The sequence below is a fragment of the Microcaecilia unicolor genome, chromosome 2 (assembly GCF_901765095.1).
Source record: "Microcaecilia unicolor chromosome 2, aMicUni1.1, whole genome shotgun sequence".
Taxonomy (NCBI): domain Eukaryota; kingdom Metazoa; phylum Chordata; class Amphibia; order Gymnophiona; family Siphonopidae; genus Microcaecilia; species Microcaecilia unicolor.
Window position 1 is genome coordinate 605484653 of NC_044032.1, and position 72089 is coordinate 605556741.

General features: G+C 43.7%; 1 protein-coding gene across 3 annotated transcripts; it reads right to left on the reverse strand.

Moving 5' to 3' along the window:
• Positions 1 to 15373: 15373 nt before the first annotated feature.
• Positions 15374 to 44025, reverse strand: LOC115462678 (WAP four-disulfide core domain protein 5-like). Of its 3 annotated transcripts, none has more exons than XM_030192681.1 (5): positions 43891 to 44025; positions 42525 to 42584; positions 18381 to 18521; positions 17373 to 17504; positions 15374 to 15673 (listed from the first exon to the last, which is right to left on the reverse strand). In XM_030192681.1, exons 1-5 carry the CDS (start codon positions 43970 to 43972, stop codon positions 15660 to 15662), a joined length of 429 nt encoding a protein of 142 aa, XP_030048541.1. In that variant the 5' UTR covers positions 43973 to 44025; the 3' UTR covers positions 15374 to 15659. The 3 variants fall into 3 exon arrangements, with proteins under 3 accessions (XP_030048541.1, XP_030048542.1, XP_030048543.1); XM_030192682.1 differs by having other exon boundaries at positions 42537 to 42584; positions 43891 to 44024; XM_030192683.1 differs by lacking the exon at positions 42525 to 42584 and having other exon boundaries at positions 43891 to 44021.
• Between the last annotated feature and the right edge of the window lie 28064 nt (positions 44026 to 72089).

The window sequence follows — 72089 nt, forward strand, 5'->3', positions numbered from 1 at the left end:
ACAGCATGTTTAAAGGCAGCAGGGACAGTCGCAGTGGAAAGTGAGAGGTTGAGAATGTGACAGATAAAAGGAATAAGAGCAGGAGAGATGGCATTAAGAAGGTGGGTGGGAATGGGATCAGAGGAACAGGTGGTACATTTTGAGGAAGAAAGGAGAAGTGTAGTTTCCTCAATAGTAACTTTAGGAAAGGAGAAAAGGGAATGAGGGGAAGGAAAGAGAGGGGAACGGACTAGTGGAGGGAGAGGTGGTGAGGTAGAGAAAGCAAGGTTTATCTTTTGAACCTTGTTGTGAAAGAATTCAGCAAGGGTCTGAGGAGATAATGAAGGGGGAGTTGGGGGAGGGCACCTTGAGGAGAGAGTTCAATGTGGTGAAGAGAAGTCGAGGATTAGAGCCAAGAGAGTTGGTCAGTTGGATATAATAATCCTGTTTGGCACGTAAAAGAGCAGATTGGAAGGAGGTCAGCATGATCTTAAAGTGTAAGAAATCAGCAAGGGCCAGAGATTTCCGCCAGAGGCGTTTGGCGGAGCGGGTACAGGAACGTAGGTAGCGGATATTAGAAGTCAGCCAAGGTTGGGGTTTTGTACGCCTTACAGGGTGGGTCATCAAAGGTGCAAGAGTGTCTAAGGCAGAGGATAGAGTATTGTTGTAAGAAGAAACAGCCTCGTTGACAGACGTGGATGGTGCCACAGTAGAGAGGAGGTTTGAAACATGGGAGGATAGAGATGAAGGGTCAATATCATGAAGATTCCTAGATAAATTAGATAAGATAGGACGGGACTGGGAGGGAGGAGATTTAAGTGTGAAAGTTATAAGATGGTGATCAGAGGAGGGAAGATCAGAGGCAAGGAAACTAGAGGGTGAACAGTTGGAGGAGAAGATGAGATCAAGACAGTGACCATTTTGATGAGTGGGGGAGGTGGAGCATAGTTGGAGATTAAAGGAGGACGTTAAAGCGAGTAACTTGGAAATATAAGAGTTGGAAGGATCATTAGCAGGAATATTAAAGTCACCAAGGATGAGAGAGGGGGAGGAAGGATCATGGAAGAAGGCAAGTCAGGCGTCAAAGTCACTGAGAAAGGATGAAAGGGACTTATCAGGGGGACGATAAATGACCGCTATTCGAAGAGGCAGAGGAGAGAAAAGGCGGATAGAGTGGACTTCAAAGGAGGAAAAACAGTGAGATTGAGGTGGAAGAAGGGGTTGAAATCTGGAGGAGGGAGAGAGAAGTAGTCCAACACCGCCCCCACGGCCAGCAGGGCGAGGAGTATGTGAAAATAGATAACCGCCATGGCACAGGGCTGCGACTGAAGCAGAGTCATCAGGGCAGAGCCAGGTTTCTGTTATGGCGAGCAGATGGAGGTGACGTGAGATAAAGAGGTCCTGGATATAGGCGAGTTTGTTACAGATAGAGCGGGCATTCCATAGGGCGTAAGAGAAGGGCAGAGAAGAGGAGGGGAGTAGAGAAATAGAGATGATGTTAGAGAGGTCGCGGTGAGATCTGTAGAGTTGGGATAATAGTTGGTGAGGGGGGCCAGGATTGGGATTGATGTCACCGGCTGAGAGTAAGAGAAGGAGTAAAAGAGAGCGGAGGAGAGTAGGAGAGGTGTGGCCACGAAGGCGTCGAAGGCGAGAGGTATTTAGGTGGAATGGGGAAGGCAAAATGGACGGAAGAAAGAGGCGGAGATTAAAAGCCAAGAGGGAGGAAGAGGGTAGGAGAGAAGGTGAGGTGATGAAGTCGATGGATGGGCAGTGAGTTCCTGTAGCGGAGAGAGGTAGGGGTGAGGGAAAAGATTAGGAAGGGACAGGGCTAGGAAGAGAATGTGAATAGGGGCCATAAATGACTGAGGTACTTTAGCAACTGGGAAGAAGATTAGATGTAAAGAGAAAATGCCCCGCGCGGCACCTAGAGCGGAGGCTCTGAGTTGATCGGAGTGGACCTGGGTGTCACCCCGGAGAAGGCTGTAAGGATATGCAGATGAGCTGCAAGTCCTCCACAGCACCTGAAAGGCAGCCGGTGGTAGAGCTGGGCACCTCTCAGCTGAGGAAAGGCTTACCAGGGGTTAGGCCGAAGCCAGCATTCCTCCCCCTGAGGGTCGCCTGATCCTAGCCAAAAAGCACCTGGAAACTCTGTGCACTTGGAGCGAGGGCCCTGGGAAGATCGGGGTGGAACTGGAGTCACCCCGGATACAGCTGTGAGGAAATGCAGAAGGGCTGCAAGTCCTCCACAGTACCTGGTGGGAGCGCTGGGCACCTAGAGCGGAGGCCCTGAGTGGATTGGAGTGGACCTGGGTGTCACCCCGGAAAAAGGCTGTAAGGATAGGCAGATGAGCTGCAAGTCCTCCACAGCACCTGAAAGGCAGCCGGTGGTAGAGCTGGACACCTCTCAGCTGAGGAAAGGCTTACCAGGGGTTAGGCCGAAGCCAGCATTCCTCCCCCGAGGGTCGCCTGATCTTCTCCAATTAATTCCTGGCTGGCTTGCTTTTCTGTGCACTGATTTGGGGCATAATATACAATTGATGCAGATTTTTCTCTCTAGTTTGATTACAACTAAGTTTATTGTGCTGTTATTCTGTTGAAGTATATTATGTTCAAGAAATAAAAAATACATATAAAGAAAAAGAAGGTGGTCTGCAGAGTAGAGGAGAAAATGATATGAGAGAGAGAAAAGGTGGTGGAAAAGAAGGAAACAGAGTGGTGAGAGGTAAGGAATGCTAGATTAAAATTATCAAAATGGGAGAGAAGAGGGTGGGAAGGGAAGAAGTGGAGAAGGATGACAATGCAGACAGAGGGTGAAGGAGGAAGTAGAGATAGGAAGACAAAAGGAAGGAAGGAGGAAAGATAAGGGTCCTTTTACTAAGGTGTGCTGAAAAATGGCCTGCGGTAGTGTAGGTGCAGGTTTTGGGTGCGCGCAGATCCATTTTTCAGTGTGCCTGCAAAAATGCCGTTTTAAAATTTGGCAGAAAATGGACATGTGGCAAAATAAAAATTGCCACGTATCCATTTTGGGTCTGAGACCTTACCGCCAGCCATTGACCTAGTGGTAAGGTCTTTCACGTTAACTGTGCGGTAATTGCCTATTTTGGGGCACACGTATGTAGCAGTTGCACGTAAAAATGAAATTACCACGTGGGCCATGTGGTAGCCAGGTGGTAACTCTAAATTGGCGCACATTGGGCATGCCTATGCACTTATGCGGCTTAGTAGAAGGGCCCCATAGTGGGAGAAAGCAAGAGGAGAGGGAAGTTTAAGAAGGGAGAAAAGAGATGCGAGAGTAAAAGGGATAAAAGGAAGAGGAGAGAGGATAAGAGAAAGGGGAAATGAGGGTGCTGAGAGAAGCAAAGGTGGAAGAGAAGAGAAATGAGGAAACAAGGTAAAGGATGTCTGATAGAAGCAGAAGGAGTATAGTATGTGAGACATGGGGGAGGCTGAATACTAGGAAGAGAAAAGAGATGTGTGTGAGAAGTAAAGGGGAATGAGAAGAGAATGAAAGAGTATAAGTAGGGTAAAGAAAATTAAAACAAAAAAGAAATAGCATATAGGAATGAAATAAGCAAAAGAAGAAAGATGGCAGCTAGGCAGAAAACATTTGTGACAATGCTGAAAGAACAGAGTGGATAATAGGAAAAAAAATTAGAAATCAGAGGCAGACAAAAAATAAGAAAAAGCCAGAGAAATCGAAGAAAGATAAAAAAAAATAGAAATACAGGGGAAAAGTGGTGAGTACAGAGGATAGAAATGAGGTACTAGGGCATGGATATAAGACAGAGGGAATAGGAAGCTAAGAAAGAAGAGAGATAGGGAGAATTGGAGCGTTTGGGAAGGGTTGAAAGTGGGAGAAGGAACGTTGATAGTTGAGGATCAGAATGTGATAAATCTAGAGAAGGACTGAGGGGGTCATTTACTAAAGCTTAGTTTGAGTTATCTGCAGCAGAGCCCATAGGAATAAAATGGTCCCTGTTGCAGATAACTCGAGCTAAGCTTTAGTAAAAGACCCCCCCTGAGGCAGCGATTCTCAAACCTGGTCCTGGAGGCACTCCAGCCACTCAGGGTTTCAGGATATCTACAATGAGTATTCATAAGAAATATTTGTATGCAGTGGAGGTAATGCAGGCAAATCTCTCTCATTGATATTCATTGTAGATATCCTGAAAACCTGAGTGGCTGGTTTGGGAATCACTGGACTGAGGGATAAAAGCCAGCTATAAATGAAGCGGCAGAGATGAGAGAAATGAAAAAAAAAAAAAGATGAAAGGGAAGGCCAGTGGGCATACTAATGTAGAAAATAATAGAAAAGAAATAAGGAGAAAGGAGATACTGGAAGATAAAAGATTTTTACAAGGAAAGTAGGAAAAGAGACTGGAACCAATATGATTACAAAACAGATAAAAAAAATGTTATGAATGTAAGTTTGAAAATGTGCATCTTTTCTATTTTTCTATTTTGCACAGTACAAGAGGAAATGCATTTCTGTTTTTCTTTTTCCAACATTACACTGCTTATAGAGCCTGGCCTTCTTGGGGTTTCCATTTCAGATTTTGTCTGCACACTTCCATTTGCTGTCCCTTATTCTTCATTAAGTGAGCTTTGTTCTGTATGCATGAAGGATTCTGCTAATGTGTTGTTCCTGTTCAGGGATCAATATCAATTCAGCTTGCAAGAATACTAGAACTCTAAGCTCAGTATAATATTTACAGAACTGTCTTTTCATAGATAGGGTTGATGCAATTTGAATCCTGGGAATTAATGCTGTTTGACAAGTTTGCTATATAGATTTTGTGTCTCTTTTTATAGGGTTTTGTTTTATTCATGTGTCTGAATACTTTTTTTTTTTTTTGTATGGCGAGTCTGGGTTTGATTCTGGGCAAGTCAATTAACTCTCCATTGCCCCAGGTACAAAATAAGTACCTGTATATAATATGTAAACACTTTGATTGTAAGTACAGAAAGGTGGTATTTCAGTCCCATCCTCTTTCTCTTTCCCTTGTAAGGGAAAAAGATCTTAGATCTATTGTTGAGGAATGCAGACTAGAGTATATATTGAAGAACTAGAGGTTCAGGGTTTAAATTGAAATTCTGTCCAATCCTTTATAGAATCCAGACTTTATTACTATAATTTTGAATTTAGCTCACACCTTTTCATAGTAGCTCAAGGCGAGTTACATTCAAGTACACTGGGTATTTCCCTGTCCCTGGAGTGCTCACAATCTAGTTTGTACTTGAGGCAAATGGAGGGTTAAGTGACTTGCCCAAGATCTTAAGAAGTGTCAATGGGTTTGAATCCTGGCTTCCTGGATTATTGGCCCACTGCTCTAACCACTAAGGCCCCATATTCACCCAGTGGTGATCAGCATTTTGCTGACCACTGCTGGTGTTAAACCTGAAGATTCAATGCTGGCCATCGACAGATTTTCTGGGTTTCCAGAGCTGGCTGATGCATAGCTGGTTGTGTGCTCTATTCAGCGCTTAATCAGCTATGGGTTAAGTACATAAATAATGCCACACTTGGAAAAGACCAAGGGTCCATCGAGCCCAGCATCCTGTCCATGACAGCGGCCAATCCAGGCCAAGGGCACCTGGCAAGCTTCCCAAACGTACAAACATTCTATACATGTTATTCCTGGAATTGTGGATTTTTCCCAAGTCCATTTAGTAGTGGTTTATGGACTTGTCCTTTAGGAAACCGTCTAACCCCTTTTTAAACTCTGTCAAGCTAACCACCTTCACCACATTCTCTGGCAAAACCCCTACGAGAAAAACTACACTGGCTCCCACTCAAAGAACGCATCACGTTTAAACTCTGTACTTTAGTCCATAAAATCATCCATGGTGACGCCCCAGCCTACATGTCAGACCTAATAGAACTTCCACCCAGGAACGCAAAAAAATCTTCTCGCACTTTCCTCAACCTTCATCCACCAAATTGCAAAGGCCTGAAATACAAATCAATGCACGCATCTACCTTTTCCTATATGAGCACGCAGCTCTGGAACGCATTGAGGGGCATAATCGAACAGAAACGCCTATCTCCATGGGCGTTTATCTCCGAGAACGGGTCCGTGAAGGGGCGGACCGAACCGTATTTTGGGAAAAAATAGACGTCCATGTTTTATTCGACAATTTGTGAGCTGGGCGTTTTTGGTTTTCAGCGATAATGGAAAATGAAAGCGCCCAGCTTAAAAACGATTAAATCTAAGGCATTTGTTCGTGGGAGGGGCCAGGATTCGTAGTGCACTGGTCCCCTCACATGCCAGGACACCAACCGGGCACCCTAGGGGGCACTTTTACAAAAACAAAAAAATGGTAAAAGAGCTCCCAGGTGCTTAGCACCCTTCTCTTGTGTGTTGAGCCCCCCAAATCCCCCTCAAAACCCACTGCCCACAAGTCTACACCATTACTATAGCCCTAAGGGGTGAAGGGGGGCACCTACATGTGGGTACAGTGGGTTTGGGGGGGTTGGACGACTAATAAGCATTAAGCAGCACAATTGTAACAGGTAGGGGGGATGGGCCTGGGTCCACCTGCCTGAAGTCCACTGCACCCCCTAACAACTCCTCCAGTGACCTGCATACTGCTGCCAGGGAGGTGGGTATGACATTTGAGGGTGAAAATAAAAAGTTGTGAAACATCATTTTTTGTGGTGGGAGGGGGTTAGTGACCACTGGGGGAGTCAGGGGAGGTCATCCCCGATTCCCTCCAGTGGTCATCTGGTCATTTAGGGCACTTTTTGGGGCCTTATTTGTGAAAAAACAGGGTCCAGGAAAAGTGTCCTAAATTGTAGTTAAAAACGCATACTTTTTTCCCATTATCGGTGAAATGCGCCCATCTTTGTTCGGCAGATAACCACGCCCCAGTTCCGCCTTCACCACACCTCTGACACGCCCCCATCAACTTTGTCCGCATCCGCGACGGAGTGCAGTTGAAAACGTCCAAAAATCGGCTTTCGATTATACCGCTTTATTCGTTTTTGTGAGATAAACATCCATCTCCCGATTTAGGTCGGAACTTGGGCGTTTTTCTCGTTCGATTATAAGCAGGATTGCCACGCAACCTGAGAACTGTCTACGAACTGACAAATTTCTGCAAACTATTGAAAACCTATCTCTTTGACAAGATATACAATAAAGATCAACACATGTAACTGTATAATCTTTGACTTATCCAGAAATGTTTCTTACTATCTTTTGCTTTAATACTATCATTTAACCCAAAATTCTGTTAATAATAAATGTATATTCCCCTCTATTTCCAATATCCACGATGAATTGTAAGCCACATTGAGCCCGCAAAAAAGTTGGGATAATGTGGGATACAAATGCAATAAATAATAATAATAATAATAATTATGCATTGGGTGAAAAAAAGTTTTTCTCCGATTTGTTTTAAATTTACTACACTGTAGTTTCATCGCATGCCCCCTAGTCCTAGTATTTTTGGAAAGCGTGAACAGACGCTTCGCATCCACCTGTTCCACTCCACTCATTATTTTATATACCTCTATCATGTCTCCCCTCAGCCGTCTCTTCTCCAAGATAGGACTGAGTACTATTTGTACGGTTAGGTTAAGCGCTGAATATTGACACTTAACCGGCCAAGTGCTGACTCCGCCCTCAGAATGCCCTCAAACTAGCAAGTTTTCAATTCGGCATTAATGGGTTATTTTCAGCGGCACTCACCTGTTAAGTGCTGCTGAAAATTAGCAGTTAGCCCCGAACAGGCAATTTATTTATTTGTTAGATTTGTATCCCACATTTTTTCCACCTATTTGCAGGCTCAATTTGGCTTACATAGTGTCGGAGTGACAGTTGTCACTTCCGGATCTGAAAAGTACAGAGTGGTATAACATGAACATTGTAAGGTAGATTACAGTGTGATTTGTATTAGTGTTCATGGATGAAAGAGTGATTTACATTATGCCGTAATGGCGGTCGCCCTTTCCGGATCTGAGCAATACAAAGTGGTGTAGCATTGATATTCGTAGATGATACCATGAATTACAAGGAGGTATTGCATTAAAGTTCATAGATGCTAGAGTAGAGTAAAAGGTGGTTAGACAGTTAACTATAGAAAGTTCATTTACGGTATGGACAAAAAGGTGGTGGTGTATAGTGCGTAACCCATGTCCGAATAAGTGAGGCAGACCAGTGTTGGGTTCGGCTTTGTTTAGTTTTGTTGATGTTTCGTTGGCTGGTATTTAGGAACTTTGTCAAAAGCTTTCTGAAAATCTAGATATACTAGATCAACTGGTTCACCATTATCCACGGCTCACCATTATCCACATGTTTATTCATGCTTTCAAAGAAATGAATCTGACACTGTCCCATTAAACCATGTTTGTCTACTTGTTCTGTCATTTTATTCTTTATAATATTTTCCACTATTTTGCTTGGCACTGAAGTCAGGCTTACCTGTCTGCAATTTCTTATATTACCCCTGGAACCCTTTTTAAAATCGGCATTACAATGGCCACCTTCCAATCTTCATGTACTATGGACGATTTTAACAACAGGTTACAGATCACTGACAGCAGATCAGCAGTTTCGTGTTTGAGTTCATTCAGAATGCTGAAGTGTATGCCATCTGGTTTAGGTGATTTATGACTCTTTAACTTGTCTATTTGGCTCAGTATATCTTCCATACTCACCAAGATTTCTTTCAGTTCCTCTGCACTACCATCCTTGAAAACCATTTCTATTACAGGTAGATCTCTTACATCTTCGTCCGTAAAGACCAAAGCAAAGAATTCATTTTACCTCTCTCCTATGGCTTTATCCTCCCTAAGTGCCCTTTTTCGCTCCTTCATGATCTTAACGGTCCCCCAGATTCCCTCACAGGCTTTCTGCTTCTGATGTACCTGAGAAAGGTGTTACTATGAGTTTTTGTCTCCACAGCAAGTTTTTCTTCATATTCTCTTGTAGCCTTGTTTATCAATGCCTTGCATTTAGCTTGACAGTGCTTATATTGCTTCTTCATCTGTAACACAACCAATCTCTGTATTTTTTCATGCATAGGTCCTTTTGGACACCTCTCAAATCACACATGATTGACCCTTGTATCTCAAATTTGTGTTGGTCTTGCCAATCTGAACAAGGCACTATCAAACATATTACATTTGATTGTATAGGCGTTCAAAAATTCTGGAAGAACTTATGGTCTATCCTAGTAGATATATTCCATCTTTCTGGTCCATTACTATATACATACGTGATACTTAAAGGTCAGTGTTTTAAAAACATTTTAAAAGCTAATGAATGCACACTTGTTAATACCATGCTGATTTTAGCTTTGAGAGTTGTCTTTTCACTTTGGAAAATTCTACATCAAGCTACTTATCAAGAATGGTGGAATCTGTTATTTCAAACTTATAAATATGAAACATATTTTGCCAAAAAATCATCTCTTTTTGCTTTGTTCAAAGAAAAATGGTCTCCCTTGATATCTTATTTTCGAGTTGTAAATTGAGAAGTGTTCTTGTCTTCATAGTATATTACATGCATGAATCCAGCATCTGTTTTTTTTTTCATTTGGATCTTTTTTCCATTCTTTGAAGCATGTTCTTTTGGCTCTATTAACCTCTTTCACTTCACCTTTTAACCATAGGAATGGTTCCAGGCTCTGGAAGTCATCCAGAATGCAGAGGCACATTTGATTATGGGAGTACTGAAATCTGCTCATATCACACCGGTGCTGAAAGAGTTGCACTGAGTAATATTTAAAATCTTATTATTGATTCATCTTTAATAATTTGAAAATGTATCATCCAACATGATCCTTACCATCTGAGACTGCAAAGCATTTGTTTCCCATCAGCAACAGCATATCATTATGCTGAGACCTACGAATGTGCATTCTCTGTGGCAGAACCTACAATGTGGGATAGGTTCCCAGGACATTTTTGCGTTTGTGCAAAAAGGATACCTGAAAGCCTACTGTGTTTTGTGAAACTTTTTCTGGAGGGATGAACTTTCTAATGATTTTCAAAGATGATGGTTTAAATGATGTATGATATATTTTTATGGGGTTTTAAATTATGCATATATTTTATTGTTACCTGGTTTGGTGAAAGCAGGATATAAGTATGAAAAATAAATACATAAATAAATAAATAGAAACCCCTAATGTCAGCATTTGTGTTCAAACTTATTTGTGATACTTTTGATGTAAATTCAGTGAATCCTGCTTCTTAAATCCTTGATGGGCTGAATACATGCTTGGTAATGCATGCCTAGAACATTCTTTCTACCTCTGAATTTATTTATTTTTGATTTCAAGCCAAGTCTCTGCCTCCCAATCCTGCAAGAGAAAGACTGAATCAAGTTCAATTTAATGAACCAGGCTTTTATAATTTGCTTAAACATCAATTTGAATTCTTTGGGGCTATACATTTTCACGATGAGATGTCAGCTATAATTTGCTGGGATGACCTTAAGGTTTATATTGGCAGGCATGTTATTGTGTTTATTTCGTTGGATGAAAAACAGGGCTGATGTTTGTGCTTACAATATAAAACATAGAGCTCTCATGAGCATATTTTAACTATAATTGTGTGCTAAATTGTTAAAATCAAAGTCCGAGGTATAATACAATGGATTTTACAATCAAATAGTTTTTTGGAGATAGGGAAACAATTCTGCCTGTTAGCAAGCAACAAGATAAACTGGCTCTATACCAGGCATAGAGGCATGGTATCTTTGCTAGTGGAATGGAATGGGGGATCTGCATCTTACTCTAAATATTTACATGCTGAATTTTCTACTTGCTTGACCCCACCCTTCCCAACCATACAGGTTTCTTCTTCAGAAGAGCTGAAGACATGTCATGCTTTAAAAAAAATTGCCCAATGGTATATTTTAATCGATGAGGGTTAATTCTAACATTTGTTTTTATATTTTTCAATGTTGAAATAAAAGGTCAAACAAACACATTTTAGCTGATTCCTTTTTATTGAATTAACATTAGTGTTTGTTTCCAAAGTTGTAAAGATAAAAATGATATGAGGGAAGAGAGGGTTGTTGATGTCTTTGGTCAAAGACTGAACATAACATAACAATAGCTATACTGGGTCCATCTAGCCCAGTATCCTGTTTCCAAAAGTGGCCAATCCAGGTCACAAGTACCTGGCAGAAACCCAAATAGTAGCAACATTCCATGCTACCAATCCCAGGGAAAGCAGTGGCTTCCCCCATGTCGCTATCAATAGTAGACTATGGACTTTTCCTCCAGGAACTTATCCAAACCTTTTTTAAACCCAGATACGTAAACCATTGTTACTACGTCTTCCGGCAAAGAGTTCCAGAGCTTAACTATTCATCAACTGAAATATGTTTCCTCCTATTTGTTATAAAAGTATTTCCACACAACTTATTGAATATCCTTAGTCTTTGTACTTTTTGAAAGAGTAACAAATTGATTCTCTTTTACCTGCTCTACACCACTCAGGATTTTGTAGACCTCAATCATACCTCCCCTCAGCCAAATCTTTTGAAAGCTGAAAAGCCCTAACCTCTTTATATGAGAGGAGTTCCTTTTCCTTTCTCATTTTGGTTGCTCTTCTTCGAAACTTTTCTAATTCTACTGTATCTTTTTCTAAATATGGTGACCAGAACTGAACGGATACTCTAGGGACCCTTTTTATTAAGGTGCGCTAAGGATGAGCTAGTGTTTTTAGTGTGCTAAACATTAGTGCATGCTAAACTCTAAAGACATCCATATATTCCTATGGGTGTCTCTAGCATTTAACACGTGCTAATTTTAGCTCATGCTAGCTTGTGCTAAAAATGCTAGCATACCTTAGTAAACAGGGCCCTAGATGAGGTTGTACCATGGAGCAATAAAGAGGCATTATAGTATTCAGTCTTATTTACCATCCCTTTCCTAATAATTCCTAGCATCCTGTTTGCTTTTTTGCCTGCTGCTGCACACTGGGCAGAAGATTTCAGCGTATTATCTACAATGACACCTAGATCTTTTTCTTGGATGCTGACCCACAAGGTGGACCCTAGCATCCGGTAACTATGATTTGATTATTCTTCCCAATGTGCATCACTTTGCATTTGTCCTCATCAAATTTCATCTGCCATTTGGATGCCCAGGCTTCCAATTTCCTAAGGTCTTCCTGCAATTTTTCACAGTCCGCATTTGTTTTAACAATCTTCAATAGTTTTGTGTCATCCACAAATTTAATCACCTCACTTGTCATTCTAATTTCCAGATCATTTATAAATATATTAATAATAGCACCAGTCTCAGTACAGATCCCTGTGACACTCCACTATTTACCCTCCTCTATTGAGAAAAATGGCCTTTTAACCCTACCCTTTTTTTTCTGTCCAATGACCAAGTCCTAATCCATAACAGCACATTGCCTCCTATCCCATTATTTTTTAATTTTCTCAGGAGTCTCTCATGAGGAACTTTGTTGAAAGCTATTTGAAAATCTAGATACTCTATCAACCAGATCACCTTTATCCATATGTTTATTCACGCCTTAAAAGAAATGAAGCAAATTGGTGAGGCAAGACTTCCCTTGGCTAAACCCATGCTGATTCTGTCCCATTAAAGGGAAATGGGACTTGATACTGCCTTTCTGAGGTTTTTGCAACTACATTCAAAGTGGTTTACATATATTCAGGTACTTATTTTTGTACCAGGGGCAATGGAGGGTTAAGTAACTTACCCAGAGTCACAAGGAGCTGCAGTGGGATTTGACCTCAGTTCCCCAGGATCAAAGTCCGCTGCACTAACCACTAGGCTACTCCATGTATATCTATGTGTTCTATAAGAGACAGTAGGTCTGATAATCAATGAGAGTGTTCATATGAAGTCCCTTTGGGCTAGATTCAGTAAATGGTGGTCAACAATCATCGCCAAACAAATTGGCACTGAATGGCATTATTTACACCAACTAAAACCAGGTGTAAATCCTGGTGTGTAAGCTGGACATGGATCTGCCAAATTCTATAACACTGTGCACATTTTGAGGAAATACCCCTGACCCGCCCATATTACTTTTCAGATCTGCACAGAAGCACTTAGGTGCTATTCTATAACAGGGTGAGTAAATGTAGTTCCATCCAATTCTACCATTTTTGTGCTGTTTCTGCACCTTGCTTCTACTATAATGCTTAACATTAGGTGCCATATATAGAATTCCCTTTTTTTTTTCATTTTAAATGCTTTATTGTCCTGCACCTTGTGGTGCAATCAAGAGGTTGCTTACCTCCTGTGTCCACAAGCTGAGTTCAAATCCCACAGTGGGATTTTTATCTGAAAGCTGACCTCTGGCCAACTGAGAAACAAACAGGAGACAAACCACTGCAGAAAGAAAACAAAGAACCCAAGGCGATCCAAGGAAGACGCGACAAAAGTTCATCCAAATGCAACTTTAATGGAAACAAGACCCAACCTGGCCAAGTTTCGGAAAACCTTCATCAGGGACCACACAGGTTGCCAATACCTGTGATGAGAAGTGCCAAAGATTAGTTGTTTAATTAATCTTTTTGCATTGGACCAGAGCACTTCTCATCGCAGGTATTGCAGTATATACATTGTACCTGTGAATACACTTTGGAAACCTGTGTGAGCCCTGATAAAGGTTTTCCAAAACTTGGCCAGATTGGGTGGTTGGGAGGCGGGGATAGTGCTGGGCAGACTTATATGGTCTGTGCCAGAGCCATTGGTGGGAGGCGGGGATGGTGGTTGGGAGGCGGGGATAGTGCTGGGCAGACTTATACGGTCTGTGCCCTGAAAAGGACAGGTACAAATCAAGGTAGGGTATACACAAAAAATAGCACATATGAGTTTATCTTGTTGGGCAGACTGGATGGACCATGAAGGTCTTTTTTTGTTTGTTACATTTGTACCCCACACTTTCCCACTCATGGCAGGCTCAATGTGGCAATGGAGGGTTAAGTGACTTGCCCAGAGTCACAAGGAGCTGCATGTGCCTGAAGTGGGAATCAAACTCAGTTCCACAGGACCAAAGTCCACCACCCTAACCACTAGGCCACTCCTCTACAGTTTCTGCAGTTATCTACTATGTTACTATGTAATATTTGGAAGAACTTTTGTCATGTCATCCTTCCTTGGATTGCTGCTGCTGTTGGGTTGTTTTTTTTTTTTTAAAGTTTTCTCTGGTCATCTTAGCCATCTACCCAATTTCAGTCAGTAAATGAATACTCAGCCTTAGCTGGGGATAATGACTGGGAAGAGCAATGGCAATCCACCTCACTATTAGCCTGTCAAGAAACTGTCAAGAAAGTGGTGGCCCCCAAAAGTCATTCAGACCTTGGGTAGAGGGGATTACCTTTCCCTTTATATTCCTGAATAGTTTGGCATTTTGTTCTCTCTGGTATTACCTGGTATCTGTAGAGGTTTATCCCTATCTTTAATTCATGCACTGGCATCCCCATTTACATCTTCTGCGCTTCGTTAAAAGACAAGTTATGGATGTGACTCCTCTATGCTGAATGTGGTTCCTCCAAAGGTGCTGTGATTTGTGTTGGCCTAGTTCGCAATGTGCAGCCTCTCTGAGTTTCATGTTATTTTCTTCTTTTTCATGTTTTTGATGTGAAGATTGTATCTCGCTAGTTTTGACTTCTGATTAGGTGTGTTCAGGCAAGTCGGTTTCATTTTTATTTTATTTTCATTACCATTTTTTCATTTTTTTTCTTCCTTTATGTTTTTTTTGTTTTGTTTTAGTTTAGGATGTGCCATTTCATTTTACCATCCACTAAATAAAATAGCAGGCACCTGCTATCTTGGGGGCCCTTTTACTAAGACGATTAGGCGCCTATGTATGCCCAGTGCGCGCCAAATTGGAGTTACCGCCCGTTACCACATGGCCCTTGCGGTAATTTCAATTTTGGTGCGCATCCACTACGCACTTCTGAAAAATATGTTTTATTTTCTGACACGCGGCAGCTATGCGTGTCAAGTGGAATTTAACGCCATAGACCATTACCGCCTGGTTACCTCGTGAGACCTTACTGCTAGGTCAGTGGCTTGAGGTAAGGTCTCAGACCCAAAATGGACGTGCGGCAATTTTCATTATGCTGCACGTCCGTTTTCGGCAAAAAAAAAAGCCATTTTTTGTGTGTGCGCTAAAAAATAATTCTGCCCGTGCCCAAAACACGCGTCTACACTCCCGCAGGCCATTTTTCAGCGCACCTTAGTAAAAGGACCCCTTGTGCACTAAATTATCAAGCACTGACCTTTTTGAAGGCATTGCAACGAAATGAAACAACAACAACAACAAAAAAGTCAACACTCCTGCTTCAAATTCAAAGCTACAGTTGGAAGACTAACCTGGCAACCACATTCCACTGCACTCCAGATGAAAGATCTTTATACAATGCACAGAAAGAATGCGGCCATGTTCTGTGCATCTCATTTTAATGTTTTTCTACAATCTGAGTCTTTATAACATATAAAGAATATTACAGATAAGTTGCTTTCCAGGTACATAATGATGTTATTAAACCAAGCTATAGAAATAGGTGAAACATATTTTTTAAAAAATCAGGACAATGTACATGCAAATTAAAAGTCTCTTGATTCAAGAAAGTCTTCTTTGCAGCATCAGTTGGAAACACTTCTACCTGGCTCCAGGCTTTTTTGGAATCTGTGATCAGGCATCAGTGTTCTTTTACCATTTGGGGGCACTACAGTTTTTTCACTAGAATAGAGAAGAACAATCAGACTCAATAGATACATTGCCAAGACTAGAAAGACAAATTGTAGGCAGGGGCCAAAAATGAATGAACCCCAATGTATTTATCGTCATAGTTAATCAACCAATGATTTCTAATGCTGAACTGAAATGGAATAAGACTGGAGACTGATCCTGTGCAACTCAGGTTTTAGAACTCATTTGAAGAAGCATGACATTGTTTATACGCTTCAGTATGGAATATAATAATTATCTCAATTGTCCTCTGGGGCCTATTTATGAAGTAGTATTTACTGTTTACCACTTTACCCACTGTGTAACTTAAGAATTAACATGCATATTCAACAGCTGTCACAGAAGGGGGAATGGAATGGGTAAGGAATGGGCAGGGATTTCAACTTAAACCAGTGGTTCCCAAACCTGGTTCTGGAGGCACCCCAGCCAGTCAGGTTTTCAGGATACCCATAATGAATATTCGTGAGATAGATTGCTCCCGGGTGCATAGCTCCCTTACCTTGGGTGCCGAGCCCCCCAAACCCCACTCCCCACAACTGTACACCACTACCATAGCCCTTAGGGATGAAGGGGGGCACCTACATGTGGGTACAGTGGGTTTCTGGGGGGTTTTGGAGGGCTCACATTTACCACCACAAATGTAACAGGTAGGGGGGGAATGGGCCTGGGTCTGCCTGCCTGAAGTACACTGCACCTACTACAACTGCTCCAAGTACCTGCATACTGCTGCGATGGACCTGAGTATGGCATTTGAGGCTGGCAAAAAAGTATTTTTAAAGATTTTTTTTTGAGGGTGGGAGGGGCTTAGTGACCACTGGGGGAGTAAGGGGAGGTGATTCCCGATTTCCTCCGGTGGTCATCTGGTCAGTTCGGGCACCTTTTTGATGCTTGGTTGTGAAAAATAATGGACCAAGTAAAGTCGCCCAAGTGTTCGTCAGGGACGCCCTTCTTTTTTCCATTATCAGCTGAGGACGCCCATCTTCTAAGCACGCCCCAGTCCAGCCTTCGCTACACTGCTGACATGCCCCCGTGAACTTTGATCATCCCCGTGACAGAAAGCAGTTGAGGGCGCCCAAATCCGGCTTTCAATTATGCTGATTTGGGCGACCTTGTGAGAAAGACGCCCATCTCCAGCTTTGTGTCGGAAGATGGGCGGCCTTCTCTTTTAAAAATACACCTGACAGTGTTACTGGTGGGGGTGGGGGGGGGGAGTTATTAACATGGGCTACTGTTAACACATGTTACTTTTCTGTTAACTCTAGTTATTAGTAACTAAGTCTCATTGCATAAAATGATAAAATGAGAATTGTGCTAAAATATCACGCCAGTGGTAAAATAACACATCTTAATGTAAGCCAAGTTAATAACTGTGCCTCTTGATCTGTTAAACTAAGAAATATGAATGTCTAGATTTGGTACACTAGCAGCTGGTTCATCTTTCTACTACAGTCCTTCTGTCTATGTCTCTTACTTTTCTTTTTTGGTTATGGCGTGCCTTCCATACGCCTTATTTTTGTCTTGTTTGACATGAAAGACCATATCTTAAGGGCCTCTTTTATCAAGCCGCACGGCAATGCCGACAAATCCCATGCAAAGTGAATGAGCTTTGTTGGCACCAGGGACCACTAGCGCAGCTTGATAAAAGAGGCCCTAAATTGCAAACATTTCCAAATGTTAGGCAAATCAGTACCTGGTACAGGCTTCAAACATCTCTTGTCACACAAGTTGCAGCATTTCCGATCTTCAGAGCAATCGCTGTCGCTCTCACATTTGGAATGCTCTTCACATTTCTCAGCTGTCGTGGGACACTTGCCAGGCTTCTCTGCAAAAGAAAGTTGAGCTTTGTACCCAGCTCAGAATCATATAAAACTATCCCACTTTCCTAATCTTCAATTAGAATAGCTAGAGTCAAAGATTCATTTAAAAAGCTTGGCTATGAAAGGCAACCATCATTTTCAACCTTTCTGCTCTGCGTGTATAATATGCCTTTATGCAGTGGTGTAGCTATATGGGGCCTGGGCCCCCTCCCAATTTCATCCGGGCCCCTGGTTTTGCTGGTGCGGTCCCCAACTCGCATGCCCTTAAAGGAGCATGCAGGACATAAGGAAGAGAGAGTAGGGCAGGGAACGTGGTGGCGCCAGAAACCGGCGCTGGAGAAGGCTTCCGCTGACAGGGGATGGGGACCCCCACCAGCAAAGGTATTTGCTGCTGTGGTGGGTGGCAGGGCGACAGGGGGAGTGGAGAGGAGGTGGAGGGTGGGGCGACAGACCAAAATGTGCCCCCTACCTCGGGCTCTGGTCCCCTCTCACCGTGAGGTCTGGCTATGCCCCTGCTACCCTTAGCATTTCTTTTACCCACAAGTCCTCCCTGTATGTGCACCACCTACTGTGCTCTTCATTTACAGACAGCCTGATCAGTTGTTCACAACCCATCATGATTTAATTTCCTTTATATGGATTTGTGCTGAGTTGAGCACCCGGAATGTCAGGGGTAATGTTTACAATGACTTCTAATGAACATTCATTGTGGCTTCCCTAAAAATAAAACAAATTTGAATCCCTCAAAAACTAGAGTAGGGAATTTCTGCTGTGCATTATACATGAAACTGAGGGTTGTCAAACGCTTAACCTTAATCTGATACCCAATGTAAACAACCAAATTACACATGAAATTTAAACATTGCACTAGTCATCATTACCTTTAACTGCTGGCAAACAGTCAAATGTTGCACCACGAGGGCAGCACTTCGTGGGTTTTATACAATCTTTATCATATGTACATTTGGCATCCTTGATGGCTGATGCTGGCAAGTCATTGGAGGGGCAAAATCCTGGCCTGTCTGTAATAAAAAAATAAAAGCACACATTATACTCATATTTATATTAGAAAGATCCAACAAAATTGGATTAAACCAGAACCCCTGACTTAGAACACAGGTGAGACAAACATTTGAACTGAGACAAGCTGGAATCTAATTGATAAAACAAAGAAGCCCATAAAACAATTTGTGGGTTAGTACCTGTTTCCTTGAAATTTAACTAAGTAATGCAAATAAGTTTTTAGCTTATTTAAATTCTTAGCTAAACTTTGCGTGAATTTTATAACAAGTGATTTTATGAACATTCTTTTTTCTTCCAATCAGTACAGATGTGGGACTTTTTACCACAGGCAATTTGTTTAAGTTCTTCCTACATTAAGTTTCGTAAACAATGGAAGACATACTTATTTTAGTATATAAGTACATAACTACATAAGTGTTGCCACACTGGGACAGAACAAAGGTTCATCAAGCCCAGCATCCTGTTTTTAACAGTAGCCAATCCAGGTTATAAGTACCTGGCAAGATCCCAAAACAGTAGAATACATTTAATGCTGCTTATTCTAGAAATAAGCTGTGGATTTTTCCCAAGTCCATCTTAAGAATGGCTTATGGACTTTTCTTTTAGGAAGCTAACCAAACCTTTTTTTAAACCGCTGTTTTTACCGCATTCTCTGGCAATGAATTCCAGCGTTTAATTACATATTGAATGAAGAAATATTTTCTCCGATTTGTTTACATTCACTACTTTGTAGCTTCATTGCATGCCCCCTAGTCCTAGTATCTTTGGAAAGCAAGCAATTTAGGTCTACCTGTTCCACTGTACTCATGATTTTATAAACCTCTTTCATATCTCCCCTCAGCCATCTTTTCTCCAAGCTGAAGAGCCCTACCCGCTTTAGCCTTTCCTCATAGGGAAGTCGTCCCATCCCCCCTTTCATTTTTGTTGCCCTTCTCTGTACCTTTTCTAATTCTACTATATATTTTTTTGAGAAGTGATGACCAGAATTGCACACAGTTTTCAAGGTACGGTTGCACCATAGAGTGATATAAAAGCATCATAATGTCCTCATTTTTGTTTTCCATTTCTTTCCTAATAATACCTAACATTCTATTTGCTTTCTTAGCCACTGCCGCACACTGAGCAGAGGGTTTTAATGTATCAGCAATGATAACACCTAGATCCATTTCCTGGTCAGTGACTCCTAATGTGGAACCTTGCATCATATAACTAAAGTTCAGGTTCCTCTTCCCCACATGCATCACTTTGCACTTTCTCACATTAAACGTCATCTACCATTTGCCCAGTCTCCCAGTCTCATAAACTCCTCTTGTAATTTTTCACAATCCCCTTGAGATTTAACAAGTTCGAATAACTCTGTGTAGTCAGCAAATTTAATTACCTCACTAGTTACTTCCATCTCTAGATCATTTATAAATATGTTAAAAAGCATCAGTCCCAGCACAGACCCCTAGGGAACACCATTATCTACCCTTCTCCACTGAGAATTCTGACCATTCAATTCTACTCTCTGTTTTCTATCTATTAAACCTGTTTTTAATCCACAATAGAACACTACCTCCTATCCCATGATTCTCCAATTTCCTCTGGAGTCTTTCATGAGGTATTTTGTCAAATGTCTTTTGAAAATCCAGATACGCAATATGGACCGGCTTAACTTTATCCACATGTTTGGTCACCCCTTCAAAAAAATGTAGTGAGACAAGATTTCCCTTCACTAAATCCATGTTGACTCTGTCTCATTAATTCATGCTTTTGAATATGCTCTGTAATTTTGTTCTTTATAATGGTCTCTACCATTTTGTCCAGCACTGACGTCAAGCTCACTGGTCTGAAATTTCCCAGATCACCTCTGGAACCTTTTTTTAAAAAATCGGCGTTATATTGGCCACCCTCCAATCTTCTGATACCATGCTTGATTTTAAAGATAAATTGCACATTACCAAGAATAGTTCTGCAAGTTCATTTTTCAATTCTATCAGTACCTTCTCATCCAGGCAATTTCCTATTCTTCAGTTTGTCAAATTGCGCCATTACATCTTCCAGGTTTATAGCGATTTAATTCAGTTTCTCTGACTCATCAGCTTTGAATACCATTTCTGGTGCCGGTATCTCTCCCACATCTTCCTTGGTGAAGGCCAAAGCAAAAAGAATTCATTTAGGGGGTCATTTACTAAGCTGCAGTAGCGTTTTTAGCTCACAGTAGAAATCAGCTGGTGGAAAATGCTGAGATGCTCATTATATTCCTATGGGTGTCTCGGCTTTTACCGCAAGCTGATTTCTACCATGAACTAAAAATGCTACTGCGGCTTAGTAAAAGACCCCCTTAATCTCTCTGCTATGGCTTTTTTCTTCTCTGAGTGTCCCTTTTACCCCTCGGTCATCTAGCGGTCAAACTGATTCTTTTGCTGACTTCTTGCTTTTAATATACCTAAAAAAAGAGTTTACTGTGTGTTTTTGCCTCCAATGCAATCTTTTTTCAAAGTCCCTCTTTGCATTCCTTATCAGCGCTTTGCATTTGACTTGCCATTCCTTATGCTGCTTCTTATTATTTTCAGTCGGATCCTTCTTCTGTTTTCGGAAGGATTTTCTTTTAGCTCTAATAGTTTTCTTCAACTCACTTTTTAACCATCCCGGCTGCCGCTTGGCCTTCCATGGAATAGAACTGGCCTGCTTCCAGAATGGTATTTTTGAACAGCATCCACACCTGATGTAATTTTTGACCTTTGCAGCTGCTCCTCTGTTTTGTTTTCACCGTTCTTCTCATTTTTGAAAGTTAAATGCTAACGTATTGGATTTTCTGTGTGTGTACTTACTCCAGAGCCGATATAAAATCTGATCATATTATGATCACTGTTATCATGCGGCCCCATCACCATTACCTCCTGCACCAGGTCATTTGCTCCACTGAGGACTAGGTCTAGAAGTTTTCCTCCTCTTGTTGGCTCCTGTACCAGGTGCTCAATAAAACAGTCCTTGATTTCATCAAGGAATTTACCTCCCAAGCATGCCCTGATGTTACAATTACCCAGTCAATATCAGGGTAATTGAAATCACCCATTATTATTGTATTCCCCAGGTTGTTTGATTCCCTAATTTCTGATAACATTTGTATGTCTGTCTGTTCATTCTGGCCATGTGGACAGTAGTACACCAAGTCAATGGCAGTCAATAGAAAACTAGTGGCAGTCATAACTGTTGGTACCTAAGGGGGTCTTTTACACATTAATGATTAGCACACACTAAATAAACGCTAGAGATGTCCACAGGAATATATGGGCATCTCTAGTGTGGGGCTGTAAGCATGCCCTAAAGTACGCATAACTTATAGTATTCGATAAGATACACATGCATCTTGGAGACATGCCCATGACCTGCCCATACTCTACCCATGTTTACTCCCCCTAGCACTTATGTGCTAAGCAATTCTGGTGCTTATTTTATAGAATAGCGCCTAGCATTTACACATGTAAATGATAATTGGTGACATCATTTAAGTGCATAAGTACACCTATTCTATAAATTGATGTGCTTAAATGCCACTTACATTTAGGCACCTTTTATAGAATTGCCCTTTAAAATACTACAGTGGTGGAAATAAGTATTTGATCCCTTGCTGATTTTGTAAGTTTGCCCACTGACAAAGACATGAGCAGCCCATAATTGAAGGGTAGGTTATTGGTAACAGTGAGAGATAGCACATCACAAATTAAATCCGGAAAATCACATTGTGGAAAGTATATGAATTTATTTGCATTCTGCAGAGGGAAATAAGTATTTAATCCCTCTGGCAAACAAGACCTAATACTTGGTGGCAAAACCCTTGTTGGCAAGCACAGCGGTCAGACGTCTTCTGTAGTTGATGATGAGGTTTGCACACATGTCAGGAGGAATTTTGGTCCACTCCTCTTTGCAGATCATCTCTAAATCATTAAGAGTTCTGGGCTGTCGCTTGGCAACTCGCAGCTTCAGCTCCCTCCATAAGTTTTCAATGGGATTAAGGTCTGGTGACTGGCTAGGCCACTCCATGACCCTAATGTGCTTCTTCCTGAGCCACTCCTTTGTTGCCTTGGCTGTATGTTTTGGGTCATTGTCGTGCTGGAAGACCCAGCCACAACCCATTTTTAAGGCCCTGGCGGAGGGAAGGAGGTTGTCACTCAGAATTGTACGGTACATGGCCCCATCCATTCTCCCATTGATGCGGTGAAGTAGTCCTGTGCCCTTAGCAGAGAAACACCCCCAAAACATAACATTTCCACCTCCATGCTTGACAGTGGGGACGGTGTTCTTTGGGTCATAGGCAGCATTTCTCTTCCTCCAAACACGGCGAGTTGAGTTCATGCCAAAGAGCTCAATTTTTGTCTCATCTGACCACAGCACCTTCTCCCAATCACTCTCGGCATCATCCAGGTGTTCACTGGCAAACTTCAGACGGGCCGTCACATGTGCCTTCCGGAGCAGGGGGACCTTGCGGGCACTGCAGGATTGCAATCCGTTATGTCGTAATGTGTTACCAATGGTTTTCGTGGTGACAGTGGTCCCAGCTGCCTTGAGATCATTGACAAGTTCCCCCCTTGTAGTTGTAGGCTGATTTCTAACCTTCCTCATGATCAAGGATACCCCACGAGGTGAGATTTTGCGTGGAGCCCCAGATCTTTGTCGATTGACAGTCATTTTGTACTTCTTCCATTTTCATACTATGGCACCAACAGTTGTCTCCTTCTCGCCCAGCGTCTTACTGATGGTTTTGTAGCCCATTCCAGCCTTTTGCAGGTGTATGATCTTGTCCCTGACATCCTTAGACAGCTCCTTGCTCTTGGCCATTTTGTAGAGGTTAGAGTCTGACTGATTCACTGAGTCTGTGGACAGGTGTCTTTCATACAGGTGACCATTGCCGACAGCTGTCTGTCATGCAGGTAACGAGTTGATTTGGAGCATCTACCTGGTCTGTAGGGGCCAGATCTCTTACTGGTTGGTGGGGGATCAAATACTTATTTCCCTCTGCAGAATGCAAATAAATTCATATACTTTCCACAATGTGATTTTCCGGATTTAATTTGTGATGTGCTATCTCTCACTGTTACCAATAACCTACCCTTCAATTATGGGCTGCTCATGTCTTTGTCAGTGGGCAAACTTACAAAATCAGCAAGGGATCAAATACTTCTTTCCACCACTGTACATCTTCATGTCCAATGTTACCAGGGTCATCTGAGCAGAAACAAGACTGACTGCTCAGCTTCCCGATCAGATGTGCAGTATCCTGTATAATTTTCAAAGTATACATAACAATCTATGGAACTTTGTAAGTCTAAGTGCTTTGAAAATGAGCCCCTTTATCAAAGTAATATCAGATTTTAAAATAGTGTAGCAGGATGAGAATCAGGGAAGCTGAGGTTCACATCCTACTGATGCTGTCTGAGACTTGGGAAAGTTACTTAACCCACCATTGTCTCAGGTACAAGATTAGATTGCAAGCTTTTCCACAACCTATTGGACCTGAATGCAACTCACCCTGTATTACTGCTATAAGTATCAACATTTCAATACAAATTACCCCTCCATGGAAACAAGGAAGGAGCATGCTCAATATTGGGGGTGATTAGGCACTCACGGAGCTGGCTCCTATGGCTACTACTGAAATAGACATGAGCGAAATCTAAAATCTCATCCTTTATGAATGGAGGCTGGAAGGTTTCATTTGTTTTCCAGTCAGATGGATGGGAAGAGAAGGCACCAGGGATAGAGAACTTCAAAACTGTATTGAAAAAGGAACTAGAGTTTCTTTTGAAATATATGATAGTGAGAAAGTGGGGTGGCTTCAATTTGTTTCCAATTCTACTGTTTGCCATATTCATTGGAGCCGACTCTGTAGGTGCTGTGGGTGCTTGAGCACCCCCAATATTGAGAAAATTCCTTGTAAGTGTCCAGGGAGGGGTTATTTTCATTGGGCTTAGCACCCCCAATAATTTTGAAAAGTTGGCTCCTATGGCCATATTGAATCAGCAATTTTGTTTTGTTTTGGTGGTACATAAGAAAGGTTAAATTAGTTTGAGTAGGTGTCACATTTTATTGAATTTGGTGACTGGAAAGGGGGACCAGTGATGAGGGGTTTCATTCATCACTGAATTACCTGGGGTGTCATCTGTTCTAGTAATTAAGTAGATGAAAGAAGAAATCAAGGGGAGTCATTTTCATTTGAACTGGTGGGTGAGAGGTAGCTTAATTTCATTTATCATAATATTGTAGGAATGTTTATATTCATTTTAGTATTATAAATAGCATGCATGCTATGCTTGGTGCATTTTTCATAGTGCTTGTGCACTAGGCATATTATTATGTTGCTACATTGGTAGGAAATTGAATGATTAATGCAGATGCTAAAAATGGGAGCTACAAGTTAGTATGCATTTTCTAGATTACTTTTAATATATTGTCCAAAGTGAGTAACAATGAATAAATGATATAAATACCAAGATGATATCAGAAGAATCAAGAACTGTTTGTAAACATGAAAAGGATACTTCTGAGAAGGTAATATATAGAGAGAAACTGCAAAGAGAGCATCTTTTCTGAAAGGAGGCAGCCATTTCTGACTTTTTTTAAGACTTGCTGATGCACAAACCTACAATACAATGCTTTAGGAAGGATGATCAAAAAGCTGAATCAAGGCTCCCCCTCCAATAATTGGATTCTTTGGCCCTCATAAGTTTTGTCTTCTTTCAGGAACTTATAAGCCAGGAGTTCTCAAACTAGTCCTTGGGACCAGGGACCCAAATTTGGGTGGGCCTAGGCCCAAGATGGGTGGGCAGAAGTACTCCGCCTTGTCCCACAAGTGATTTTGTCTCTCCCTCTCTTGCCTGCATCCATATGGTCTCTCAAACATCCGCCCTTCCCTGAATACCTTTTAAATAGCAGATTTTCACCGGCAGCGAGCAGCAACTAATACACACTGCTCATGTTGGCCCCACAGCCTTTCCTCTGATGTAACTTCCTGTTTCCGCAAAGGCGAGAATACATCAGAGGGAAGGCTGCAGGGCCGGTGCGAACAGTATGTATCAGTTGCTGCTTGCTGCAGGCAAAGATCTGCTATTTAAAAGGTATGCAGGAGGGCCAGTTGGGAGTTTTCGGCTGGTGGGGCTTGGGAATCCCTGCCAGCCACATTATAGATGTGCTGCTACTGGGTGGGCCTGAACCCAAAGTGGATGGGCCTGGGCCCACCCAAGCCCACCCCTGGCTATGCCACTGCTTGGGACAAATCTAGCCGATCAGGTTTTCAGGATATCCACAATGAATATGCATGAGATATATTTGCATGCATTACCTTCCTTGCATTCAAAACAATCTCATGCATATTCATTGTGGATAGCCTGGAAACCTGACTGGCTAGTTATGTCCTGAGGACTGGGTTGAGAACTTCTGCTATAAACTGGTGTTCTGTGTCCTGGTGGCTCATGAGAAGTGCTACAAACTGAACAAATTTCTGCTCCCTGGATCAGCTAGTTCTAGTAATGTTCACAGACTCCAAAGATGGGGCATTCTTGGCAATTGTAGGACTCCAGAACAGGACCTAGTAAATGGCCTCACAAAATATATAATCAATGGAGCACAATGCTAAAAAAACCAGCTTATGTTGAGAGCGATACACTTTTTGAAAAATCACATAAGCAGTTTTTAAATCAAGTTGCAATTCACAAGAATCTACTATAAAAAATTATTTCTGAAAGTGTAATATTATATAAATAATGGGGAATGTGCTCAGATTCAATCACCTCTCATTGCACCATGAGAACAGAATTTGGAACCATTATCACAGCACATTAAAAGTTCTCATCAAGATTCAGCATGAACAAAGTGTAAAACACTGCAACTCATAATATAAATAACAAACAACTTGTAGTTTGTTATTTATATTATGAGCTGTAATGTGGTTCATGCCGTGATGGTTAGTTCATCATTCCACAGTTACTCTTAACTATTCGCGCCTTCTTCCACCAATGTGTATGTGAAAAGCCAAACATATATCAAAAACCAACTTCCCTCTTCAAATCCCGGATCCCAACTCAGATCTGGGATAGTCCCTGCCAGGTATGGGCTTGGTCATTTGTGGCCACCCCAAAAATACAAATTCCCCTGATGAAGCGTATTGCAAAACCCAGATCTGGACTTTGAGAAGTGTAAAAGCTCCCAAAAGGCCATCTGAGATGTACTAGCCCTCCACTCTTCGAAGGTTGGGATGTCCTTCCCCACCCAGTGCTGCAAAATTATCTTACCACTATCGTGCCAGCAGAAGTGTTAGGAGCACAAAATGTCTCTGATGATCCAGAAGGCCTTGGGCAAGTAAGGTAGACTTGGAACCCAATAAAAGTACCCCATAGGTCTACTCGCAGGCTGCCCCCAAGACTTCCTCAAGAGCATAAATAACCCCAGTCCAGAAAGGCTGAAGTTTCAAGCATTCTAAAAAATGGTGTACAGTGGTGCCTCTCTCCACTCCACACTTGTCACAAGTATCTGAGTACCACATGCCCATAGCTTTTTCCTTACACTTTGAAATATACACATCATGAAGAATTTTGAATTGGATCTTGTGGAGGCTTACATTGGGGGTCACCCAGAATGCCAAAAGAAAACAGGAAGACAGAACTTTTTCCACAGAGATGTCGTCTGCCAAGCAAGAACTCCACCTGATAGCCATCTGGGCAAAACAGAGGGAGGGCCACTGCTCCCTGCCAAGCTTATACCACAGGGACAGTTTATTAGAGGATTCTGGTGTCTACATAAAAGTGGCATCTAGCTGGGTAAAAGTAGTTATTTATGATCAGTGCCCCGCAAGGAACCAATGTAATGACAGAGCTGGAGATAACAGAAAAAATAGTTAAAGGGAATGAGACTTGCCTTTCTGTGGTTTTTGCAACTACCTTCAAAATGGTTTACATATATATATATATATATATATACAGGTACTTATTTGTACCTGGGGCAATGGAGGGGTAAGTGACTTGCCCACAGCCACAAGGTGCTGCAGTGGCAATTGAACCCAGTTCCCCAGGATCAAAGTCTGCTGCACTAACCACTAGGCTACTCCTCCACTTTGTTTGGCAGTCCTAGAAAGAGGAGATACAATCCCTGCCCAACTCCAATAGCTGATCCAGCCCCTCTGATGCCAAAACTCCAAATATCAGAGACCCTGCCTAGCAGGAAAATTGGGATTCTACACCATTTCCAAAAAAGGGGATACCCCTATAGGCTCTCCCAATTTCGACCGCCACCACTCCCAAGCCATCTTCAATGGGCGCAACAAAGGCAACATCCATACCCCCACTCTCCTTGACTGAATAACATTGAAAACAGTAAAAGTGAGGCCTCAATTGACCAAACATAGGCAGGAGCATAACCCCCATGTGAAGTTAATGTAGTCACAGGATCAGGGAGGCCACAGTGTATAATCACAGGTCAGGCAGATTCTGAGGGATCATTATCCCCATGGTAATGATTCCATTCATCTACTAAGTAAGTTAGTTGATTTGGGAATCTCTAGTTGGACGCCTTCTATTGGTTGGCGGATGAATCCCACACTTTAGACCCCAATTTTCGAAGTAAGTTCGAAAATTGGGGTCTAAAGTGTGGGATTCATCCCCCAACCAGTAGAAGGCATCTGACCAGAGATTCCCAAATCCACCAAACCAGAGTATGGTCCGACACTACCCCAGGATCAATATAATCCCTCCTGGACACCGATAGAAGAGAGGTTGAAAGAAGAATGTAGTCCATGTGCGTGTGTATTTTATGGACTTAAGAGAAAAACGTATAGTTATGCTTGTCTGGATGAAGCACCTAATGTCCAAAAGACCTAGGGCATTTCTCTTCCCAACCCTTTGGATGTGTTTTTGAGGGACTACAGTCAATAAGCAGGTCAGTTGTTATGTTAAAATCCCCACACACTACTAGCCTGTAGTTAGGCCTTAATAGCCAGCAAACTGGGGGTAGGTGACCTGCGCATTGCCACCTTGAATGTGGATGGACTTCACTCTCCTGTGAAGTGCATGAAGGTCTTGAGCTAGGGCAGGTGCCTGAAGATGGATTTGCTGCTCCTGCAAGAGATGCACCTCACCAGCTTAGAACACACTAAATTGAAGAGGGATTGGGTTGGAGAGTTGGTGTTTGCATGGCAGACAGAGAGGGTTAGTGGTCCTTATCCATAAGGCGGTGGGGTTTTTAAGGCATAAAATTATCTCTGATCCGGATGGACGGTATATGATTTGGGTTGGCGAGATTATGGGAAGCTACATGGCAGTGTGTTCGGTGTATGCTCCTGTCCTGGATATAGCTCCAAAATATTTATTTTTCATTATTGCTAGGGTTAAAGAAGAAAAGAGCAACCTTCCTATTGAATTTTATAGATATTACAGCTGCTTTTGCTTCTCCTTTACCAGACTTAGGGGGAGTAGTTACTTTAGTGCTTTAAGGCAATAATGCATGTTATTTGTCCCTTGACACATATTAAACAGCAACAACATGCATTATGTTACCATAATATGTTAGTTTAGGTTATCGGGGGAAACATAATGGAAGCAGGCAAGCACTACAAACTGTATTATTTCAGGAAAAATACTGCCAGCTTAAAGCTGGCATTATTTTTGCTGCCTGAGAGCACTGGGCCACTAATCTGTGACTTGATGCTCATGGGTAGCATCTTAAAAAGGCCAGAGTACTGCTTGCTTTGCCTCTTCCCCTTACCCCTGCCCCCAAGGACACCCTCCCAAAGAGCCACCCCCAGAACACACCCCTTTTCGTAGTAGACCTTGCTTCCCCATCACTCCAAAGACCACCTCTGTGAGAACCTCCAAACACGACCCCCTTGAAGAGTCCCCCAAAGATGGCTACCTTCCTGTAGGTCCTTTCAGGCCTATTTCTTGCAATCCCCGGTGGTCCTCAGTCACTCCTGCCTTTGCCAATGCTATGTTCAAAATGGCTCCAGATACTCCTAGTGGTAGTCTTGCGGTACTACCACTAGGGGGTTAAGATTCTATATAAGGGCTTTTTTGGTTTTCTGATAATAGGCCTACAGTAAACCTAATGAACCTCAATACTCCCCTTCTGCAACAACTACCTTATTAAATTAATATCTGAGATACAATATTTTGGGATCATGCTGGATTCCAAGTTGTCATTCCACTTTCAAATATTTAAATGCAACTGGTGCAGAGAATAAAGACTTTTTAAACCCTAATGGCTTTAGAATGGTTATGCAGGCCTTTGTTTTATCATATTTTGATTATTATTATTTGCTGTTCACTGGTGTGCCCGATGTTAGACTGCTCTTTTTGCAACTAGCCCAAAATGTGATTATTAGAATTATTAAGGGTAAAAGATGATTTCTACATGTGACCAGGGCTGTCCCAATCATTAGGTAACACTAGCAGGCTTATTTTCGAAAGAGAAGGACGCCCATCTTTCGACACAAATCGGAAGATGGGCATCCTTCTCACAGGGTTGCTCAAATCGGCATAATCGAAAGCAAATTTTGGGCGTCCTCAACTGCTTTCCTTCGCGGGGACGGTCGAAGTTCACGGGGCGTGTCGGAGGCATAGTGAAGGCAGGACTTGGACGTGCCTAACACATGGGCATCTTCGACCCATAATGGAAAAAAAAGGGCGTCCCTGACGAGCACTTGGACGACTTTAGCTGGTCCTGTTTTTCTTATGACCAAGCCACAAAAAGGTGCCTGAACTGATCAGATGACCACTGGAGAGAATCGGGGATGACCTCCGCTTACTCCCCCAGTGGTCACTAACCCCCTCCCACCCTCAAAAAATATCTTTCAAAATATTTTGTGCCAGCCTCTATGCCAGACTCAAATGTCATACTCAGGTCCATCATAGCAGTATGCAGGTCCCTGGAGCAGTTTTAGTGGGTGCAGTGCACTTCAGGCAGGCAGACCCAGGCCCATCCCCTTCTACCTGTTACACTTGTGGTGGTAAATATGAGCCCTCCAAAACCTACCACAAACCCACTATACCCACATGTAGGTGCCTCCCTTCACCCATAAGGGCTATGTTAGTGGTGTACAGTTGTGGGGAGTGGGTGTGGGGAGGTTTGGGGGGCTCAGCACACAAGGTAAGGGAGCTATGCACCTGGGAGCAATTTCTGAAATCCACTGCAGTGCCCCCTAGAGTGCCTAGTTGGTGTCCTGGCATGTCAGGGGGGACCAGTGCACTACGAATGCTGGCTCCTCCCATGACCAAAGGGCTTACATTTGGTCATTTCTGAGATGGGCGTCCTTAGTTTCCATTATCGCCGAAAATCAGAAATGACCAAGTCTAGGGATGGCCATCTCTAGGGATGACCTAAATGTCAAGATGTGGGCATCCCTGACCATATTATCGAAACGAAAGATGGACGCCCATCTTGTTTTGAAAATACGGGTTTCCTCGTCCCTCCACCGGGACATTTTTCGAGGACGTCCTCTGCAAAACTTGGGCTTCCCTATCGATTATGCCCCTCTATGTGGTCACCTAGGGAAGCAGCTTCTTGTGGGGGGGGGGGGGGGGGGGGGGAGCAAAAAGCAGCTGTTACCAAGCCAAACGATAGGTTCTGACAGCCACGCAAACTCAAAGAATCATCACTACATACTTTAAACTCATTTTTACAGGATATCCCCCAGATTCTATATATGCTGCCGATCCATAATGTGTGCCCAACTAAATTGTCTAATAAGCCAATTAGTGCCAATAAGTGGGCGCTAATTGGTGCCAATTTGCACGAACATCTTGCTATTGCGCTATTCTATAACAATGTGTACCTGAATCCTATAGCGTGCAGTACAAAAGGGAAAGTGGCCATGAAAGGTGCATGGGCGGGTCAGGGGTGTTCCTAAAATATGCACGTACTGTTATAGAATACCGGGGATATGTGCCCAAATTGAGCGCCAGGAATTACAGCTGATTTCAACAGGCGCGAGTCCTGGAGCCCAAATTTGGGCACTGAAATCAGCACTCAATGCTATGCTATAATGGGCACTCATATTTGAGTGCCAATTTTTTTTTACATCAATGTTTGAGCTCCATTTACTGAATTTAGCCCTATTTGTGTGTGTGTGATGATCATGATTGTTGAGTTTAATTATAGCATCTTGGAGGGGAGGGGAGAGGGATGCTGCAAGCTAGGGGTCTGAGAGTTAATTGAGAGGGGGTGGTAAGGCTGAAGGTTCATCTAGGACATCCATCACTCTTGTACCGGCTCCGGCATGTGATCCCATTTTAATAGAGTTGCATTGGCTTCCTGTGAAAGTCTGTGTACAAATTTAAGGGGTATGTTTAAGGCGCATTAGCATTTTTAACGCACATTTAAAGTTAAGGCGTGTTAAACGTTAATGCACTTATACATTCCTATGAGCGCAATAGCATGTAATGCGCATTCACCATTTATATGCGTTAAATCTGCTAACGTGCCTATAAAACACCTTATATTTGTGAATGATTTTTCAAATGTTGCATCTTTTCCCATCAGTAGACCTGTCATTAAGGTTACATAGTTATTCTCATGTATGTTCGTTTTGCTTCGATGAACAGGCATTGTTAATGATTCCATCCATTTCAATTGTTTACAAGACTACTAGTGTCCGGGATTTTTCTATTACACAGCCAAAAACTTGGAACACATCCAACTGAATGAAGAAAGGCAAAGGATTATTGAGTTTTTCACAAGAAACTGAAGAGGTTTCTATTTCAAGAATCATTTACTTAAGTTTATTTCTATCTTGTTTTGGTTTATTTTATGTATGTTTTATATGTAATTTGCTTAGGATTGTAAAGCTGAGTGGAATATAAATTTAATAAATAAAACATTGAAATAGAGAAAAATGAAGGCTGGTAAAGACCATATGGCCTGTTTAGTCTACCTCCCTACTTTCACTCAAACTTTATTTTCAATTAACATGTTCATGGCATCCATGAAACTAAGCTGAGAAGCTAAATACAATTTGAGGAGCCCTTTTACTAAGTCCCTTAAGTGTCTACACATGCCCAATATGCGCCAAAATGGAGTTATCGCCCGGCTACCGCGTGGCTTTTGCGGTAATTTCATTTTTGGCGTGTCTGATATGCACATCTGAAAAATAATTTTTATTTTTGGATATGTGTATTGGGCACATGCTGAGCGGCGTTTGACGCGCGTAGGTCATTACCGCCTGGTTACCGCGTCAGACATTACCGCTAGTTCAATGGCTGGCGGTAAGGCCTCAGATCCAAAATGGACGCGTGGCAATTTTCATTTTGTTGCATGTCCATTTTTGGAAAAAAAATTTTAAAGCATTTTTTTATAGGTGTGCTGAAAAATGATTCTGTGCGTGCCCAAAACACATGTCTATAGTACTGCAGGCCATTTTTCAGAGTGCCTTTGTAAAAGGGCCCCTAAATGAAAGTTTTTTGGATCATGTTAATTAAAAATAAAGTTTGAGTGAAAGTAAGGAGGTTGGAAGGTTTTTATGCTTGTGATGGATATATGAACGGGTAGAAAAGTATAAAGTCTGAGGCTTTTCCTTCCTATTTTCATATATAAACATTATATATGAAACTGAACACTGAACACAGTGTATATAGTGAAGTATTACTGTTTTGGTGATTTGTTTGCACTTCACGTCCCTTTTGCCTGAGGTCTACCCATCCATATCATCTTTCCTCTCCCTTAGAGACCCAATGTACCTGTTATGATTGGGGTCTGAACCCCTCTCAAACTTACCTCTTTCCTGGGGGTCAGCTTCTTAGCTGGCTTCTGTTTCTTTTCTCTTTCCTTTCTGAGCTGGCTCTGTCTCTCTGTGCTGGCAGCTTCCAGCAGCATGGGGTTAATTGTCTCACTTCACTACAGCTGTGTGTGTGTTGCCTGAGCTGCTCTAACTCTCTTTGGGTGTACTGGCTTCAAGGGTTTCACAGTTTTGCATTGGTGTGGGTTGGGCCTCTCTGGGTCAGTGTGCTTTTGCCTAGGTCTAGGGAGTGTGACATCATCAGGGAGGGCCTTGATAAGGAAGTGGTGTTGTTTCCTTCAGGGCCTTTGCAACAGTGGTGTTTGTTTTAGGTAGGGTGGTGCAGTGTGCACTTCTGACGTTGTGTCTAGTTTCCCTGCTTGCTTTTGCTAAGGTCCAGGTTAGTGTTAGTGCAGTGTGCACTGGTGACTGTGTGTTTAGCTTTCCTGCTTTTCCTTTGGTTCCCCTGCTTTTCCCTCTTGGTTTTGGAAGCATTGCTGTGTGTAGGGCTTTGGAAGCTCTGTTGCTGTTAGAAGTACTTCAGGGTTTGGTGTTGTTAGAAACACTGCAGAGTTTGCTGTTAGAAGTACTTCTGGTGTTTGTGCTATTGGGAGCATTGCAGTCTTTGCTGTTGGTGTATGGTGATTTAGAATCACTTTTGGCTTATGTGTTAGCTTCACTGCTTTTTCCTTGTGGCTCCCCTATCTTCCCTTTTAGTGCTAGGAGCTCTTCTGGTTGCTTGCCAGAGTAGTGCTTAGGAAGCACCTTGTTAGTTGTATCTAGCTTGCTAGAGCAGTGCTTAGGTAGCTGGTTTAGTTTTGTGTTTAGCTTATTAGTGTAAAGCTCTGCTTGTAGCTTGGTGCTTAGTAGCACCTGTGTTAGCTTTGTATTTAGTACCCTGCTCTGTTAGTTTAGGGCTTAGGAAGTCCCTTTCTTGAGCAGGGCTTAGGAGCTCCTGTTTAGTATAGGGCTTAGGAAGTCCTTTTGTCAGTTTACTGTTAGGAACACTCCTGCTGGTTTAGGGCTTGGGAGCAAGTAGATCAGTTTAGGTTTAGGAGCACTTCTGTTTCCAGTCCTGGTCCCTATGTCATCCGGTATCCAGTAAGTCCTGTCGGCTACTCGAACCCAGGAGCTCAACTCTTGGGGGGTTTAGTAGCTAAGTACAGGTGAAGCTGTTGGACCAGTCCAGTGTGCTCCAGTCCCGTGTTCCGGTCCTGTGTCCTCCAGTCCGGGGGACCAGTCCAGGGTGTTCCAGTCTGGTGTGCTCCAGTCCAGTGTGTTCCGGTCCGGTGTGTGTTCCAGTCCGGGGGATTGCAGTCCAGTGTTCCAGTTCTGTGTCCTCCAGTCCGGGGGATTCCAGTCCATGTGTTCCGGCTCACTGGGCGGTGCCTGCAGTCCCTGCCGGTGCCGGTGTGCTTGCCCAGCATTGGTTGGTGGGTTTTGCCTGCTGCTGTCACTCCTCGTCAGCAGCCCAAGGGCTCACGTTTGCTCCAGAGCCCGGCCCCGCGGGCTCTGAACCTGAGAACCTGACAGATTGCAAAGGCCATGAGCCCGGCAAGAACCCCCGCCCAGCTGACCCAGCTGGGGTCCAGCTCCATCGTTGTTCTTGATCCTTCTATGACTCTTCGTCAGTATCGTGGGAAACTTTTGTCTCATCCTGTTTTGAAGAAGACTCCTGAAGCGGCAGCTGAGAGAAAACGTGTCCGGTGGCTTGGAATCGCTGAAAACCCAGTTTCAGATATGGACCCTTTTATCACGCTCGCTGAATATCGCCGCAGCCTGGTCTTGAATCCAGCTTTGTGGGATACTCCTGAAGCTGTCGCTGAGAGGAGACGTCTTGGGAATTCCACGCTCTGGGCCCAGCAGGGGTCCAGTCCCGTTCAAGCAGCGCGCCCAGACAAGCCTCTGAATCCAGTCCGAGCAGCACGTCCAGCCAAGCTTCAGAGGCCAGTCCAAGGGATGCTCCTAACCGAGTCGCCTATCCCAGTTCAGGTGGCGCTTCCACTCAAGCCTCTGAGTCCAGTCCGAGGGATGCTTCTGACTGAGTCTCCGATTCCAGTCCAAGCAGCGCTTCAAGCCAAGTCTCTGTGTCCAGTTCAAGTGGCGCTTCAAACCAAGCCTCCTAGTACCAGTTTGGATCCCAGTTCCAACCCCATTTTTGATCTGGATCCGTTTCTGACACTCCAGGATTACCGGGTTGCACTTTTGTCTGATCCAGCCCTGAAGAATACTCCTGAAGCTGCAGCGGAAAGAAGGCGTGTCTCCTGGCTTGGGTTCGAAGAAAACCCAGTTTCTGCTATTGATCCCTCTACCAAGCTGTTCTTTTACCGCTTCCAACTCCTCTCGGAGCCAACCCTACGGGATACTCCTGAAGCCCAAGCTGAAAGAAGGTGGCTTCCTGATTTTTCCCGAAAAACTTCTGAGTCCAGCCTGAAGGGCTTTGTCTGCCAAGCTTCTGAGTCCACACTGAGTTCCAGCCCAGTGCCTGAGTCTGTTTTGAGTTCCAGCCCAGATGCTGAGTCCGGAGCGAGATGCAGCAGTTCCAGTCAAGATGCAGAGTCTGGATCGAATTGCAGTTCCAGTCAAGATGCAGAGTCTGGATCGAGTTGTAGTTCCAGTCAAGATGCTGAGAGTTGTAGTTCCAGTCAAGATGCTGAGTCTGGATCGAGTTGGAGTTCCAGTCAAGATGCAGAGTCTGGATCGAGTTGTAGTTCCAGTCAAGATGCTGAGAGTTGTAGTTCCAGTCAAGATGCTGAGTCTGGATCGAGTTGGAGTTCCAGTCAAGATGCTGAGTCTGGATTGAGTTGCGGTTCCAGTCAAGGTGCTGAGTCTGGATTGAGTTGCAGTTCCAGTCAAGGTGCTGAGTCTGGATCGAGTTGTAGTTCCAGTCAAGATGCTGAGTCTGGATCGAGTTGCAGTTCCAGTCAAGATGCTGAGTCTGGATCGAGTTGTAGTTCCAGTCAAGATGCTGAGTCTGGATCGAGTTGCAGTTCCAGTCAAGATGCTGAGTCTGGATCGAGTTGCAGTCCCAGCCGGGATGCTGAGTCTACACTGAGTGATGAGTCCATGATGAGTGCTGAGTCTGCGCTGAGTGTAGAGGCCAGCCGAGATACTGAGTCCACGATGAGTGCTGAGTCTGCACCGGGTGCAGAGTTCAGCCGAGATGCCGAATCAGAATTGAGTTACAGTCCCAGGCAAGATGCAGAGTCCGGGTCAAGTTACAGTCCCGGCCAAGATGTTGAGTCCGGTGAGAGTTGCCGTCCCGGCCAAGATGCTGAGTCCGGGTCAAGTTGGAGTTCCAGTCCCAGGCAAGATGCTGAGTCCGGGCCAAATTGGAGTTCCAGTTCCAGGCAAGATGCTGAGTCCGGGTCAAGTTGCAGTCCCGGCCAAGATGCCGAGTCTGGGCCAAGTTGGAGTTCCAGTTCCAGGCAAGATGCTGAGTCCGGGTCAAGTTGCAACTCCGGTCAAGATGTTGAGTCCGGTGAGAGTTGGAGTTCCAGTTCCAGGCAAGATGCTGAGTCCGGGTCAAGTTGCAGTCCCGGCCAAGATGCCGAGTCTGGGCCAAGTTGGAGTTCCAGTTCCAGGCAAGATGCTGAGTCCGGGTCAAGTTGCAACTCCGGTCAAGATGTTGAGTCCGGGTCAAGTTGGAGTTCCAGTCCCAGGCAAGATGCTGAGTCCGGGTCAAGCTGGAGTTCCAGTCCCAGGCAAGATGCTGAGTCTGGGTCAAGTTGCAGTCCCGGTCAAGAGGCTGAGTCCGGGTCAAGTTGCAGTTCCGGCCAAGATGCTGAGTCCGGAGCGAGTTCCAGTGCCAGCCGAGATGCTGAGTCTATGCTGAGTACCAAGTCCAGCCAAGATGCTGAGTCCGAGTTGAGTGGCAGTTCCGGCCAAGATGCTGAGGCCGAGTTGAGTGGCAGTTCCGGCCAAGATGCTGAGGCCGGATCAGATTGCAGTCTCAGGCAAGATGCTGAGTCTACTCTGAGTTCCCACTTCAACCAAGACGTTGAACCCCTCCTGAGTTCCAGCTCCAGCCAAGAGGCAAGGTCCAGTCTGAAGTCCTGTTCGAGTTCCTGTCCGGCTTTAGATTCCATGATGGGTGTGGGCTCTAGCCCAGTTCTGGCTGCTACAGTGGAGTGCCAGGAAGTCAAGGAAGTTGTGGATTCCTTCAAGAGAGGGTTCCTGTTGAATAGAACTCCACTTGTTGCATCCAAGACTCTGATCCTGCCTAGCAGCCGTTCTAAAGAGCCTCGTGGCGGCCAAAGCCATTCTGGTTTCCTAGTTCCAGATGTACTTGTCACGTCCTGCCCAGCCGCCCAGATTTATGTTGTGAAACCCATTGGGAGATTTCATCACAGCTACCCATGGAGACCTAAATTGTCTTTTGAGACCTGGGGCTCCCGTGGGGACACGGGAGCCTTGAGGGGGAGGTGCTGTTATGATTGGGGTCTGAACCCCTCTCAAACTTACCTCTTTCCTGGGGGTCAGCTTCTTAGCTGGCTTCTGTTTCTTTTCTCTTTCCTTTCTGAGCTGGCTCTGTCTCTCTGTGCTGGCAGCTTCCAGCAGCATGGGGTTAATTGTCTCACTTCACTACAGCTGTGTGTGTGTTGCCTGAGCTGCTCTAACTCTCTTTGGGTGTACTGGCTTCAAGGGTTTCACAGTTTTGCATTGGTGTGGGTTGGGCCTCTCTGGGTCAGTGTGCTTTTGCCTAGGTCTAGGGAGTGTGACATCATCAGGGAGGGCCTTGATAAGGAAGTGGTGTTGTTTCCTTCAGGGCCTTTGCAACAGTGGTGTTTGTTTTAGGTAGGGTGGTGCAGTGTGCACTTCTGACGTTGTGTCTAGTTTCCCTGCTTGCTTTTGCTAAGGTCCAGGTTAGTGTTAGTGCAGTGTGCACTGGTGACTGTGTGTTTAGCTTTCCTGCTTTTCCTTTGGTTCCCCTGCTTTTCCCTCTTGGTTTTGGAAGCATTGCTGTGTGTAGGGCTTTGGAAGCTCTGTTGCTGTTAGAAGTACTTCAGGGTTTGGTGTTGTTAGAAACACTGCAGAGTTTGCTGTTAGAAGTACTTCTGGTGTTTGTGCTATTGGGAGCATTGCAGTCTTTGCTGTTGGTGTATGGTGATTTAGAATCACTTTTGGCTTATGTGTTAGCTTCACTGCTTTTTCCTTGTGGCTCCCCTATCTTCCCTTTTAGTGCTAGGAGCTCTTCTGGTTGCTTGCCAGAGTAGTGCTTAGGAAGCACCTTGTTAGTTGTATCTAGCTTGCTAGAGCAGTGCTTAGGTAGCTGGTTTAGTTTTGTGTTTAGCTTATTAGTGTAAAGCTCTGCTTGTAGCTTGGTGCTTAGTAGCACCTGTGTTAGCTTTGTATTTAGTACCCTGCTCTGTTAGTTTAGGGCTTAGGAAGTCCCTTTCTTGAGCAGGGCTTAGGAGCTCCTGTTTAGTATAGGGCTTAGGAAGTCCTTTTGTCAGTTTACTGTTAGGAACACTCCTGCTGGTTTAGGGCTTGGGAGCAAGTAGATCAGTTTAGGTTTAGGAGCACTTCTGTTTCCAGTCCTGGTCCCTATGTCATCCGGTATCCAGTAAGTCCTGTCGGCTACTCGAACCCAGGAGCTCAACTCTTGGGGGGTTTAGTAGCTAAGTACAGGTGAAGCTGTTGGACCAGTCCAGTGTGCTCCAGTCCCGTGTTCCGGTCCTGTGTCCTCCAGTCCGGGGGACCAGTCCAGGGTGTTCCAGTCTGGTGTGCTCCAGTCCAGTGTGTTCCGGTCCGGTGTGTGTTCCAGTCCGGGGGATTGCAGTCCAGTGTTCCAGTTCTGTGTCCTCCAGTCCGGGGGATTCCAGTCCATGTGTTCCGGCTCACTGGGCGGTGCCTGCAGTCCCTGCCGGTGCCGGTGTGCTTGCCCAGCATTGGTTGGTGGGTTTTGCCTGCTGCTGTCACTCCTCGTCAGCAGCCCAAGGGCTCACGTTTGCTCCAGAGCCCGGCCCCGCGGGCTCTGAACCTGAGAACCTGACAGTACCTGTCCCATGCTTCCTTAAATTCAGATAGTTCTCTTCTCCACCTAAAGTTGAAATTGACCTGTTTTGGGGGTGGTTTTCATAGCATTAGGTGAAAGGGGAACAAGTGGTTTGGATAATCAAAGTCACATTGAGAAGTGTGTGAATGTGATCAAAGATGGGAAATAAAGACTGAACAGATGCAAGCATCTATGAAAAGCAACGCGTGCCGTAGATTTAATGAGGATTATGCATATTCTAATGATTCACAGCAGGGGCTGACCTAAAAGTCTATGCAAAGGTTTACTTTGTTTGCAAAAGAATATGCAAGGTTTCCGAGCTTTATTTTTTTTAATCTTAAGACATCATTATTTTAGTTGCTAAAAGGCAGAAAATAGCTATGTGCCAGAGATCATGCAGAGTCTATAATTTGGGTGAATTGATTAAGTCTCTGTGCTGTAGAATGTGGTCTTTTGCAAAGAGCTCTGCACATGAGTAACTCTCCAAGAAACAAGAGGCCACAAGCTATTCGGGAGGTCTTTTCTCCACTCTGAGACAAATAAATAAGTGTTTCATTTGTAGAAACATGTCGGCAGAAAAGAGACAAATGGCCCGACCAGTCCGCCCATCCACAGCAACCACTATCTCCTCCTTTCCCTAAGAGATCTCAGATGTCTGATCCATGCATTCTTAAATTCAGACACAATCCACAGGGAGGCGATTTCACGTGTCCACCAACTTTCCATGAAAAGTATTTTCCTACATTACTTCTAAGCCTATAACCTCTTAACTTCATCCTATGCCCCCTCATTCCAGAGTTTTCCTTTATTTTATTAATAATAATAATAATAATAATAGAAACTAGCAATTACAACAATAGTAACATCTGAACACACTGTGCATTGACAAAATCACCATTCCCCTGATTCTGTAAAGTTCGCCAGAAATTGTGTGTGCAAATTTAGGTGCAGTTCCAATTTGCGTATGCAATTTAATTGAATAACAAGTCAATTAGTGCCAATAAATTGGCATTTTTAACAAGCAATTATTGGCACTAATTAGATTTAATTGGGTATTATGTGTGTAAAGTTAGATGTGGGATCCGCGCCTAAAATTTATGCATGGCCCGAAAAAAGGGATGAGAAAGGGGATGGTGGGTATTTTGGGGTGGAACAGGGGCATGGTTTTGAGTTACATGTGTAATTACAGAATAAGGGTGCTCCACACCAGTGACGATCCTAGGTCGGCTGCCACCCGGGGCGGATCGCCGATGCGCACCCCCCCCCTGGGTGCAGCATGACACCCCCCCCAGTGCAATGACAACCCTCCCAGAGCATCAACCACCCCCCCCCCCCCCCCGGGTGCATTCTTGGCTGCTGGGAGCAGCCGCACGGCTCTCGGCTCCGCTGGCTCCCTGCTCCCTCTGCCCTGGAACAGGAAGTAACCTGTTCCGGGGCAGAGGGAGCAGGGAAACAGCGGAGCTGACAGACGTGCAGCTGCTCTCTGCACCCCTCCAGTGGCGTGCACCTGGGGCAGACCGCCCCCACCGCCCCGCCCTTGCTACGCCGCTGCTCCACACATAAATTAAGGCATGGGTATTTGCACTACATTTTTGTAGGTGCACATGGTCGTGTCTAAATTTATGCAAGACCATAATGCTTAAGCGCTATTCTATAAACCATCCTGAACTTTAGGTGCAGCTTGTATAATATCGCAAAACCAGTTTCTGTTCAGTGCCAATTTTTTAGGCAACATTTACTGAATCTAACCCCATATGTCAACTACAGAAAGCTGTGCTGCTTGGAGCTGGCCCCATCCTGTATCAATACCTTTGAATACCCTAGGTTCTTGGGAAGGACTCAATATTTAGTGCCAAATCCAGCCAAGAGAATCTGGCAGGCTATGAAAACATATGATAATAAATATTATTAGTATTAAATTATTAGGAAACGGGGTACAATAAGGGCTAGATTCAATATATAGTGCCTGGAAAATCAGTGTGGAAAAATATACGCCTAGGCATTTTCTGTAAAGTATGTCTAAATTTTATAGAATAGACAAATTTCTGAGCCATACATAGAATACACCGAGCACCTCTCCACGCAACCAAATTTGGTTGAGTCCATTTAGGCCATGTTTTACTTGGTGTAAATCCCGATGCCTATATTAGGCGCAGAATGGGTGTATGCTATAATAATGTGCATAGATTTTAGAAACGCCCATGACCCACCCAAGACACACCCATAATCATGCCCCCTTTTCAACTATGCAACTTGAAATTTACGCGTACCACATTACAGAATACGCTTAGCTAGTCGTGCATGTAAATCATAATTAATGCCAGTTAGTGCTGATAATTGCTTGATAACATCCAATTGACAATGCTGATAAGCTAGTTAACCAATTAAGTTACATGCATTGTTAAAGAATATGCTTCGATTTCCACGAGAAAATTAAGAAGTGATATATAGATTTTGGGGGTAAGCGCATTTAGTAGGGCCACCATAGACCAGTGGCGTACCAAGGAGGGGCGGGGGGGGTGGTCTGCCACGGGTGCACGCTGCTGGGGGGGTGCCGCGTGCCTGTCGGCTCTGCTGGTTCCCTGCTCTCTCTGCCCCGGAACAGGTTACTTCCTGTTCCGGGGCAGAGGGAGCAGGGAGCCAGCTGAGCCGACAGGTGTGTGGCTGCTCCTAGCAGCCAAGAAGACACCCGGGGGGGGGGGGTTGATGCATCGGAGGGGGGGTTGATGCGCCGGGGGTGTGTGTTTGATGCGCTGAGGGGGTTGATGTGCCGGGGGGGGGGGGGGAGCGCAGTGGTGATCCAACCCGGGTGGCAGCTGACTTAGGATCGCCACTGCCGGAGTGGCCTAGTGGTTAGAGTGGTGGACTTTGGTCCTGGGGAACTGGGTTCGATTCCCACTGCAGGCACAGGCAGCTCCTTGTGACTTTGGGCAAGTCACTTAACCCTCCATTGCCCCAGGTACAAATAAGTACCTAAGCCGCATTGAGCCTGCCATGAGTGGGAAAGCGCGGGGTACAAATAAAAAAAATAATAAAAAAAAATAATAATAGACCAGTGCTTCCCAAATCGGTCCTGGAGTACCCCCTTGCCAGTCAGGTTTTCAGGATGTCCACAATGAATACGCATGAAAGAGATTTGCATACAATGGAGGCAGTCAGTGCATGCAAATCAATTTCATGCATATCTGACTGGCAAGGGGGTACTCCAGGACCAACTTGGGAAACACAGCCATGTTTCCCCTTCAGAGAATAGTATACAGGTACCTTGAAACTCACTGATAAGTGCTGCTGTTGTGATGTGGCTGGAATTCCCTCTGTTGTCACCTTAAAAGTAGAATGACAGTAAAACAGATATGAACTCTAAAGTGTAGGATGAAATGATGGATGTAGTAGCTCAAAGAACCACATCTAATTCTCTTCTGTCCCTAAATATAACTTTCAAGTCCTCCGAGGGGTAGGTAGGGGACTGGCTTTGAGATAGTATTGTATCTATTGAATGAAATTTAAGATTTTCAACTTGACCTTTAAAATTCCGAGTTCTGGTCCACCCTTAGGACTGATTCACTTATACCCAGGGTCGCATTATGACTTTTGTGGGCCCCTCCCTTGGTAACATTTAATATATGATTGAGATTTTAATTTGAATTATATATATATATATATAAATATTATTTGTACTTTATGTATTGTATTCTATATATTGTGAATATTTTCAAGGTTGAAAGGCAAAGCATGAAAATAAATAACTTTTACTTCATTGTTATTCTTTCTCATTTAAAAAAAATAAGTTTTTCATGGGCCCTCCTAGACATTGTGTCTATTGTGCCTAATGGATAAATCTGCCCTGCTTATACCTTTCAAGCCCCATTCACTTATGTACTCATTCTTCTTTTACGTTCTCAAGGACACAAATTACTGTCCATTGTGTGCACGCCTTAGCTGTACTCATGATTCAGTTTCTATGTCCTAGGCCCCTTATTGTGGAACTCTCTTCCTCAGATTCTCCATTTAGAAATTTAAAGCAAATCTTAAGAAGTTTTATTTTGCTTTGGCATTTAGCCTGGATTAAGACTCCGAGGGGGGGGGGGGGAGAGGAGGAATGGACTAGGCAGAGTTGTGCTTCTTCATACCCTAAAACATTCTGATGTATGAACGAAGGATGATGGAGCAAATACAAAAACCTCTCAAATGTCATCAAGAAAAGCAGAAAATTATATCACAGAAAGATGAGAATTTTCTTTGAGGATCTCTTGGTTAATTTTATCTGATACATGCCTGATAGCACTGATAGCGTTATCCATTAAAACATGGAGAAGACTTTCGATCAGCCTGTTGAATGATCCAGTTTCCACTGATTCCTACACACTGCTAAACGTTTTTTTTTTTCCTCATTTTGTGTCTATGAGAAAATAAAGGGGTCCTTTTACCAAGGTGTACTTAGTGGATTCGGCACACTAATGCTAAGAAGCCCAGTTTATTCCTATGGGCTACTTAGAATTTTGCATGTGCTAATTGTTAGTGTGCGCTAAATCCATTAGTTCACCTTAGTAAAAGGAGCCCAAAGTGTATTATATCCAGCTCAGTGGGTTTTCTATTGTGTCGGGTGCAGTTATTTTCTTTCTGTACTCACCCTTTTGCTGAGCAGACACAGAGTCCAGGTCCACCCAAACCAGGAGGAATGCAAAAGTAAGGATAATGACACTTGTCTTCATGGTGCTGTCAAGCGTGTGGTTTCCAGTCACTAGCTCTGGCCAAGGCTGGGATATAAAGGCTGGATCAGGAAGGGCAGGGTTTGCTAAACAAATGATTTTCTAGGGAACTCCCAAACTCCAACACTAATATTGGTTTACTTCACAGTGACTCAGCCACCTCTCCCAGATGAGCATGAGCAAGTAAAGAAGCAGATTTTAAAAATTGTTGTTGTTAAGTAAATATTATACACTGCTGATGGAGCACAATGTATCTCCAATGTCAGTAGGCAGAGGTCTCAAGTTTTAGGTCTTGGATTGGTAATGGAGAAAAATTTAAGAGTTTGTTATTTATGTTTCCTTATATTTTAGCAGGTCAGGTAAGCCAGAGGCAGAGCCCCAGAGCAGTTTAAATAATTGGTTCACCAATGTTCCCAGCCCAGTGTCCCACCAACATTAATAAACTGTGGCAGATACATCAAACACATGGAGTGGTTCTAAAAGATGATGTATATTCATGAAAGAAAGTATCGTCATTTCCTACATGAGAAAATCAGTGGCACAAAACAGGAACAAATTTGCACTTGAAAAACATTGAATACATCTGTATCATAGATTATTATCTGGAGGGGCATAATTGAAAGGGGTGCCCAAGTTTTCCTGAGGATGTCCTCGCAGGATGTCCCGGCGAAGGGGCAGGGAAGCCCGTATTATCGAAACAAGATGGGCATCCATCTTTCGTTTCGCTAATACGGTTGGGGACGCCCAAATCGCGAAATTTAGGTCGACCTTAGAGATGGTTGTCCTTAGACATGATCGTCCCTGATTTTCGGTGATAATGGAAACCGAGGATGTCCATCTCAGAATCGACCAAATCCAAGCCATTTGGTCATGGGAGGAGCCAGCATTCATAGTGCACTGGTCCCCCTGACATGCCAAGACACCAATCGGGCACCCTAGGGGGCACTGCAGTGGACTTCATAAATTGTTCCCAGGTACATAGCTCCCTAACCTTCGGTGCTGAGCCCCCCAACCCCCCCCAAACCCAAAACCCACTACCCACAACTGTACAACACTACCATAAGTACATAAGTACATAAGTATTGCCATACTGGGAAAGACCAAAGGTCCATCAAGCCCAGCATCCTGTTTCCAACAGTGGCCAATCCAGATCACAAATACCTGACAAGATCCCAAAAAAGTACAAAACATTTTATACTGCTTATCCCAGAAATAGTGGATTTTCCCCAAGTCCATTTAATAACGGTCTATGGACTTTTCCTTTAGGAAGCCGGCCAAACCTTTTTAAAACTCCACTAAGTTAACCGCCTTTACCACATTCTCTGGCAACGAATTCCAGAGTTTAATTACATGTTGGGTGAATAAATAGTTTCTCTGATTCGTTTTAAATTTACTACATTGTAGCTTCATCGCATGCCCCCTAGTCCTAGTATTTTTGGAAAGTGTGAACAGACGCTTCACATCTACCCTTGCCCTAAGGGGTGAAGGGGGGCACCTACATGTGGGTACAGTGGGTTTCTGGTGGGTTTTGAAGGGCTCAAATTTACCACCACAAGTGTAACAGGTAGGGGGGGTGGGCCTGGGTCCGCCTGCCTGAAGTACACTGCACCCACTAAAACTGCTCCAGGGACCTGCTGTTAGGGAGATGGGTATGACATTTGAGGCTGGCATAGAGGCTGGCAAAAATATTTTTAAAGTTTATTTTTAGGGTGGGAGGGGGATGAGACCACTGGGGGAGTAAGGGGAGGACATCCCCAATTCCCTCCGGTGGTTATCTGGTCAGTTTGGGCACCTTTTTGAGGCTTGGTCGTAAGAAAAAATGGACCAAGTAAAGTTGCCCAAGTGCTCATCAGGGACGCCCTTTTTTTTTCCATTATTGGTCGAGATGCCCATGTGTTAGGCACGCCCCAGTCCCACCTTCGCTATGCTTCCGACACGCCCCTGTGAACTTTGATCATCCCCGCGACGGAAAGCAGTTGAAGATGCCCAAAATTGGCTTTTGATTATGACGATATGGGTGACCCTGGGAGAAGGACGCCCATCTCCCGATTTGTGTCGAAAGATGGGCACCCTTCTCTTTTAAAAATAAGCCTGCTGGACATCTGGGGGAGTAAGGCCAGAAGGGTTGAAATTGGGTCAAGTTCTTTTGCTCTGACTCTCCATTCTTTTAACAGTTTTTCAAGTAATTTGCTCCTCTCTATTTCTCTTTTTCTATCTCCTCCTTTCCTATTTATTCTATCTCCCCTACTAGCTCCCCTTCCTTCAAATTTCTTCCTCCCTCCCATACCTCCATATCTGTATTCTGCATTCCAGATGTTTTCATGTCACTCCTCATCAATCCTTTCTCTCTTTTTAACTCTTGCCTCCATCCTTCTCTCTTCCTTCCATTCCTTTATTCTATCTTCCTCTCTTCTTCTTCCTACTGTCCCTCCCTTATTTTCTTTAAACCCCATACTTTATCCTCCCTTTTTATCCTCCCTTTTTTTTTTGTTACATTTGTACCCCGCGCTTTCCCACTCATGGCAGGCTCAATGCGGCTTACATGGGGCAATGGAGGGTTAAGTGACTTGCCCAGAGTCACAAGGAGTGCCTGTGCCTGAAGTGGGAATCGAACTGAATCGAACTCAGTTCCTCAGGACCAAGGTCCACCACCCTAACCACTAGGCCACTCCTCCTCTCCATCTTTACTGAAGGGGTGGTGAGTGTGTGGAACAGCTTCCCTATGGAGGTAGTGGAGATGAACATGGGATCAGAATTCAAAGGGATAATGCCAGAGAATCTCTGAGGGAGAGTTTAGTAATTTGTGTAGATGGACAGATTGGATACATCACACCATTTTTATCTACTGTCATTTTCTACAATTCTGTCTAGTCAATATTCAGTCAGCAAACACTGACTTCTGTTAAGAACATAAGTATTGCTTTTCTGGGACAGCATCCTGTTTTTAATAGTGTCCAATCCAGGTTGCAAGTACCTGGCAAGATCCCAAAACAGTGCAATACATTTTATGCTGCTTATCCTAGAAATAAGCTGTGGACCCCCCCCCCCCCCCCCCCCCCCCCGTCCATTTTAATAATGGCTTATGGACTTTTCTTTTAGGAAGCTATTTTTAAAACCTGCTAAGCTAACTGCTTTTACCACATTCTATGGCAACAAATTCCAGAGTTTAATTACAAGTTGAATGAAGAAATATTTTCTCTGATTTGTTTTAAATTTACTACTTTGTAGTTTCATTGCGTGCCCCCTAGTCGTAGTATTTGGAAAGAGTAAACAAGCGATTCACATCTACCCATTCCATTCCACTCATGATTGTATAGACCTCTATAATATCTCTCCTCAGCCATCTTTTCTCCAAGCTGAAGAGCCTTAGCTGCTTTAGCCTTCCTCATAGGAAAGTCGTCCCATCCCCTTTATCATTTTCATCACCCTTCTTTGTGAGGCTAGTGTGGGACAAACACTTTAGCTGGCGGGTGTTGGGGACCCCCACCAGCCAAAATGGGAGCCCCCAGAGCCAATTTGGGGGGGTCTTGTTGCCCCCCCCCATAGCTACACCACTGGTCTAGCCAAGTTAATAACTTTTCATTGTCTCTGATATGAATATAAACTCTGAAATCAAGGGGGTTGGGCATCACAGTAAAAGCACCACTTAAGAGCATGGTAAAGGCTTTCTATGGGAAAACTCTCTGATATACATATTTTAGTGTGTTAAAATTAATTTTATCCAAGATGTTTCCAGCAATTGATAACTGAGCAATACAACAGTACTGCAGACAGCCCTTTTGCCTTTGTTTTTGTACATGATAAAAATGAATGTCTCAGAAGTCCTGAGAAAGCACTTGGTTATTCAAGCATGTATTACTTGTTCTCTGATCAGAAGACAAACATCAAAGCAGTGGTGACACATGAAGCATGCATCTGAAGATGTGACCTCTTGTCGTCAAAAGTTTAAGCTTCATTACCTCTGTTAATTTACAAGGTTCCAATGGCCTATAATACAGCTTGTAAGTACATCTTACTGTATAGAAATTCCAATTTTTTAAAATATAAATTGATATACCTATATGACTACAGTACATGTATGAAAAAGTGAGTAAGAATTTTACTTCATCTGAAATTTTGGATAAAAATGCACAGCGAGGGATGAATTCTTTTAATATGGGTTTATTCTTTCCAACCCAATAGAATGTTGGAAAGAAATTATACAGAGTCAGACAAAGTGATCTCTCTATCTAGTAGATGGTAAAATTACTCTCTGAAAACTTATGAGAACACTAGCAAATTTAGGGACCCTTTTACAAAGGTGCACTAAGCCCTAACACGGGCTTAGCATGCCTACAAAGGCTTACCACAGGACGCGCGTAAGTGTCTTGCAGCAATTTTTGTGTTTGCACATGCTAAATGTGCATTATTTATTTTTTAATTTATTTTTCGAAGGGGGTGTATTATGGGTAGAGAATGAGCATGGAAGCAGTAACCAATTAGTGTGTGCACATTAGTGTTCACTAAAGGGCAGGGGGATTCTATATATGGTACCTAAAAAATTGGCAGTGAAAAGAAAAACGCTTAGCACTATTCTAGAAACATCACCTAGAGTTAGATGTGGTTTATAGAATATGCATAAGGCCTGCCTACACGACTAAAGTTTAGGCACAGCCATTTACATCAATGAAAACCTGGTATAAATGACCACACCTAACTTTAGGTGCAGATTGGGTAATTCTATAACACTTTACATAAGCTTTAGGAACACCCACAACCTGCCTATCAGGCTCATTTTCAAAGCACTTAGCCTCCCAAAGTTCCATAGAAACCTATGGAACTTAGCCTCCCAAAGTGCTTTGAAAATATGCCTCTATGTCTCCCATGGCCATACAAACAAAAAAAGTAACACTGGGCCTTCAGGACTGAGACAATAGTGGTTCTTTATTGACAAGTGACCCGACACGGGCCGTGGTTTGGCGCAAAGAGCGCCTGCTTCAGGGGTCAAGGTGTCTATACTGCAATGTGTGAGGTATCTAGGTCCAATGCCTCAGATAGCAGGAAAGTTTCTCATAAGTTAGCGTGTCTGTAAGAGAATTACAGCCGCAATTCGAAGATAGAGCTCCGTAAGAAGCCTTCTTGTCTCTCTCAATGTGGTAGAATTTACACAGACTACTTTATAGAACATGCTTAGCGAGTAGTGCGGTAAATTCTAATTAGTGGCAATTGGTGCTGTTAGTTGCTTGTTAATATCCAATTATCCATACTGATTAGCCTGTTGACCAATTAAATTGCACATGCAAATCAGCTACCTGTGCCGATTTACGCGTGTAACTTTAGGCATAAGTACATAAGTACATAAGTAGTGCCATACTGGGAAAGACCAAAGGTCCATCTAGCCCAGCATCCTGTCACCGACAGTGGCCAATCCAGGTCAAGGGCACCTGGCACGCTCCCCAAACGTAAAAACATTCCAGACAAGTTATACCTAAAAATGCGGAATTTTTCCAAGTCCATTTAATAGCGGTCTATGGACTTGTCCTTTAGGAATCTATCTAACCCCTTTTTAAACTCCGTCAAGCTAACCGCCCGTACCACGTTCTCCGGCAACGAATTCCAGAGTCTAATTACACGTTGGGTGAAGAAAAATTTTCTCCGATTCGTTTTAAATTTACCACACTGTAGCTTCAACTCATGCCCTCTAGTCCTAGTATTTTTGGATAGCGTGAACAGTCGCTTCACATCCACCCGATCCATTCCACTCATTATTTTATACACTTCTATCATATCTCCCCTCAGCCGTCTCTTCTCCAAGCTGAAAAGCCCTAGCCTTCTCAGCCTCTCTTCATAGGAAAGTCGTCCCATCCCCACTATCATTTTCGTCGCCCTTCGCTGTACCTTTTCCAATTCTACTATATCTTTTTTGAGATACGGAGACCAGTACTGAACACAATACTCCAGGTGCGGTCGCACCATGGAGCGATACAACGGCATTATAACATCCGCACACCTGGACTCCATACCCTTCCTAATAACACCCAACATTCTATTCGCTTTCCTAGCCGCAGCAGCACACTGAGCAGAAGGTTTCAGCGTATCATCGACGACGACACCCAGATCCCTTTCTTGATCCGTAATTCCTAACGCGGAACCTTGCAAGACGTAGCTATAATTCGGGTTCCTCTTACCCACATGCATCACTTTGCACTTGTCAACATTGAACTTCATCTGCCACTTGCACGCCCATTCTCCCAGTCTCGCAAGGTCCTCCTGTAATCGTTCACATTCCTCCTGCGACTTGACGACCCTGAATAATTTTGTGTCATCGGCGAATTTAATTACCTCACTAGTTATTCCCATCTCTAGGTCATTTATAAATACATTAAAAAGCAACGGACCCAGCACAGACCCCTGCGGGACCCCACTAACTACCCTCCTCCACTGAGAATACTGGCCACGCAATCCTACTCTCTGCTTCCTATCTTTCAACCAGTTCTTAATCCATAATAATACCCTACCTCTGATTCCATGACTCTGCAATTTCTTCAGGAGTCTTTCGTGCGGCACTTTGTCAAACGCCTTCTGAAAATCCAGATATACAATATCAACCGGCTCCCCATTGTCCACATGTTTGCTTACCCCCTCAAAAAAATGCATTAGATTGGTGAGGCAAGACTTCCCTTCACTAAATCCGTGCTGACTTTGTCTCATCAGTCCATGTTTTTGTATATGCTCTGCAATTTTATTCTTAATAATAGCCTCCACCATCTTGCCCGGCACCGACGTCAGACTCACCGGTCTATAATTTCCCGGATCTCCTCTGGAACCCTTCTTAAAAATCGGAGTAACATTGGCTACCCTCCAGTCTTCCGGTACTACACTCGATTTTAGGGACAGATTGCATATTTCTAACAGTAGCTCCGCAAGTTCATTTTTTAGTTCTATTAATACTCTGGGATGAATACCATCAGGTCCCGGTGATTTACTGGATTCCATATATTGCGCCAAGATTTCCATTCAGAAATCAAAGCATATTCCATAACAACATGCATAACTTAATTAGTTAACAAGCTAATTAGCACTGTTAATTGGATGTCAGCAAGCAATTATCAGCATTAATTGGCATTAATTGAGATTTACATGCACAACTTGCTAAGTGTATTCTATAATGTGGTGTGCGTAAATTCCAAGGTGCATAGTTGGAAAGGGGGCATGGTTATAGGTATGGACATTTCTAAAATCCATGTGATTATAGAACACACCCTCTCTGCGCCTAATTTAGGCGTCAGGATTTACAACAAGTAAAACATGGCCTAAATGGATGCAACCACATTTGGTCACATAGAGAGGCGCTCAGTGTATTCTATATACCGTGTGGAAATTTAAGTCTGTTCTATAAAATTTAGGCATACTTTAGAGAATACGCCTAGGCGGAATTCTTTCCTGTCCAGATTTTTCAGTTGCCTTATATAGAATCTAGCCCTATATATAGAATCCCCTGGTAACTGGTTAACGCAGCCTACATTATTTTTTTCCAGTTGCCACATGCTAATTCTAATATTAGTGTACAGCCTGAAAAAAATAATAGAAAAATGGCTATTTTATAGAGACACTAGAAATAGGCTTAGCAAACAATAAAAGTCCTGCATTAGGACGTGCTAAGCCCATTTCTTAGCACACCTTAATAAAAGGGCCCCTCAGTATTGTGGCGAAGAATAGCAAAGGTATCCCTGTAAGACCCCTAAGCTTAGCCCAAGAAACAAGAAAAGAGGAGGGGAGAGTAATCCTCAGCCTAGGGACAGACCTCAAGGTAAAGAGGATTCTGGGAGACGGGGGCATGCCCCCCAAGCCCAATAAAGGGGTGGAAGTAGAAGGAAGGAAGTTGAGACAGGAAGGGGAGGATCTTGAGCCCTTGGACTGTGAGCACACACCTTTTAAACCAGATGAGAGCTCAGTAGAGCTGAAGGTGGAGGATGCAAACTGCATGGAGACCGAAGGGGCAGGAAAGCTCAATTCCACTGAGCCTATGAAGTTAAGTTTGTGAACATTATCTTGCTATCTTTTTTTTTTTTTTTTTAAAGAAAACCAGGATGGAAGGTTTTAGTTTGAAAGGGTCAACAGCAGCTTTGGGTGGTTCCAGTGTGATTGCAAACACTGTGGAAGGAGGAGGACTGCACAGCCTTGGCAAAAAACAGAAAAGCCAAGGTTGTACTTTTGTTGAACCCAGTGCTTTTTTAATGTTTGGTGTTCAAACCAAAAACAACAACAAGACAAAGACATTGGATTTTCTGTTTCTCCATTAAAAGACTCCTAGGGATGTGGCATGTAGTGGACATTGGAGAAGGCAGTGTTTTGGGGTGAAAGGGAACACCCTAGTGGTGAAATAATTGAACTGAGTACTGCATGATGTTGTAGAGAAGTCCCACCTCCAGTCTGGTAGCCCCTGTGCTACCTTGGAGAAAGGAGGTCTCCTAGAAGGAGAGCATCACCCTGGTGAAGTAGGAAGTACTCCTGAAGCCAGGACCTGCCCACCAGGGGATATACTATCCTCTCGCACCAAGGATATGTCTCCAAGTGCTGCCCGGGAGGGAAGGGTTAGGACAGCTGTTGTAGTTGGTGATTTGATCATTAGGCATATAGATAGCTGGGTGGCTGGTGGACGTGAGGATCGCCTGGTGACTTGCCTGCTTGGTGCGAAGGTGGCGGACCTCACGCATTACCTAGATAGGATTTTAGATAGTGCTGGGGAGGAGTCGGCTGTCTTGGTACATGTGGGTACCAATGACATAGGAAAATGTGGGAGAGAGGTTCTGGAAGCCAAATTTAGGCTCTTAGGTAGAAAGCTCAAATCCAGATCTTCTAGGGTAGCATTTTCTGAAATGCTACCCGTTTTACGCGCTGGGCTCAAGAGACAGGCAGAGCTCTGGAGTCTCAATGCGTGGATGAGACGATGGTGCAGGGAGGAGGGTTTTAGATTTGTTAGGAACTGGGCAACATTCTGAGGAAGGGAGAGCCTATACCGAAAGGATGGGCTCCACCTTAACCAGGGTGGGAGCAGGCTGCTGGCATCCGCATTTAAAAAGGAGATAGAGCAGCTTTTAATCTAGAAATGGGGGGAAGGCCGACAGTCGCTCAAAAACGCATGGTTCAGGATAAGGTATTTTTCAAAGATATCACCAAAACAGGGAAGATAGGGTATCCTGATAGTGAAGTTGCAAAAGAGACCGTAGTAGATCAGGTGTCCTTAAATAAAAATAAAAATCAGACAAAAGATTGCAAATTAATACTGTCAAGTACTAAGCATGATGTAAATAGGAACAACAAACATAGTCTGAAATGTCTATATGCGAATGCCAGGAGCCTAAGAAATAAGATGGGAGAGTTAGAATATATTGCACTAAATGAAAAATTAGATATAATAGGCATCTCTGAGATCTGGTGGAAAGAGGATAACCAGTGGGACGCTGTCATACCGGGGTACAAATTATTTAGATTGTGAGCTCGTTGAGCAGGAACTGTCTTTTCATGTATGGTGTACAGCGCTGTGTATGCCTTGTAGCGCTATAGAAGTGATAAGTAGTAGTAGTTGTAGTTATGTACTTATGTTATGTAAATAGCTGCTGAAGACAAGGCAGTGTTTTGGGGAATTTGTTTTTTTCTTTTTTTGAATGGGGGGAAGTTCTTGCGACTGCAGTGGTGACTTCCTCATGGAAGCGTGTGCAAGAACTGGAAAAGAGCAACTGGACTGTTGAACCGGAACTTTTCAAAGCTTATATTGCAGATCCTCATGACAGTATGTAAGAAATATCAATTGCTTCTTACATACTGTCATGAGTATCTGCAAAATAAGCTTTCTAAAATAGGCGAGATTGCACTGGAGGCTCCTGAAAAATAAAACCTCTAAAAAAAAATGTCCTAATGCATTTCTATGGGAGAAGCAGTTCTAGCAACTTTAACAGAGATACTGGTTTACTGTAACATAGCAGTTAGAAAATTGCACCTTTCAAACTGCCTTCCCTCTACTTTTCTGATCACAGACAAACAGAGAGAACCAATACAGATATATACACACACACATACATACATACATACAAACAAACAAACAAACAAACAAACACAGAGGCAAATACAGATACACCCACCTGTGCAAAAAAAGAGACAAACTCATAAATATACACAAAGATAAAACGGATACACACTCGAACACAAACACTCTCATAACCAAAACACACTCATTCACATATTCAGAAAACACATGCAAGATACACACATTCACAAACAAAACATCACATAAACACATACATACACAGAGAAGGGTTGGAAATAATGCCATAAAGCATGCTCCTTATATATTTCCTCTATCCTTCTTCTGCTCCTATGCCTGGTAGGCTGGTTCTGACTGCTTTAGATGTATATTTCATTTCCTTTGTTGTAAATTTTTGCTGTGAAACCTAGTGATCAAATTGTACAGTTTTCTTAATGGTTGCTATGTAGAATGACACCTAGTTACTAAATCATGTAGAGGCCCTTTTACTAAAACCCGATAGAAAGCGGGCTTGACACGTTTTTACATGGGACTTTCCCCCCTGCTAATCCCATTTCTAACGTGGCCTTGAGGCTTTTGTCAAAACCCCCCCTTTTTTTTCAGATCATGCACTAAAGTTCACATTAGCACGTTACCTGTTTAGGAGATGCTAAGTACTCCTGTGTTAAGTCTGCATGATTCAGTTAATGTGCACTAATGCGAACACATTAAGGGGCCCTTTTACAGAGCGGCGGTAAGCCCAACGTGGGCATACCGCTCGCTCTTTCGGGACTACCGCCGGCCCAATGTAGCCACAGGCGGTAGTCCTGCCCTGAGCGCACACCATTTCCGGGGGAAAAGGAAAACCCCCAGAAATGGCTTGCGCTGGCAGTAACCCTACGGTAATCAGGCATCATCGAGTGCTGTCCAGTTACCGCTGGGTTAGAGCGGGAGTCCTTATCACCACCTCAGTGGGTGGCGGTAAGGGCTCCCTGTCGCATGGCCATGCAGTAAGAGTTCTCTTACCACATGGCAATGTGTGCTGGGGGACTTTTTACCCGCTGTGGTAAAAAGGGCCCTGGCGTGTGGGAAAAATGTCCCCCGCTGCCAGCGCAGGGCCCTTTTTCCCACGCTCAGTAAAAGGGCCCCTAACTGAGTAATGCTCCCTGCCCATTCCACTCCCATGCCACATCCCCTCTAAAAAAAAGTAACGTGCGCTTAGCGTTTACTGACAAGCAGATTACTGCAAAACGTGTTAATGTGTTTTGCAATAAATCATTTCCCACATGTTAAGCACATGTTAGAGCTTAACATCCTTTAGTAAATGGCCCCATAGTTTGCTACTAGTTGCTATGTGTATGGCCTCCTAGTGGTTGAAAAGCACACCAACATTTAATACCTTGGGCCAATGGCACACAGGGGGAATTCATCAAGCAGCCTTAGGGTTTAACGAACTTTAATGTGCATTAAGGGAATTAGCACATGCTAAATGCTAACAGCGTATAGGTACAAAGAACATAGCAAATGTAAGCAGATAAAGATCATATGGCCTATCCGTTCTGCCTATCCATGCCATCTACTCTTCCTATCACTCTCTTAGAAAACCTATGTACTTGTCCCAAGCTCTCTTGAAGTCAGATATGTTTTCATCTCTACCACTTCCACTGGGAGGCTGTTCCACGAATTCACCACCCTTTCTGTATTTTCTCAGGTTACTTCTGAGTCTATCTCGTTTCACATCCAGCTTATGCCCCCTTGTTCCAGAGTTTCCTTTCAATTGAAAGAGATTCATCTCCTGTGCATTTATGCCATGTAGGTATTTAAGTGTCTCTATCATATCTCCCCTCTCCCGCCTTTTTTCCAAAGTATACATATTAAGATCTTTAAGTCTGTCACCGTACACTTTATGATGAAGACCACAGACCATTATAGTAGCCGTCCTCTGGACCAACTCCATCCTGTTTATATCTTTTTTGAAGATGTGGTCTCTAGAATTGTACACAATATTCTAAATGAGGTCTCACCAGAGTCTTATACAGCAGCATCATGACCTCCTTTTTCTACTGCCCATTCCTCTCCCTATGCACCCAAGCATCCTTCTAGCTTTTGCCGTCGCCTTTTCTACCTGTTTGGCCACCTTAAGATCATCATGTATGATCACATCCAAGTCCCACTCCTCTTTCATGCATAAAACATCTTCATCCCCTAAACTGTACTATTCCCTCAGCTTTTTGCATCCCAAATGCATGATGCTGTATTTTTTAGCATTAAATCTTAACTTCCAAATACCAGACCATTCCTCTAGCTTTACTAAGTCCTTCCTTATGTTATCCACACCATCAAGGGTGTCTACCCTACTGCAGATTTTAGTGTTATCCATAAAGAGGCAAACCTTACCAGACAGCCCTTAAGCAATATCATTTGCAAAAATGGTATAAAATGGATTTTGGCATTTAGCATGTACTAATTCCCTTAATGCTTGTTCGCGTTAAACCTAAACGCTGCTTGGTGAATTCCCTCCTCAGTGATTAAACTGTAAAATCCATTCTTTGAGATATCAACACACTGTTTAATTTTATTACTATTCTTTCTAAATTTACAGAGCGCCAGATTCTATATATGATGCTAACAGTTACGTGCGTTAAATTGGGCTCACGCCTAATGTAATGTGTGTAATTGAGTAACAAGCCAATCAGCTCTGATAATTGGGTCAAAACAATTGGCAATAATTAGGATTTACTCGCATTTCGTATTCCTAACGTACATACATATTTGAGGGCATGGATAGGGGCATTTCTGGGGGCGTTCCCAAATGTTATGCACGTTGCTGTAGAATATGACCATACTGCACCTAACTGTAGGTGGCAGCATTTAAGCCTGCTCATAGCAGGTCTAATTGCAGGTGCCTACCATTAGGTGCAGTTTATGCCTAAGCGTGATTCTATAAAGGACGCATACTCTTTATAGAATTGCACTGTGTGTTAAATTTTCAGCACCGATTTTTAGACGCTACTTATAGAACAAACCCTAGAATGCTTAAGCACTGTTACATTCCAGCTGCTCTTCTCCTCTTCCCTCTCCTGTCTATGTCAGAGAAAAGCACATACACACACACACACACACACACACACGCACACGATACAGATATATACATACTATATACACAGAGGGAACACAGATACAAACACATACAAGCACGTGAAGAGGGGTTGGAAAGAATTCCATAAGTCTTGCTGCACATGCTTTTCCCTCAGGTTTTCTTGTCATACCAAAAAATATGATATACTGCCGTTCTGAATGCAGTAGTAAAATAGAAGCATTAGATACTATTTTGATTTCCTTCATGTGCAGGCTTGTTTGACCTTAATGATCAAATGCAATTGTTTTTTATTTTTCTAACACACCACCCACTTATTTCAATCACTTTGTGGGGGATTTTGAATCCAAGAGCAACAGAGTTCCAGTCTCTTAAATCTTGTGTTTGTTTACTGACCTAATTACCTTCATTGCTTTCATCATAATAATGAAGCAGAAAATCTTACTCCCATGCCAGAGGGTAAATAAACCGCAAGCAGAGGTGAGGGATGTTCTAAAATCATCACAACCTTTGCTTTATAGAGTGTAAACTGAAGAAATAAATGCAAGGAAAGATCAGGGATGAGGACAGGAAAAGGAGGAGGTTCAAGGGAAGCAGTTATTAGGATTGGGTGTGATGAGGTGGATACTTCAGGGAGTTATTGTTGAGCAGCAACTCAAATTCTAGTAAAAATACAGATGAACATGTTCTAACATGTGTTTTAAGATATTTTTCAAATGAAACACCAGCATTTTATATATTGAGGCATCAAAAGACATATGAGAAGAGACCGGAGGACCTGAATATGTATACCCTAGAGTAGAGGAGGGAAAGGGGAGATATGATACAGACATTTAAATACTTGAAAGGTATTAATATAGAAACAGATATTTTCCAGAGAAGGGAAAATGGTAAAACTAGAGGACATGAATTAAGGTTGCGTAGACTTAGTAATGTCAGAAAATTGTTTTCACGGAGAGGGTGGTTGATGCCTGGAATACCCTCCTGAGGGAGGTGGTGGAAAAACAAAAAACTGTGACAGAATTCAAAATGGCATAAGATGAAAATGAATGGCTTCTTAAAGGGTTTCATATGTGTTTGCATGTCAAGTGGTGCTTAGATAGCAACTCTGGCTGTATCACCTAAGGCCGGTGCTGGACTGACTTGTACATTCTGAGTGCTGCATATAGCAATCCGGTGGGCTGGAGAGAGCTTTGATGGAAACTCCAGTAATTTGGAACATGAGAACAGTGCCAGGAGGACTTTTATGGTCTGTTTCCTGCGAATGACAAGACAGATTCGGATTTGCTTTGATGGCAACTCCAGTAGTTGGAACAAAAGGACAAAGCCAGCAGACTTCTACGGTCTATGCCCCTGAAGCAACAAAGAAATGCCATGATCAAGTATATAATGCCAGGTTCATTGTTGATTTAATCTAGAATTGAGAATGAACGTGACTGTTGGGCAGACTGGATGAAGCATTCAGGTCTTTATCTTCTGTCACTTACTGTGTTACTATCCTGCTTACTTTCGAAGGAGAAGGCCGGCCATCTTCCGACACAAATTGGGAGATGGCCAGCCATCTCCTGAAGCTGGCCAAATCGGTATAATCGAACGCTGATTTTGGCCGGCTTCAACTGCTTTCCGTCGCAGGGCCGGCCAAAGTTCAAGGGGGCATTTCGGCAGGGTATGGAAGGCGGGACGGGGGCGTGGTTATGAGATGGCCGGCTTCGGCCGATAATGGAAAAAAGAAGGCCGGCTCTGATGAGTACTTGGCCGGCTTCACTTGGTCCATTTATTTTTAGGACCAAGCCTTCAAAAAGTGCTCCAAATGACCAGATGACCACTGGAGGGAATCGGGGATGACCTCCCCTTACTCCCCCAGTGGTCACCAACCCCCTCCCACGCAGGTCCCTGAAGCAGTTTAAAGTGGGTGCAGTGCACTTCAGGCAGGTGGACCCAGTCCCATCCCACTCTACCTGTTACACTTGTGGTAGTAAATGAGAGCCCTCCAAACCCCCCCAAAACCCACTCCCCACAACTGTACACCACTACCATAGCCCTTAGGGATAAAGGGGAGCACCTACATATGGGTATAGTGGGTTTTGGGGGGGATTTGGGGTGCTCAGCACACAAGGTAAGGGAGGTATGCACCTGGGAGCTATTTTTGAAGTCCACTGCAGTGCCCCCTAGGGTGCCCGGTTGGTGTCCTGGCATGTCAGGGGGACCAGTGCACTACAAATGCTGGCTCCTCCCATGACCAAAGGGCTTGGATTTGGCCGGGTTTGAGATGGCCGCCATTAGTTTACATTATTGCTGAAAACCAAAGCCGGCCATCTCTAAAGCCAGCCCAAATGTTGAGATTTGGCTGGCTCCAACCGTACTATCGAAACAAAAGATGGCCGGCCATTTTGTTTTGATAATAGGGTCAGGATGCCGCTTTGCGGGGCCGGCCTTGAAGATGGCCGCCCATATAGATGGCCGTGCCCATTCGATTATGCACGTTACTATATCATTAGAATATCATCAAGACATATCCATATTTTTAGGATAAAGGCTTAAGGGTTGCCTTTTCTAGAAGTAAGAACCTTAAAGAGATTTTAAGTCCTGCCCTACAGTTGAAAGATGATCTAGCATTGATATGTACAATGAATCAAAGCAGGGTGGTGGGTCACTTTAAATGTGGAGCCTGTCAAGTATGCAAAATCACTCTACAGATGAAAGAGATTATTAATCCTGTTGACAACAAAGTTTATAAACTAAGGGGCGTTACCAACCGTAGATCTGATTATGTAGTATCCACCCATTTTGTATTCCAGTTGTGGAGAGGGTTCATTCAAAAGTGAAGGTTCTAGATTAATAAAAAAATCATTGTCGAGATGGGGAATTATCTCAAGGAGTTGTTAGCTGGAAAGGAATATCTGAAAGAAGTAGAAAAGCAGTGGGTAAAGCTGAAAGGAGCTATTTTAAGGGCTCATGCTCATCCCATGTGTAGACTCCCCTTGCATTTATGTGCTATGCCGCAAATGCTGTTATAAAATAGTGCTTAGGTGCCCTACTGGCACTAAAGCACTTTAGTAACTGGAGAACTAGGCCAATACTGGTCAGATTTATATGGTCTGTGTCCAAAATGGCAAGGACAAATCATGATCATGTATCGCATCATACGTTACAATGTTGGGCAGACTGGATGCAGAGGCTTAGCCAGGTTTTGACATCAGGGGGAGCAGACTTTTCTAAAATAAGCGCCAGTGCAAGGCTGAAGGGCTGGGAGAGAGGGGAGGGTTAAAATCCTCATAGGAATATGCAGTCAGTGACTCAGCTGTTTGGGGAGGCTAGGGTGCGGTTGGGGTGGGACTAGTTAAAATTCTTAAGGTGGGGGCAATACCCATGTAAGCATAAGCAGTAAAGGGATAGTAGGGGTACTTTTGAACACAGCAGTGAAGGACCCCTTCGCTGTGTCTCTGGTGCATATGCACCAGCTATTTCCCTCTAGTATCTCTATTACTGATGGTATTATGCACACTGAATACACTCCAGAGAATTATGTGCCAAAAGCATCCAAATAATGTACCACAATAATGCAAATTATTAAACAGAACAGATTTTGCAGTAGTCTGGAAATATATGTAGGTACTTTAACACTGGACTCCTAGTCAGTCCTAGCTCCCAGTCCAACATCTTCCTGTTGGATACGTGAACAGTGGAATTCAGCAGAACTGTAACAAAAATGTTATGGTTACTGGGAACCATAAAATAGCCTATCAATTTTTTTTAGTAAGTTGCCAAATGGCCAACAGGCTTTACATCTGCTGGTCTTTAGTTTACTGTACAGTTACCAAACATGTTTGGATAAAGTATTATCTGTATTAACTGTTATCTAATGGGTTAGAGAAGTGGACTGAGAACCAGGGAAGCCAGGGATCACATTCCACTGCTGCTCCTTGAGAGCTTGGGCAAGTTATTTAACTCTGCATTGCCTCCTGTACAAACTTAGACTGTAAACCTCTAGGGACAGGAAAATACCTGTTGTACATGAATGCAACTCACCTTCAACTCAACCTATAAATGTACTCACTCTGCTGCTCCCCAGTATCTCTCCACACTCGTCCTTTCCTACACCCCTTCCCGTGCACTCCGCTCCATGGATAAATCCTTCTTATCTGTTCCCTTCTCCACTACTGCCACTCCAGACTTCGCGCCTTCTGTCTCGCTGCACCCTACGCCTGGAATAAACTTCCTGAGCCCCTACGTCTTGCCCCTTCCTTGGCCACCTTTAAATCTAGACTGAAAGCCTACCTCTTTAACATTGCTTTTGACTCGTAACCACTTGTAACCACCTGCCTCCACCTACCCTCCTCCTTCCTGTACACAATAATTGATTTGATTTGCTTACTTTATTTTTTGTCTATTAGATTGTAAGCTCTTTGAGCAAGGACTTCTTTCTTCTATGTTTGTGCAGCGCTGCGTATGCCTTGTAGCGCTATAGAAATGCTAAATAGTAGTAGTAGTAGTTCAACTACTACTATGAGAGGTATGAGCTAAATACAAACCCAACATCCAGTACCAGGCATACTGCATTCTAAGATGGCCGCCAGCTAACAGACTCAAAAACTACAGCTCCGGGTGCCATCACCGCTTCTCCTAAACCTATTGTTGTTAGTCTTGATTTCGACATCCTTCCCTGGACCCCGTTGAGGCCCTGCCTGCTCTCCAATTTCCATCAACTTTTCCAAGCTCGACGATAGCACAACGATACCTGCCTTCTCCTCTCAGCTGATCGCTTTCACAATCCCGTCGCTAGAGAGCAGATCCCAGCACTGTTTCCTCACTGCCGCTGTTCCGTCGATCAGCTGTCATCCTCTCTGCAGCAGGTTGAACAAGCGGTTTCGCTCCAGGTCGAGGGTGCAGACGTCGTGTCAGAAACAGCATTTAACGGTCTCCCACAGAACCCGCCATCTTTTCTCCAAGTCCGCCGTTGACACTGAGTGATGATGCCGTTTTTTTAGCTGCTCCAGAAGAGGAGTAGCCCCACCTCGATCCTAACCAGCCTGTTTTGTTGTTTGATGAAGGAGGAACATGTTTCCGCACTGTTAAGGGGAAGTAGGAGGAACCTCGTATTGCAGCTATCCAGCTGTTGCATCTCCCTTCTTCCTGATTGCCCTAACTACGGGTCTATGGAAAGTGGAATTATTTTCAACCTTCTCACAAATTAATTATTCCTCTCATCTTCATTAGCTAGATTATAATTTAGATTAACTTGATCACAATCTCATCTCCTGCCATAATCATAATCATGTTCTCGTCCTCCTCCACAACTCAAATTCTATATCTATCAGCCCTGTTGCATTCCGCCCTAACTGCTACTGAATCCTCTTATGTCCACATTCCCATCATCACTGGACATAGGAAGCTCTCATCCCGCACGCCATATTGCAACTCATCACATGTTGATCAACTATCTGTCTCTGTTGCCTCTAAGTCCCATTCTCGCAAGCGCTATCACTACACAACGGTTCCCATTGTGCAAGCGAAACAAGTGCAATTCCAATCATTACATGTGGGCTATATAAATGCGAGATCAGTAGTGAGCAATCCTGAACTGATATCGGACTGGATCTCCTCCGATGCTCTAGACATGTTGTTCATCACCGAAACCTGGATAAGAACACCTAAAGACCCCATTGTATTAGATCTCTGTCCAGCAGGTTACAAAATCATCCACTGGGATAGAGAACACAAGCGAGGAGGCGGGTTGGCGCTTATTTACCGCTCCTACCTCATAGTAGATACAATTTCGGTTTTGACCTCCTCGTCTCTGGAAGTCGCTGCTGTCAAGGTTCATCACTCCTCCCTTCATGGCCAGCTGGCCTGCGTGCTGATTTATAGGCCTCCAATTACCTGGTCAAGCAGTCAATCTGTGCTTCTGGATTTCATCTCTAATACCTGCATGAATAACTCGAACATACTTTTCTTGGGTGATCTTAACCTCCATTTGGATAATCCCACCTCTCCAGATGTATCCCATTTCCTGGATTTTCTCCACCTTTGTGACCTTGAATGTCCTATCTCAGGTCCAACTCACAGTAAAGGTCATACACTGGACTTCCTCTCGTTTAAATTTCTAGAAGATCTTAACTTTTCTGTTCATGATATTGACTGGCTAGAAACGGCTTGGTCGGATCACTTTAAATTGCAGTTCACCCTGCATTGGCAAACCTCAGGTTCTCTCCGACCTTGTCAATCTCACCAATATTACACCAGAGGAGTTATCGACCCCAGCTTGTTCTGGAGGTCTCTCTACAGTCATGGCTTGGATCTGCATCCATCCTCGCCCAATTATCTCACAGATTGGGACCACACTTGCACAACAGTGCTGAATACAATTGCACCCCTGCGTCTCAAATCCTCGTACAATCGTAGATTATCACCCTGGATCTCAACAGACCTGAGAGCCTTGAAATGTGAGGTAAGATGTATGGAAAGAACTTGGCGAAAATACAAATCTGATCTGGCTTGGGAGGCCTGGAAAAGCAGTCATCGCAAGTATAAATATGCCATCCGAATTGCAAAGCGCACCTACTTTTCATCTAAGATGCAGGCGGCAGGCCGGGACATCCGACAGATATACCAGCTACTAAACACCTTTCTAAATACTCGCAAGCTAGAATGCTCCAGTGTTAATCCTCCTTCAGCTACACAACTAGGATCTTACTTCAAGGAAAAAATCCTTACCCTGCGGTCTTCAACCATCAGCTGCCTCTCCGATGTAGATGACTTCCTGGCATCCCTGGCCGGGCCATTGGGTGCATGCCCGGCTGATCGCTATTGGATCAAATTCAATCGCCTGTTGTCTGACAAGGTGACCGCGGCTTTACGTAAATTCATAAATAAAAGCTGCAGACTAGATGTATGTCCGACCCACCTTCTAAAAGTTGCACCAAAATGTTACATTGAAGAACTGACCTGTTACCTCAACCATATGTTAAACGCTGGTTTTTTCCCGTCAGGCCATGGAAACATCCTTCTCACCCCAATCCCAAAGAATTTAAAGATCAAGCCAGATGTCATCTCCAACTATCGCCCAGTGGCTTTGATACCTCTAGTTATCAAACTGATGGAAAGTCTGGTCAACGTTCAGCTCAACGAATTCTTGACGAATTTTGATATCCTCCACCATTCGCAATCAGGATTTCGAGTTCATTACAGCACGGAGACTGTCCTGGTCACTCTCTTATCTAACTTTAGAAGAGAACTATCGGTTGGACGGAAGATTCTTCTGTTACAATTTGACATGTCTAGTGCTTTTGATATGGTGGATCATGAACTCCTACTCCATCTACTGGATTCTTTCGGTATAGGAGGGCCAGTTTTGCAATGGTTCAAGGGTTTCTTGACCTCAAGGTCCTATCAGGTCATGGTGAACTCCCACACTTCAGAACCGTGGAATGCTTCCTGTGGCGTCCCTCAGGGCTCCCCCCTTTCTCCTACCCTATTCAATATTATGATGATGCCGTTAGCCACAGCACTTGCAAATCTAAACCTCAACCCTTTCATCTATGCGGATGATATTACAGTCTACATCCCTTTTCAATCCTCAGTATCAGAAGTTGCCAACCTCATAGATGCATGTTTCACCACCTTAGAACACTGGGCCAAGGTGTTTCGATTCAGGCTAAACAGGGAAAAAACTCACTGTCTCATCCTCTCGTCCACGTACGCTCATGTATCTGACACTATGCTTCCAGTTCTGGGCTCGGCCCTCCCGATTGCCAACAGCCTGAGACTTTTAGGAGTGCATCTGGACTCACACCTCCAGCTGGCCGATCATGTACACTTGGTCTCTAAAAAAATGTTCCAGGCAATGTGGAGGCTTCGGCGCATCAGATACCTCCTTCCCAGAGACTTGTTTCGTACCCTTGTCCACTGGCTTGTCCTTTCCCAACTGGATTATTGTAGTGGTATTTATGCGGGTTGCCAGGCCTCCTTATTGAAAACGTTCCAAACGGCTCAGAAACACTGCGGCGAGGCTCATCCTTAAAGTAAGGCGTTTTGAACACGCCGAACCCCTGCGCTTTAAACTTCATTGGCTGCCTGTACACGAGCGCATTGCTTTTAAGATCTGCTCCCTAACACATAAAATCATCTATGGGTCTGCCCCGGATTACATGCTCCCCTTGATCGACCTTCCGCACAGAAATGCCAACCCTGTACATAAGTACATAAGTAGTGCCATACTGGGAAAGACCAAAGGTCCATCTAGCCCAGCATCCTGTCACCGACAGTGGCCAATCCAGGTCAAGGGCACCTGGCACGCTCCCCAAACGTAAAAACATTCCAGACAAGTTATACCTAAAAATGCGGAATTTTTCCAAGTCCATTTAATAGCGGTCTATGGACTTGTCCTTTAGGAATCTATCTAACCCCTTTTTAAACTCCGTCAAGCTAACCGCCCGTACCACGTTCTCCCGGCAACGAATTCCAGAGTCTAATTACACGTTGGGTGAAGAAAAATTTTCTCCGATTCGTTTTAAATTTACCACACTGTAGCTTCAACTCATGCCCTCTAGTCCTAGTATTTTTGGATAGCGTGAACAGTCGCTTCACATCCACCCGATCCATTCCACTCATTATTTTATACACTTCTATCATATCTCCCCTCAGCCGTCTCTTCTCCAAGCTGAAAAGCCCTAGCCTTCTCAGCCTCTCTTCATAGGAAAGTCGTCCCATCCCCACTATCATTTTCGTCGCCCTTCGCTGTACCTTTTCCAATTCTACTATATCTTTTTTGAGATACGGAGACCAGTACTGAACACAATACTCCAGGTGCGGTCGCACCATGGAGCGATACAACGGCATTATAACATCCGCACACCTGGACTCCATACCCTTCCTAATAACACCCAACATTCTATTCGCTTTCCTAGCCGCAGCAGCACACTGAGCAGAAGGTTTCAGCGTATCATCGACGACGACACCCAGATCCCTTTCTTGATCCGTAACTCCTAACGCGGAACCTTGCAAGACGTAGCTATAATTCGGGTTCCTCTTACCCACATGCATCACTTTGCACTTGTCAACATTGAACTTCATCTTCCACTTGCACGCCCATTCTCCCAGTCTCGCAAGGTCCTCCTGTAATCGTTCACATTCCTCCTGCGACTTGACGACCCTGAATAATTTTGTGTCATCGGCGAATTTAATTACCTCACTAGTTATTCCCATCTCTAGGTCATTTATAAATACATTAAAAAGCAACGGACCCAGCACAGACCCCTGCGGGACCCCACTAACTACCCTCCTCCACTGAGAATACTGGCCACGCAATCCTACTCTCTGCTTCCTATCTTTCAACCAGTTCTTAATCCATAATAATACCCTACCTCCGATTCCATGGCTCTGCAATTTCTTCAGGAGTCTTTCGTGCGGCACTTTGTCAAACGCCTTCTGAAAATCCAGATATACAATATCAACCGGCTCCCCATTGTCCACATGTTTGCTTACCCCCTCAAAAAAATGCATTAGATTGGTGAGGCAAGACTTCCCTTCACTAAATCCGTGCTGACTTTGTCTCATCAGTCCATGTTTTTGTATATGCTCTGCAATTTTATTCTTAATAATAGCCTCCACCATCTTGCCCGGCACCGACGTCAGACTCACCGGTCTATAATTTCCCGGATCTCCTCTGGAACCCTTCTTAAAAATCGGAGTAACATTGGCTACCCTCCAGTCTTCCGGTACTACACTCGATTTTAGGGACAGATTGCATATTTCTAACAGTAGCTCCGCAAGTTCATTTTTTAGTTCTATTAATACTCTGGGATGAATACCATCAGGTCCCGGTGATTTACTACTCTTCAGCTTGCTGAACTGACCCATTACATCCTCCAAGGTTACAGAGAATTTGTTTAGTTTCTCCGACTCCCCCGCTTCAAATATTCTTTCCGGCACTGGTGTCCCCCCCAAATCCTCCTCGGTGAAGACCGAAGCAAAGAATTCATTTAATTTCTCCGCTACGGCTTTGTCCTCCTTGATCGCCCCTTTAACACCATTTCGTCCAGCGGCCCAACCGACTCTTTGGCCGGTTTCCTGCTTTTAATGTATCTAAAAAGTTTTTACTATGTATTTTTGCTTCCAACGCTAATTTCTTCTCAAAGTCCTTTTTTGCCCTCCTTATCTCCGCTTTGCATTTGGCTTGGCATTCCTTATGATCTATCCTGTTACTTTCAGTTGGTTCTCTTCTCCACTTTCTGAAGGATTGTTTTTTGGCTCTAATGATTTCCTTTATCTTACTGTTTAGCCACGCCGGCTGACGTTTAGTCTTTTTTCCCTTTTTTCTAATACGTGGAATATATTTGTCCTGAACCTCCAGGATGGTGTTTTTAAACAGCATCCACGCCTGATGCAAGTTTTTTACTCTGCGAGCTGCTCCTTTCAGTCTTTTTTTCACCATTTTTCTCATTTTGTCGTAATCACCTTTTCTATAGTTAAACGCTAGCGTACTTGATTTCCTAGTTTCACTTCCTTCAATGCCAATATCAAAACCGATCATATTATGATCACTGTTATCAAGCGGCCCTCGTATCGTTACCCCCTGCACTAGATCATGAGCACCACTAAGGACTAAGTCTAGTATTTTTCCTTCTCTTGTCGGCTCCTGAACTAGCTGTTCCATGAAGCTGTCCTTGATTTCATCAAGAAATCTTATGTCCCCTGCTGCTCGGTCCTATCTCCACCTCCACTTTCCGAACTGTAAGGGAGTCAAATACAAGAAAATCTTCGCCTCGTCCTTCTGTTACTGGAGTCCCAAACACTGGAACACGTTACCTCATCACCTTAAAACTCAAGCGGACCATGCCCTTTTTAAGAAGTTGTTAAAGACATTCCTCTTTGTTAAGACTTACCCCTCAACTTGTCATGTCGATTAATGTATCCCTTGTCCCCTATTCTATATAGTTCACGCTGTTAGATGCTTGACTATCCATTAAGATTGTATTCTTATTTAACTTTCTGTAAGCCACATTGCGCCTGCATGAGTGGGAAAATGTGGGATATAAGCAACAAATAAATAAATAAATAAAATAAATTGTGAAGTAATATAAAAATCTACAAAAATCATTCAGGAACTGTGAGCAACTCTACCATACCATAATAGCACAAACATCTAGGAATCTCACAACAAGGTTTCTAGGGTCTACCTAGGAAAAAGCAGCAACATAAATATTGTAGTGGACACTAGAACATCAATGTACCTATTGAAAAAGATTAACAAGCCAGATTAATACAGACTGATCCTATACAAACATTCAGTGCTTAACAGAAAAGCTAGCCTCCTTCATACACACAGAACATACAGAATAAGTAACCATAGTCTAAAATTATAAATATATAGATAAAAATTAATCTGAACCTCCAAGAAGCCAGACATTGCATACATAGCAACACCAGAAAAAAAGAAACAGTGATGTGTGCAAAACAAAGATAGCAGCTGCAAATTTCAAAAACTGATATTTTCCAATCACTATATTAGAAATTAACAAATACAAATAAAGCAAAAAACAGAACATAAGGTGATATATTTTCATTGCACTAACAATACATTTTTGACTAGCTTTCAAAGACCAAAACTTCTTTCCTCAGGCCAGGGTGGTATAATGCTTTTATGGTATACTGTCCTAACCTGAGGAATGTGGTTTTGGCCTCTGAAAGCTGGTCAAAAATATATTAAGTTGGTCCAATAAAAAGTATCACCTAATTTTCCATTATAGCATTACAGTGTCTTTTTCTCTTCTACCATCCATCATTGCTCTCTCTCTCTCTCTTCCACCCAATTCAGCTTCAACCCATCTATCTCTCGTCCCCCATCCAGCATCTCACCCTCTTCCTCCCTATCCAAAATCACCCCTCTCTCCTCCCCCATACAGCATCACCTTGTCTGTCTCTCTTCCCACCCCACACCCAGCATCATTGTCTCCCTTTCATCCCCCATCTCTCTCTCTTCCCATGCACCATCACCTTCTCTCCTTCCCCATTCAGCATCTATAATCTTCCTCCCCACCCAGCATCATCCCATCTCTGTTTCCATCATTATCCTGTCTGTCTCTCTCTCCCCCCTCCCAGCATCACTATCTCTCTTCTTCTCATCCAGTATTACTCTCTCTCTCTCTCTCTCTCTCTCTCTCTTGTGCCTCTGTCCCTCCTCCCCAATCAAGTATCACCCCATATCTCTCTACCTTTACTCTCTCTTTCTCTGCTATCCCATTCAGCATAGTGCAGTCTTTGTCTCCCCCTCCCTCAAGCAAGTATCACCCCATATCTCTCTTTCTCTACCTTTACTCTCTCTCTCTGTCTCTCTGCTACCCCATCCAGCATGGTGCAGTCTCTGTCTTTTCCCCACACCCCAGCCCATCCCATCCCACCCCGCCCCACCCCACCCATCCCATCAAGTATCTCCCCATCACTCGTCTCTCTCATCAAGCACACCTCATTCTGAATCTCTTATCCCTTTTGTCTGTCTCTTCACCCAACATTCAACGTCATCCCCTTTGTCTCACAATCATCTTTTTTAACATCTTTCAAGTTCGGCGGAAGAGCAGCACAGTATTAGCAAACAAAGTGAAAGCATATGCAGGACCATTTTCCTGCATGCGTGTGCATGCCGCTGCTGCAGTCACGCTCCGTCTGACCCAGGAAGCTACATCAGTCACACAATCCACAACTAACAATCAATGAGTACCTGTCCCAGTCGCCGCCAACCTGAGCAAAAACAACAGCCTCCTCAGCAGCAGCAGCATCACGGATGGGAGCTGGGCGGCCACAGCTCTGGGAGGAGGGCCAAAACAGAGACAACAGACAAGCATTGAGGAGCATTGAGGGGGGAGGTGCGGGGAAAAACAAAACAGCCCCTGCGCTTGTCACAGTCAATGCCTGCACGCATCCCCTGCAGTCAGCGAATAAGATTGCATTACACTTGGGCGTGCTAATAGCATGTCCAAATTCGGAACAGGGGTGCGTGTGCCTGAACCGCGAGTTGGAAAATAGTGTAAGGGAAAGATGAGATTAGAGAGGGGCGCACCACGTGACTGGCAGAGCAGCAGCGGTGCATACAGGAAAATGGTCCCACGTGCTTTCACTTTGTTCTTACATCTGATACCGCTGCTGCTCTGCCGCTGAACTTGAAAGCTGAAAGAAGATGATCAGGAGAGAGGGAAGGAAGAGAGACCAGGGAAGGGAGTGGGTCCAGCAGAAAAACAGGCGCCGTTTTTATCCAAATCTTTTTGGGGGAGCAGTCGCTCCCCCTGCTCCCCCCCCCTAGCTACGCCACTGACTGGATGGTCTTTATCTGCTGTAATCTACTGTGTTACTATATTCTGTACATTACATGCACAAGGTGTAAGTAAATGGGGCACCTAGTTATAATATTGCCCTTCATATGTGTAAATGCTTTTGAGTACTCGGCCATGAGTTTTTAGGGACATTACATTGGAGGGGAGAGCCCCCTGTTAAGATTTTGTCCATCTGTATGCATGTTTGTGTGCACATGTGATCCTGGAGGCAAACAGAGAGAGACCAGCAGTCCCATTTAATGCCAACAATTTTAGCCTCCTGGAGCTTTAAAACCTACTGCTTAATATCACAAAGTCACTATTTGTGCTGATGAATTGGCCAATCATATTGCTCATTTTTATCATATTACAGATGCTAGCACAGCTTCATGCAGACTCCAGTTATCAATGACATGTTAGTCTATGAATGTTTGTTAAACTGGTTACCAGTCACAAGCGTGTCAATTTGGACCTAAATGCAAAAAACAAAATCTGCAATAGGGGAGACACCCCTGATGGTGTGGATAGTGAAATGGTCTGGAATTTGGCAGCTAAGATTTAATCCTAAAACATGCAGGGTCATGCATTTGGGCTGCAAAACTCCAAGGGAAGGGTACATTTTAGGGGGGTGAAAAACTTTTATGCATGAAAGAGAAGTGGGACTTGAGTGTGATCATATCTGATGATCTTAAGGTGACCAAACAGGTAGAAAAGGGGACGGTGAATGCTAGAAAGATGCTTGAGTGCATAGGGAGAGGAATGAAAAGTAGGAAAAAAGGAGGTGATGTTGCCCTTGTATAAGACTCTGGTGAGACTTTATTTAGAATAGTCCCCCAGATTCTATATAGCGCGCCTAGAGATCTGCGCCAAAATCCAAGCGTATTCTATAACAACATGGGTAACATAATTGGCTTAACCAGTTAATCAGCATTGATAACAGCACTTAACAAGCAATAATGAGCGTTAATTGGCAATAATTAGAATTTACATGCACAACTCACTAGGCACATTCTGTAATGCAGTGCACATGCTACCGTGCACAGGCAAAAAGGGGTGTGGTTATAGGCAGGGAATGGGCATTTTGTGGACATTGTGAAATTTACACGCATAGTTATAGAATATGGCCCAGTGCACCTAAATCTATGCATGGGATTTATACCATGTTTTTGTTGATGTAGATGCAAACGCATAGCTTTAGGTGCTGAGATATCAACTAAGCATCTTCTATATACCACAGCTAAAACTAGGCACCATTTATAGAATACACTTAGCATGATTTAAGCGCCAATTTTGTAGCGCCATATATAGAATTTTCCCCATTGTGTACAATTCTGGAGACTTCATCTTCAATAAGATATAAACAGGATGGAGCCGGTCAAGAAGGCGGCTACTAAAATGGTCAGTGGTCTTCTTCATAAAGCGTATGGGGACAGACTTAAAGATCTCAATATGAATGCTTTGGAAGAAATGCGGGACAGGGGAGATATGACAGAGACATTTAAATACGTATGTGACCTGAATGCACAGGAGGCAAGTCTCTTTTAATTGAAAGTAAGCTCTGGAACAAGGGAGCTTAAGATGAAGGTGAAAGGGCATAGAAATAACCTGAGGAAACATTTCTTCATGGAAAGGATGATGAATTCATAGACGACCCTCCCGGTGAAAGTGGTGGAGATGGAAACAATATCTGAATTCATGAGAGCTTGGGACAAGTAC

What these genes read in the sequence shown, in the direction of transcription:
- LOC115462678 (XM_030192681.1), bottom strand. Translation starts at nt 43,972, where the DNA reads ATGAAGACAAGTGTCATTATCCTTACTTTTGCATTCCTCCTGGTTTGG. An exon ending in TGTGTCTGCTCAGCAAAAGG is followed by an intron (nt 42,585 to 43,890) that starts GTGAGTACAGAA and finishes TCTACTTTTAAG; the next exon opens with GTGACAACAGAGGGAATTCC. An exon ending in ACTTATCAGTGAGTTTCAAG is followed by an intron (nt 18,522 to 42,524) that starts GTACCTGTATAC and finishes TTTTTATTACAG; the next exon opens with ACAGGCCAGGATTTTGCCCC.